The sequence below is a fragment of the Pecten maximus genome, chromosome 16 (assembly GCF_902652985.1).
Source record: "Pecten maximus chromosome 16, xPecMax1.1, whole genome shotgun sequence".
Classification (NCBI taxonomy): Eukaryota; Metazoa; Mollusca; class Bivalvia; order Pectinida; family Pectinidae; genus Pecten; species Pecten maximus.
Window position 1 is genome coordinate 13,783,243 of NC_047030.1, and position 72,089 is coordinate 13,855,331.

The window sequence follows — 72,089 nt, forward strand, 5'->3', positions numbered from 1 at the left end:
TAGATGCCTAGAATGGAGACACCAATCTTATTATAAATGTCTAAAATGGAGAAATCAATCTGATTATAGATGTCTAGAAAGGAAACACCGATCTGATTATAGATGCCTAGAAAGGAGATACCAATCTGATTATAAATGTCAAGAAAGTAGATATCAATCTGATTATAGATGTCAAGAAAGGAGACACCAATCTAATTATACATGTCTAGAATGGAGACACCAATCTGATTATAAATGTCTAGAAAGGAGACACCAATCTAATTATACATGTCTAGAATGAAGACACCAGTCTGATTATAAATGCCTAGAAAGGAGACACCAATCTGATTATAAATGTCTAGAATGAAGACACCAATCTGATTATAAATGTCTAGAATGAAGACACCAGTCTGATTATAAATGTCTAGAATGAAGACACCAGTCTGATTATAAATGTCTAGAATGAAGACACCAGTCTGATTATAAATGTCTAGAAAGCAGAAATCAATCTGATTGAAAGGAAAGAACACTATTATGTATCAGAGCGAATTCAACAGGACTAATTTTTGATACATTGATGTTAATGTGACAAATAATTTCAGGTGATATAAACAACACCATTTGTATCTGTTTTATAAAGCACACAGAACACCATGGAATTTAAATAATAATGCTTTATAACGTCTTATAACAACACATTTATATTAACAAATCAATACAATTCACCTTTCTATAAGAAACTGATTTTCTTGACATAATTATGTAGTGCGTTCTAACAATACAATTTCCATGGGTTCTTTCACAGTAAAGAATAAAGGTTGTTTCCTCAAATATGTAAATCATCGGAGCAAATTTAGTTGCCAAGGAAATGTTTTATGTTTGTAAATTATGGGACAACCACTTGGCTTGGTGTATGTTATCTTAGAAGACCTAAGTTAACCAGACTTTGCTAAAGGAGACACCGGGCTAACGAGATGCTGCCCGGGGTGATGTCGTACAAACGTCGTATAACAACACATGAACAAATCAATACTCTACATGTTTCTGTTTTATAGCTAAGTGTAATGCATTCTCTTAGCTTAGCTATTCTACAATCTTAAAATGCAACATCAAATTCATCGCCTTGTATCCTGACATATATTTCTGAATTAATAACCATTTAATTGAATAAGTTACAGATATCCAGGTTATCTAAACACTACAGAAAAGAATGTTGATGTACACACGAAGCAGGTATTGTTGTATAGGTATATGTAATAATTTTAAATGCAACATTAAAATGATTTCATGTTAAGGTACATGTTTCAAAACATTCTGCACTGTTTAAGATTAATTGTTTTCATATTTATACAACAAAGTGACAGTAATCACCACAAATATTTTTTCAAAATTATGTCAATAACTTAAATGGAAACGCAGTTATTATCGCGGAGGGTTAATTTCGCGTTTTCGATATGTAAACTATACGCATGGGTTGTAATTTTCGCGATTGATCTATCCATTTGTAGTTCTAGATTACGCAAATTGATATCCAAATAATATAGGTGGATGAATTTTCGCGATCAAAAGAACTAATTAGGATAGATTTCTACCTCACGTAAATTTCCACGTGTACAGTAATGTGTACTATGTAATTGTTAGCCACGCCATCAGAAGGTGTGGGTAACAACCTTATACATTGTTTATGGTGGCTTTTATGTGCGAGAGTCACCATTTAGTTACCTATGTACATAGTGTTGTGAAATATAGCGTGATATCATGTAACCATATAACATGGTCTGTGCATTCAAAATTCCAAACATTTCCAACACGTGCATGTTATTATGTATAGGAAGGGTATGATGCAAAGTTCCAAATATGGGGAAAAGGGGGAAAAAACGAAATATCTCAAAATTGTTTGCCATGATCCCTAGACATTCAATTTATCCAAAACCTTAGCCCAGAACTTTCAAGTTATAGAATGGAACACCGTCCCGTAGAGGAGGTCATGGAACAAGTGCTGAAGTAAATAGAAGCTGATGGACAAAATGTTATGAATTTACGACATTCAACAAATAATACAATGTAATATAATTTGTATCACGATTTTTTGAAGGTACATATAAATACTCCTGAGTGAATTTATACGATAGACTAAGATTCCTCATTTGCGGGCGTCTTTACACATGCGTACGAATATTTCTTATCAGGTGAAAAGTACCGAAATTCACGTCATTTTGCAAGTAGGTAAAATAGCAAATATTTTTTTTTCATCCGATCCCCGGATAATACACTCAAAAAGGAATAAGACTATATCACTTTGTCCTTTGAACTGACCAGCTGTTGAACTAGCCAAATAATGATTTGTCCAGGCACTAATTGATTGGCGTTGAATGTTTTGCTATCAACCTGAAATATAAAAAAAAAAGACAATTACACTTTGAAAGAAGTAATAAAAAGTCAAGCTTTGATAACCGGTCACCGTTGGTCGAACTAAAATATCGGAAAGAATATTAATAAAGAATAAAAAAATGAAATCCGCCTCAAGACACTAGATAGTGAGAATACCGATAAAAGTTGAGTGAGTCAACAGCTAACGATTGTCCTTTTCTAAAGAACACCAATACATACTTTGTAGTCTCTGGTCTTATTGATAAAGAAAATGATTAAGTAATCCCCATAACATCATTGTAATGAAAATTGAATAAATAGTGACATGTACCATATGCAATAGGAATAACAACAAATCCTTGGTAATGAAAGGATAAACATGTATATCAGAAAATCGTTGTTAATGTATATTGTGTCTTATGTACAGTCCTTTGAGATTGTAGGTGAAAATTTCCGTCGTCAAGATTTGCCGCAACCAGCAATTAACGTTTTAATTCATTTAAATTGTGACGCTGATTTAGAATACATCACTTTCTAAAAATCAATACAGTTCATTTCATTGTATGGCTTTTATATTTCCCAATCTAGATTTTAATACATTGGTCGTCCTTTTTTCAGTTTCGAACAGTCGCCTCCAGGGTACCAGCACATAATTTCCTAAGAGATGAAAAAGCTGTAGGGTTTCCACTAACATCACTGAGGAGTGCTGGAAGGACGAAATAGTTGTATGATTTCCCTAACATCACTGAGGAGTGCTGGAAGGACGAAATAGCTGTATGATGTCCCTAACATCACTGATGAGTCCTGGAAGGACGAAATAGCTGTATGATTTCCCTAACATCACTGACGAGTCATAGAAGGACGAAATAGCTGTATGATTTCCCTAACATCATTGACGAGTCCTACACGGACGAAATATCTGTATGCTTTCCCTAACATCACTGACGAGTCATAGAAGGACGAAATAGCTGTATGATGTGTGCCTATAATCACTAACAAGTCCTAGAAGGACGAAATAAGTGTATGATGTCCCTATAATTGCTGACGAGTCCTTAAGCTGGAATCTATCTAACTATCAATTGATATGGAAAGATGCTACTATATTTTATAATATGATTATTATGGATGTGTTTTCTATTTTGTCTGAATATAAAACCTCTCACTTTTTCAAACTTTATATCAATCCCAAATAGGCATTCCGGTTTGATATCACAATTAACATCATACGTTCATCCCCAAATTTAGTAACACATTCCCACACGTCGAAATTAGAAAATAACTAATTATTGTGCTTCCAGAACGGCCGTGCCGATGACATTTGTTGACAAGATGGCGGAGAATAAGACGTTCGCATGTTTTTAAAATGGCGGATTCAAGTCGCCAGACAGGCGACATGCATTTTAGTAAAACTTTTCAATGCTATTTTAATGAAAAAGGAATTTACTGGAATTGAAATCATGCCAAAATTGTGTGTAGATAGATCGTTGGTCACATTATGACATATACAAATGATACATCGATGGAAGGGTAAGGTATTATTATTAACTTACATATATATATATATTACTCGCTGATGATCATTCTTTGCCTTCCTGTTTTCAGAACAGTTTGAAAGATGTACAAACTGTTCTGAAAACTTGATGACAGAGGAGGTTCACTAGATAAACCCGTCCCAATTCTTTGCTATCCTGTTTTTAGAACAGTTGAACGTTGTACAAACTGTTCTGAAAACCTGATGACAGAGGAGGCAGACAGAAGCTTGAAACTCGAACGTATCCGAGATTAATAGAACATTGGTCTGTTCCGTGGACAGGGATATCTGAACTCGAGTGTAAGATTTTGGCCAGTCAGCACGAGGATTGCCGAGTGCTGGCCAGCAAAACTTTTACACGAGGTTCAGATGTTCTTCTTCGCGGAACAGACCCATGTTTTTTCTTGTTTTTTTTTTTACTTTTGACATTTTTATTAAGATTTTCCACATAAAGTATTCACATTATACAGAAAGAATCAAAAATAACTTTCACACACACCCATGTTTGATTATTTTTTTTACATACTTAAAAGCAAATGTATTTTTTTATGAAAGTTTTTCATCGCGCTATCTACAATGTTCCTTGAAATGTGCGTCAACATCGATGACATCATTTACGACATGATTACTCAACGTAAAATGATGACGTTACGTTGTACATGCTCGTGTTTGACAACTAAATAATCCTCCCCTTGTGTTTATATCCTCCTTTATCATCCCCATGGGGGTGAAAGATTCCATTAACATTTTCCGTAGCAACCGCGAGATAACCCTGTGAAGTATGTGAGAAATCATAGACCTTTATCAGTGTGTGATCAAAATCCCTCAAGGAATGAAGCCGTTAGAGCGCTGACAATCTGTGGTGTTACGTATACAAATATACACGTACAGACGGACGGAAGGGAAACCTGTATAGTCCCCCATATCATAAACAAGTTGTCAATCCCATTTAATACCCTACTTAATACACATATTAAAACCTTAAAGCCGAACGATAGATGCATTGAACAATCACGAAATCGATTCTTCTGTATGTTACTATCAATTTGTGTTGAATGCTCCGATAATGTATTATCTTGTGTGTTTTTTTGTCCAATTTATTGATACTTATACAGCTTCATAGGATTGTAATTAACTCTACCAGGTGCCAAGGAAAGTAGTTATGTAGAATAGTTAATGATTTGATATATTGGCTAGATATACGGACGCTAACGAATACAACACGAAGGTGTAATGGACATTTTGACAAGATTATGTCTTTTGACAGAGCATTTGCAAAAGAGATATTTAATTATCAAGGTGAAAATTATAGATTATTGATTAATAAAGGAAATAATCCCTTTCAACTGATGACCAATTCAGGGGGTGAATATAAAAAAAGAAATATGCTAGTACCATCACAAAAGTAAGTCATTTTATATATTTCAGAACAAAAGATATCAAATGTTTTAGACAACAATACTTAACAGTGTATCAACACTTGCTGATCGTTGGCTCTTTGTGGGGATAGAACATTTTTGAGACGACCCCGATTTTAACTGTTTACGTCTGAGTCTGTGTACGCGAAGTCTAATGGTAAGTACATTTAAAAGAATATCCAGTTTTATTAGCTTGCAACGTATCTTTCTGATTTCAAATTGCCTATTCAACGGGTTCCTTAGCGTCGATGTGCGTGTACGTGGTAATAGGAAATGCCTAATGACATGTCCGCTGAGACGAATAACCAGTTTTAACAGCTTTTGACATGTTTTTCTGATGTCCACTGTGTTGTTATTGTCTTCGTGACAATCGTGGTTTTAGTAAAATGATAGGTAAACAATTTTAGTATCAAGAAAAATATATTTGATGATATCAACGCCATCCAATATTTTAAAACAATTGTAAATTTAGAAATAGATTGAACACATGCCGAAGAATGAATATGAAACTGCCTCTGACTGCCGTTTGATCTTTCTAAGACGACTCATTTATGAGATTAAGAGCCAACAGCGTGGAAATCCAACAAGGAAATCAGAACAATTAACATGGACATAAACAATTTGCAATGGCATGGTAATTGTAATCATTTTTTTTATGTTTATATAAGGCAGCGTTTAAGGATCATGAACTACATCTGAGTAATCTCAATCGGTGCTATTGTTCAGGAGGATATAAAAGTGACATGCATTTGATCAATTGATCTTATTCATAAATCTCTCGAATTTATTTATTTATTAGTTTATTTATCTTTTTTTTAAAGTTTGTTAGTATATTTTTCTTTTGAATTAGAATGTACTAAGGATATTTCCGTTGAATTAGAATGTACTAGCCGTTGATGCTATGAGTTTCACAAAAGTGATACCAGTACTATTGTTATGCACACAAAAAGGTATACTTACTTGACAGAAAAAGAAAATAGAATCAGGCTACAGATTATTCCAAATATGGAATCAATATACCAAAGACGAGCATCGGCCATATATGCTTCTAGTGCTCCAAGTACTGCAAAGCTCATCACTGCCCCGATGATAGTTATAGCACCTGCAAGTAATTAGGATAGGTTTGTAAGTAATATTGACAAGAAATAAAGTGGTTACTTAAAGCCTGTGTATGTTTTTGTTTATTAGTATAAAACATTATCAAGTTAAAATTTCCTATGGGCTTACCTTCGTTCAATTTCCGTGAAATCTCCACAGATACATCAACAATATACAAGTAAAGGTTGTAATAATTATCGAACAGTAGAACATAAACAAACCATGTTGATTTTATTTATTTGTTTATTTTATTTATTTTTTGTTTATATAATGCCGAGTTTCACCACCAATTAGTGGTGTTTTTTCACTTTTAACCTGTGTTATTTTTTTCTCTAATAGACTCACGTTGAATCTGTAAGCCATGGATGCTGTTGTGATTTTACCCATTCCTTTTTATTGCCTTCGCAGTAATAAACAGTATGTATGATCGACTAATGTGGCGTTGATCGCCAGTCCGCCATTCGTCAAAACAAGCCATTTTTCATACACGTGTATAACCTATTTTTGCGGCTCATTTATAGAGAGTGGAGTACCGTAGTAGAAACCAACCAACCAATTGTTTTCCCATAGGCTTTAGTGTTAACGTTTTGGAGTATTTCACTCAAATTCTTGAATTCAATATGACAATTATGGTTTATAACAAAAGTTTAGGGTCTGATATAATACCTAATCAAAAAAAAAAGTTGGGTCCTTCAGCTCAAATTTTCTCCAGGGTAGCCATTTTGAAAATGGGTGAATTTCGCAGTAAAAATTCTCAAAAATCTGAAATGTTTACCTATTATTTTTTATTACCTGAACTTTTGGGAAAAAAATCAATCGGACTTACGAAATTAATATCAACATTTCTTATTGATAGTTACCTATCAGGCTACATATCTATTTTCTCGCTTCATAACGTACTGGCCAATCAGTGGCTGCCAGACATTTTATCCTTGGCTCAACTTTCTATACACAGGGGCTGTTTCAAAAATATATTTTTTCAATTGGTTGGTTGTTCCCTAATAAACAACACACGTCTCTAAGGTGCAAAGCGAACTCGATTAGGTGGCGAACCAACATAGCAACATCGTGGCCTAAAATGAAACTCCCGCAATCGATTTCTCACCGTTCTTAGAACACTGGCCGACGTGCCGTCTCCGTCGCCGTCTGAAATTGGTTACGGAGGTACAAGAGGTATTATATGCATCTATCTTGACGTCATGAAGTAATGCGCGGGACGGCCGTTCTTGGGACAGTCACCCAATCTCCCTGTGACCTTGAGACGCCCAACTGAACGGGATATTGTCGTCTCATGTACACCATATTGCTAGGCTACATGACGTTGCGAATGCCCCTGCATTATCAGAGCAATGGCTCTACCCTATCGACTTCAAGCAAACTTGGCATTTCGCTGTGAAATGGCTTCAAAGAAATGGTGTGTAACTGATCTGTAGTGTTCCATTGTTCGATTCGTAATTATTTACCAGCACATATGGTGCAAGATTAACCCGGATGCACGCTTTCTTGGAAAATCTTCTGAAAGCATGCAGCGTCGAGCGGGGTCACGGTCGACTGAATGTATACTGAAGAACATTTTCACAGTGTACGGAGTTAGCTCAGCGTGAAATTTAATTTTTCGATAGTATATATATATATAGTAGCGCGTTAAATTTCGCTTTCAGAACATATTTGCCGGGGGTTAAATTTGCTGTAATTTTTATATCAATATCATTTTGGGTCATCGCTATTCTTGTTTGCTTTACATTGCAGTCTTTTGCTTTAGGGTAAATCCTTTTTGGAATGGGTTCACAGCTTGCCAATGTTAGTGAAAATATAACAATTTCGATGGTATTTAGAAATTGCGGATTTCAATGGATACGCGCATAGAGCAAAAATAAAAGTTTCGCGAAATATAACCGCTATCCATTAGTTTATTTCCAGAAAACCAAACAATTAAATTGCCAAGCTGACCTGGTGTTTTTGTTTGCACTTTCAGAAAATATATCTGTGTTCCTCTGAAGTGACATAAAATCTAGCGTTAGTTCGAGTGGCCCGGGCAGTGTCACTGTCGTCAATCTCCGACTTTGCACTTATCTGAAACCCCTGACATATCCTCCCATTTCTTTTTTTAATTGTATCACCTGTCCTCTAACTCCTTTAACATGTCCACTACTGTTGTTGACAAGGGACAGTACGTTATAAAGGGAACAACAATGATGAATTCCGAATGAAGCGCACACTCGATTTGGCGCGATTTTCATATTGAAATAAAAGTTGGCTAATATCGGAGGAAAGTCGGTCAGTATAATATTGGTCGAATTGTGATATTTTAATCAATATTGACCGAGTATTGTCGTTATGTTACTGGGCGGGAAAAGACGTACGTGTAAAATATATAAGGCAGTTCATTAATGAAATCCTTAAAGAGATACAGCTTGTATATAAATCTGGTTTGGTCACAACACTACCGGATATTACTTTGAACATTGCTAATCTTAGCGTATTTAATGACGAATAACGGCCTTGTATAGATTTATTTGAAATGGACGTATTTCACGCAATGTTGTATGTTACGTTTCATAGAAAATTTTCGGGAACCAAAAAAACAACAAAAACCAGTGCTATTGGCAAAACTTGGAGGAAAAAAATATTACCTATTAACATATATTCTAGTATTGTACCATAATTGGTAGCATTTTAAGACTTCCGAAGTCAATTACTGGAAAACTTTGAAGCTTTACTGTATCAACATACAAACTATGCTGTAAGCGTACATATTTTAGCGGTGATCTTATTTTAGCGTCCATCACGCTGGAAGCTTTGCGCTAAATTGAGCTGATTACACATACAGTTCTATGACAAAAATACTGTTATGAGCTAAAACATCATTGCGGTTATTAGTTAAAACTCTATGATGCGCTATATTTTGAGTGCTCCAAAACTAGTACATTTACAGTATTTTCTGTTGTCTGTATTACTTTGCTTATGTAACTATGAACCCTACCGATATTAGTCAAAGGCAAAGCTGTAATTACATGCACGTCAAGCGACTCAGACACGTGTCTGCAGCATGTTTAGTGTCAATTTCCGGGATGTATAGATTGATTATTATCAAATGGAACAAAACAAAAATAAAAGAAATAATTGACTTTAGTATTGATCGTTCCTTGGTACATCCTTTCATTTAGAAGATAATTCCGATTTTATTGTGAAATCGATCAATATTGTCAAGGGTACGACACTCTGACACTGATCTTATGGATGCGATATCTGATATAGAGGAGCGGCATGTATTTATAAGGCTTCCTGTTAGGTATATATTGGTCGTATATATAATATGACGCTGTTGAATATACGCGGTCAGTATCAGGATGATTAATATACGAAAAGTGCATACACATTAACTACAGGCACACGTCATGTTTGGACATATGGGGAGAGGTCTCTGGAGGATATAACTATACGCAAGGCATGATACAAAGTTATACTACAATGTAATTATAAATGATTTCCTAAAAAAAATCTAAAAATCCTTTTAACATATTAAGGCAAGATTTAATGTTACTTATTTTCAATAAACATTTGTGTACTGTTTATTCTCAAGTTCTAATATACAACCTATAATTCCCATATACTTTAGATTCATCAGTTGTTTTCAATGGGTTATACTTTGATTAGTGATTTGTTCTTTCGAGACGTTGCTGGCGTAAGCAAGAATCATATTCTAGGTTCGATTATGGTGAAGGTTTCAGGTACAGGAACCTTAATGTCGTACCCGCTTTCAACTCTTCCGCATCGCTCCATACCAAATGGTAGCTCTGGTCATTTTCGATGAAATTTGGTAATTGGTCAGCACGTGGAGAGAATGACGATCATATATATGGACAGTATAAGATCTCCTGAGTCGAATGGTACTAGCACCGTACTGCATTGCAACCTATTTACGAGCAAACATTGTCCGATGAAGTTAGGTGGTAGAAGATAGTGTCATACCGGTAACTTGTGTTTATGTCCACAGCGCCCTTCCCTGTTGTCTCAATTAATATATCCCATAATACACTACAGTCCTTTCCACAAGCTGTAGTAAATAACCTCTGGTACATATACCAACGAGACCCATCCAGACATCGTAGCGTATTCTTGTGATCAGATTAATGGATTACTACATATTCGTCAAAATAAAAAGTTGATATTTGTTTGATTAATACATGCTTTTTATTAATTTCACACATGCATGATTTTAGAGCTTATCTTGCTGTTGAAATAGTGTGTTGTATACAGGAATTGTGTTATTTAATTTGATCAGAAATCAATTAAACTACATAATTCATTTTTAAATAAACGAATGTATGTTTTTCGATTACATTATGCAACTACTACATTATACTGTATATCATTATGTATCTCCAAACATATTGTGACGAAATGTGGTGTAGATCCTCTGTTGGTTCTGATGTGTGTGTTTGTAGAAGTAGAATGGAGGTTAGTTTGTGTGTTTGTAGAAGTAGAATGGGGTTAGTTTGTGTGTTTGTAGAAGTAGAATGGAGGTAGTTTGTGTGTTTGTAGAAGTAGAATGGAGGTAGTTTGTGTGTTTGTAGAAGTAGAATATGTTTTATGAGTGATATATTCTCGCTATCGTGGAAGCCCATGTTACCCACGTAGTGTTAAACTACAACTGAAGGTCATTCAGTTCAAGTGTTTATTTTATACTTAATATCAGCGAAAGGCATAACACAAGATATAATCTACATGTATATATAGGTAACATAACGAGTGGTAGTTGGATGTAGAATTTATTTCACTCGAGTAAGTTATTAAGTATGGTTTGTAACTTAAAAAAAAAACAACTTACGAGTGTGAAATATATTCCACATAAAAAAAATCACGAGTCCTGTAGCCTGTTTCTACCACAATGATATCGGCTTGAATCAAAGGCAAACGTGGCCAAGTCTTATTTCGCGTATGCATATAAGATGTACAGGCGACAGCCAGGACCCGGTGATGTGACGTCATTCGATTATTGATGACGTCAATAACGATTGCAGCTCGGGTCAAAGTTCGAATTCTTGACCAATCAAAAGACCAGAAGGTGATATGCCACTAGTGGAATATAACATATATATATCCAACAGTCGGCACATTTATATAATGACTTAAGAGTGGAATAACACAGCGTATTGTGGTAGAAATATATATATATAGGTGATAGTCATGCCACCCAGGATGTATGTTATACTTACTGTCAGTAAGAAGTGCCATACTTTCTATTTTGTAGCCAATGCATATTTTGGAAACACCAAGTATCACGTTTATTACACCATTTACCAACGACAATGTCCACACTGTTATAGACTGAAATAAACAATAGTATATATATAAACAACTTGTTATACAGTAGCGACACCTTATAATAACGCTATTGCACAAAGTTTTGGTATACCGGAAGGAATAGACGAGAGACAGTACCAGTCGCGCTCTGTAACAATTTATATCTATATTATACTGGTATACTTAACGCTTATCAATGTCTATAGTGGTATTGGCGTAACTCAACATATATTTGTGATTATATTGTACTGGTATACATATAGCTAATCCATGTGTACAGTAGTATATGTATAATGTAACAGCACCATAGTTTGATACAGAACTATTGACATTCAAGTTAAATCATTAATGGTAGTTTTATCATGCTGCTATATATATATAAAGACTACACAACTAGTGATTGTTGTATATCATTTGAGTTCGTTATTTTGAAACTTTGGGAAAATGATTAACGAGAGTGAAAGAAATATCATATACAACAGCTATGAGTTTGTGTGACCTGTTTCTACCACAATAAAAAAGCTATTTTCAGAATGATATGATCTGTTTTGTACCAACGTGTGTTCTTTTCAGGATATCAGGTGTGGTGTAAGGATATGATGTAAAGTGAAATGCCGCTAATTGATATACAAAACTGACAATTTTGGAAATGTGCGCAGATATTACAATTTGTTGTTTATAGCAACTTTATTATTTTTCAAAGCAATAATTTGACAGAAATATATGCAAAACTGAATAATCATAAAAATAGTTCCAAACCAATTTTTGTGCATCAACATTCCTGCCAATCCCTGAAGCGGCCTCTAAATATTAGCCAATCAAAACCCATTGAACCACGTAATTTAAAAATAGTCTCAATCAAAGGCTACTGTGTCAACCAATCAAAACGCCTTTAGGGTGTATTCCACGTGTGGTTTAAACTGTTTGTTATCTAACAGTTGTAATAATTATTTAACGCTTTAGGAATTGATTAAAAATCACCAATTATGGAAGAAAACGAGGTAACCATACAACACAGTACTAATTGCATCCTGGTAGCATCATTATTGATAATATTAGTTCATGTGAACTTGAATGACAATAATTAATCGCCTAGTACTGTTTGTATTATTCGTATGGCCTTAGATTTGCTATTATTGGTGGCTGTTCACTGTCTTAACGATTTGACCTCATTGTAACAAAACATTGAACAGTTGGCGTTGTGAGAAATAAAAAAACCCATGAAATACTTCTGACAATGACAACTGCAAAATATTTGCGGTTGTATATTAACTATACTATGCATTATCTGTCAACACAGGGGGAGGATTGGTTATCAATACATATAACGCTATAGTAAACTGCAAACCCACTTCTGATACCAATCGTATATTTTAAAAACACCCAGTACATATTTACTTACCTTTATTTCTTTAATATGCATTGCTAAGTCGTATATTGTTTTTCCAGCCAGGAAAAACGAAGACAATAAAAAGAAGAAGCCAATGATGAGACAGGCCCTGGAAAGGGAATGAAAACATAGCAACACATTTTAACAAAGATAAAATACAAAGCTGATATAGAGCCCTACTTTTAACAACCTACCCCAAAACGGTTTGAAATAACACGACATATTTGATAATACGGTTATGTTGATATAAGAGAGTGATGTTGATAAAATGGTCTTGTAAATAAAATAATACGAACATATGAAAAGCAGTATTTATATAAATGTACATTTCGAGATACAAAGTTGCTAAATAAGAAATATCACATGTTATATATATATACAGGTAATTTTACACAGATACGTTTGGACTCGTGATTTACCTAAGTTAGCAGACATCCACATTATGCGGAAAAAATTTAAAACAACAACCCCCTTTACCTATCGTAGGGTCTTTATTTTTGTGACATAATCAGTGTTATTATTATACATTGATGATACAGGCATTGAGAGTCAACACAATACAACAGCTTCACATTATACTATAATAACCCGTATTCAACTAGACTAAGTGTGCATCACGTTATTTAAGTGAGATGATAATTCTATAAGATCATTTACATTGTAAAATAACCAGCATAAGTTTACTGTTAATAACCAAGAAATTGATTTTCATGACATCACTAACGTTATTTGGAAGGATGTAAATAGCTATTGTAAGTTACAATGTACTTTATTTTAACGAGATATTTGCGTTATAATTAGGAGGTGATATACAGGTAAATTAATGGACCATTGTTGTTTTTGTTACCTGGATTCTGCAGCTTCTGAATATAATTCCTTGCTATGAAACCTCCAAAGTACAACTATTGACGAGGCGCTGTCTAGAAGAGCCGCCAGCTAACATATAATAAAAAGAATAAAACTGCATATTGTATATACTGTAGTGTTGTATATATACGATAAAAGACAAATAGGATATTATGAACTTTAGGGACATCACAAAGCTGTTTTGACATTTAGGACTCATCAGTGCTTTTAGGGACATAACACAGCTGTTTTGACATTTAGGACTCATCAGTGATTTTAGGGAAATCACACAGCTGTTTTGACATTTAGGACTCATCAGTGATGTTAGGGAAATCACACAGATGTTTTGACATTTAAGACCAATCAGTGATGTTTGGTACATCACATTGCTGTTTTGATCTTTTAGAACCCAGCAGTGATGTTAGGGACATCACACAGCTGTTTTGACATTTAGGACCCATATGTGATGTTTGATATATCACATAGCTCTTTTGATTTTTTTTAGAACTCATCAGTGATGTTAGGGACATAACACACTTGTTTCAACCATTTAGGACTCATCAGTGATGTTAGGGACATCACACAGCTGTTTTGACATTTAGAACTCATTAGTGATGTTAGGGACATCACACAGCTGTTTTGATCTTTTAGAACTCATCAGAGATGTTAGGGACATCACACAGCTGTTTTGATCTTTTAGAACTCATCAATGATGTTAGGGACATCAGACAGCTGTTTTGACCATTTAGTACTTATCGGTATTGTTAGGGACACACAGCTGCTTTGAACTTTTAGAACTCATTAGTGATGTTAGGGACATCACACAGCTGTTTTGATCTTTTAGAACTAATCAGTGATGTTAGGGACATCACACAGCTGTTTTGACATTTAGGACTCATCGGTATTGTTAGGGACACACAGCTGCTTTGAACTTTTATAACTCATTAGTGATGTTTGGGACATCAGATATGCTAAGGTTCAAAAGTGTTGATACCTAAGCGGCGAGAAATTATCAATTGAAATGAATGAATAGATGAGTGAAAGTTTCGTGCGAAATTATTATAACTACATATTATCTAAGACCTAACATAATAAATAAACGCTGCCGTTAAATTACCTTTTTAAATGTTCGTTATTTTAATATTTCGAAACAAACGTAGGCTAAATGATTTAGTCGAAGATCAAACATAAGTTTTTCATGAACAGCTATCAATTATTAATACAGAGGTTCGAGTGCTTGAAAAACACAAAAATAACATACCCCAAATCCAAATAAGGTAGAACTGTTTCTTGTTATGGAAAGCACTGAAAACAAATTAAAGATTTCTGTAATACATATTAACGTAGTGAATGCCTATTGTATGATACTGGGATGATTATATATCTATTCAAGGTGAATAATGAAAAAAAAAGATGTTTAATGATATTTTCTGCTATAATTGTCGTGAGCAAAACAAAGTGTTCGGAAACCCCACGTGATAAGAAGTTTAGTTTAATATTGGAAATTTCCATAAAGCCTGTCTACAAAGGCAATGGAACACAATTAAACTCAATTGTATCACTTAAATTGCATAAAATAACCTTGCCGTTTTACTTACAACTGTAAATAGCACGTAATAGGAACATTGATTTGACCGGATTTGACTTTACATAATATGTATAAGCACCGATTCTATTTTGATCTTGAAATGCAAGCGGCGGTTGTTAATAATATGCAACTGCCAAACATGTTCCTATTGTGTGCTACAGGCATGTGTGTGTATAACAGCACGGTTATTTTGGGGGGGTTGATAATATGTCAGATAATTCATAATATCGTAAGAAGACAATATACATACATTGTACAAACCTCAGCCTCCCGAACCCCCCTCCCCGTTTTGCACACATATATGCATTAACATTCATTACACGAATGCATCTCGCCGTCCTTAAATTATCATAGTTGTTGATAGGACGTTGCCAATATGAAATTAAACAAAACGTAGATTGTATATTTTATGCATTGTACCGACTTCATACAATGTTCTCTTGTTCTCGAACACAATTTATGTATACTAGAAAATACAAGTTTTTAAATACCAATATAGTTTATGCTTGTGTTTTTATTTATTTGTTTATTCATTGCAGAATTAGCGGTCTATATGTATAACAGAGTCGGATAAAAGGACAGACAAGTCCTTTACAGACAGGTGCCGTACCTAGTGCCAGAGTACCCTGAACAAAGGCGCATATTACCGACAGCCATGATACCGTGATGGCGGCATAACGTAGGCGGACTGCTGATGAGAAGCTAACACGTCTCTTCCGACCAAGAAGTTCCGCTGCGAATAAAAAAGAAATGCATTAAACGAGGATATTTTACAAAATGCAAAACTTTCACTACAGTGTTTGATGTCTTCTGTCTAGGAAATAATGCTGATTATACGATGATTTAGGGCAATGTGATTAACGGTTTTTAATTAATTATAGCAGTTAATATGACCGATTCGTGGCGATGCTTTGGATGATGAGATGACGTCAAGTCGATAATAATGTGCACATCATTAACACTACCGATTTATCATATGACAGAATACCATAATAGGAGTTAGTACTTTACACTATCAACATCCCACCAAAATTGAATACATAATTACTTGCATCCTAAAGAAGTTCAGTCAAACTTCATATCTATATCTGCTATGTAATTTTGTTTGACAAGCAATTACATTAAGGACATAGTTATCTATTGTGTTAAATTTTCAGTCCTCTCCTTGGCCGTAAAAATCATTGACCAATCTTAGAAGATTCATCAGTATCTCCTAGGTATCAATACTTTAGGTTACTAGGGTCAGTATCTCCTAGGTATCAATACTTTAGGTTACTAGGGTCAGTATCTCCTAGGTATCAATACTTTAGGTTACTAGGGTCAGTATCTCCTAGGTGTCAATACTTTAGGTTACTAGGGTCAGTATCTCCTAGGTGTCAATACTTTAGGTTACTAGGGTCAGTATCTCCTAGGTATCAATACTTTAGGTTACTAGGGTCAGTATCTCCTAGGTGTCAATACTTTAGGTTACTAGGGTCAGTATCTCCTAGGTATCAATACTTTAGGTTACTAGGGTCAGTATCTCCTAGGTATCAATACTTTAGGTTACTAGGGTCAGTATCTCCTAGGTGTCAATACTTTAGGTTACTAGGGTCAGTATCTCCTAGGTGTCAATACTTTAGGTTACTAGGGTCAGTATTTCCTAGGTGTCAATACTTTAGGTTGCTAGGGTCAGTATCTCCTAGGTATCAATACTTTAGGCTACTAGGGTCAGTATCTCCTAGGTATCAATACTTTAGGTTACTAGAGTCAGTATCTCCTAGGTGTCAATACTTTAGGTTACTAGGGTCAGTATCTCCTAGGTATCAATACTTTAGGTTACTAGGGTCAGTATCCCCTAGGTATCAATACTTTAGGTTACTAGGGTCAGTATCTCCTAGGTGTCAATACTTTAGGTTACTAGGGTCAGTATCTTCTAGGTATCAATACTTTAGGTTACTAGGGTCAGTATCCCCTAGGTGTCAATACTTAAGGTCACTAGGGTCAGTATCCCCTAGGTGTCAATACTTTAGGTCACTAGGGTCAATATCTCCTAGGTGTCAATACTTTAGGTTACTAGGGTCAGTATCTTCTAGGTATCAATACTTTAGGTTACTAGGGTTAGTATCCCCTAGGTGTTAATACTTTAGGTCACTAGGGTCAGTATCTCCTAGGTGTCAATACTTTAGGTTACTAGGGTCAGTATCTCCTAGGTGTCAATACTTTAGGTTACTAGGGTCAGTATCCCCTAGGTGTCAATACTTTAGGTTACTAGGGTCAGTATCTCCTAGGTGTCAATACTTTAGGTCACTAGGGTCAGTATCTCCTAGGTGTCAATACTTTAGGTTACTAGGGTCAGTATCCCCTAGGTATCAATACTTTAGGTCACTAGGGTCAGTATCTCCTAGGTGTCAATACTTTAGGTTACTAGGGTCAGTATCTCCTAGGTGTCAATACTTAGGTTACTAGGGTCAGTATCTCCTAGGTATCAATACTTTAGGTTACTAGGGTCAGTATCTCCTAGGTATCAATACTTTAGGTTACTAGGGTCAGTATCTCCTAGGTGTCAATACTTTAGGTTACTAGGGTCAGTATCTCCTAGGTATCAATACTTTAGGTTACTAGGGTCGGTATCTCCTAGGTGTCAATACTTTAGGTTACTAGGGTCAGTATCTCCTAGGTAACTTGTATCAATACTTTAGGTTACTAGAGTCAGTATCTCCTAGGTGTCAATACTTTAGGTCACTAGGGTCAGTATCTCCTAGGTATCAATACTTTAGGTTACTAGGGTCAGTATCTCCTAGGTATCAATACTTTAGGTTACTAGGGTCAGTATCTCCTAGGTGTCAATACTTTAGGTTACTAGGGTCAGTATCTCCTAGGTATCAATACTTTAGGTTACTAGGGTCAGTATCTCCTAGGTATCAATACTTTAGGTTACTAGGGTCAGTATCCCCTAGGTGTCAATACTTTAGGTTACTAGGGTCAGTATCTCCTAGGTATCAATACTTTAGGTTACTAGGGTCAGTATCTCCTAGGTGTCAATACTTTAGGTTACTAGGGTCAGTATCTCCTAGGTATCAATACTTTAGGTTACTAGGGTCAGTATCTCCTAGGTGTCAATACTTTAGGTTACTAGGGTCAGTATCTCCTAGGTGTCAATACTTTAGGTTACTAGGGTCAGTATCTCCTAGGTGTCAATACTTTAGGTTACTAGGGTCAGTATCTCCTAGGTATCAATACTTTAGGTACTAGGGTCAGTATCTCCTAGGTATCAATACTTTAGGTTACTAGGGTCAGTATCTCCTAGGTGTCAATACTTTAGGTTACTAGGGTCAGTATCCCCTAGGTATCAATACTTTAGGTTACTAGGGTCAGTATCTCCTAGGTGTCAATACTTTGGGTTACTAGGGTCAGTATCTCCTAGGTATCAATACTTTAGGTTACTAGGGTCAGTATCTCCTAGGTGTCAATACTTTAGGTTACTAGGGTCAGTATCTCCTAGGTATCAATACTTTAGGTCACTAATACCACCCCATGTTTCCCCGTAAGGCTGAGATGGTGGCGTTTCTGTGTTGGTCCCTCCATATTTGGTGATCTTAAGTGTACGATCTTAGTTTTTATTCAATTCGAAACCAGCCACCAGTTCCTACGCCATTTATTCACAATATTTAATGTAGCTTGTGTAGTCCGTGATCTTACCATTCACCTTAACTGCACTTCTGACGTCATCATATAAAGGCTTCCCCGCGTCCATAAAACAAGCAAACATAGCTTTTCCAGATATTTTCCTTTTATTCAAAATATTGTATAAAGCGTTTATATGATCAACATAGCTCCGGTTCCTCCTAAAGCCATTTGGTTCATTAATCAAAATGTTATTAGTTTCTAACCACTTTGCTAGTCTCGCGTTGAGAATGTCAGCAAAAATTGTACACGGTATAGACCAGAGTGTGATTTTCCTATGACAGCGGATCTCATTTGTCGCTTCCGTCCATCCGGTGCTGTGTGATTTTTAAGACAGTTCCTAAAAGTCTTAAAAAGCAGCTCAATACATTTGTCAATATTCATAACATCAGTTGGAATATCTTCTAACCAAGCCACTGTGCGAAGTTTAGCCTGTTGGACCGCGTCCTCGATTTCCTGTTTGGTAATATCCACTTTCAGTTGTGAACTATCAATGTTCATATTGCGTAATACTCTTTTTAATTGCTCCTCTGCGAATGAGAAAAAAACCCATTGTCAAACGCATTACTGTTATCTTTGAATACATGTTCAACGTCTAGCATCGAAGGATTAGTACTGATTCGTCCCTATCGTCCACTGCAAAAGGAATTTCGAACGTTCTCTCATTTGCCATTCGAAGTTTACGTATGGGTTTTTTTCAGAAGTCACGCGATTATGGGCTATTACATAAATATGACAACTCTTGACATTTTATTTTATTCCGGCTAATCACGATTTAATCTCAGATTTAATCGATCAAATAATATCCTCTCGTAACAAAACTTGTGTTTATGTATTTTTCTTCCACGTTCAATGTTCCAATAGGGTCTGTAAAAAGATTCTCCTCCTGTTTTCATACAACAATTATGAGCTGATTTATAATCCAAATGCGAGTTTATCTCGTTTTTCACAAAATTAATTAATTCTGCATGCCTATCATTAATTGACAATTTTTCCGACATGACCCCTTCCATTTAACGAATTGTTTAATGTATACATATTTCCACTTTAGGGTTATTCATAAAATTTAAGGTATATTGGTTAATCATAATTCCACGCAGTATTTGATATACCGGAACTCGTTAATCCGGAATTAACTGTGGGCCCTTAGGATTACTGACGAATCCTAAAAGAAGAAACAGATGTTTGACGTAGTTTCATTGATTTTTGATCTGCTGAAACGAAATCTCTGTTTGTACTGATCGTAACACGGGTGTTTATATCTTGAGTGTATTTTTGTACAATCCTTGAATATTTCTCGGTAACGTGTATGCCACTTAACGTATATTTTTTTTATAACAAGCAGTGTTTACGTTAGAATATAAAATAGCTTTTTACCTTCTTTTTTCACCGTTGTTGAAATAGAAAACAATCCATAATCCGCGTCTTAGGTTGCAAATCATGACAACCTGACATAGGTTAAAAAATGTCAACATTAAGTTATTAAATAGCTTTTTACCTTGTTGTTTTTACTGTCGATCAATAAGAAGACAATCCATAATAAAGATTATTTTTCTCTGCGTGTCAGATTGTGATTCTTTATTTAAAGCGGTGCCATTGAGGATACATATATTACACGCGTTTCTCCTTTCTCAATTTCCTGATTTCCACTGTTTAGGAGTCAAACATCACTGATGAGTCTTATAGAAGGATGAACATCCAGAATTGCATTTCTTTTAATCTATGTTTTGTGTTTGGTTGCATCCTGTCATCAACACCTTTGGCGCTTTGCATCACGGACGAGTCCTAGAAGGATGAAATAGCTGTATGGTGTCCCTGGGATCACGGACGAGTCCTAGAAGGTCTAAACAGCTGTATGGTGTCCCTAACGTCACTGACGAGTCCTAGAAGGATGAAACAGCTGTATGATGTCATTGGGATCACTGACGAGTCCTAGAAGGTCTAAACAGCTGTATGGTGTCCCTAGCATCATCGACGAGTCCTAGAAGAGCATGACACCAGTATGATGCCCCTACACATTCTATTACTACATTCGTATGTAAATGTGGTATTGGCATATATCCGTATAAAGCACTTCAGAAAATCATATAAGATAAAAGCAAGTCCATTGGTAAATCTAACGCCTTGGTTACTGATATATTGCATGATGCGCAGTTCTCTTGTAGAAGCATAAGATTTCGAAATATCGTTTTAAGGTGATCGCGTTATTAAATAGATTATAATTTCCTTTGATTTCAAGGCTTTCTCCTTTTATGGTATTAACGGGAAATGAATAACTTTTGCTGCCGAAAAAAAAGTCTTTTTCCTGTCGATAAATATTAACACGATGATAAGCTGTAAAAAATCAATCTTAGATAAATTGAAGACCGGCTTAAACCGATTTTATTTTTTCGTATTTAGGTACAAGTATAAATATTTGTCGTTCAATTTAATTTTAAAGCCCTTGAAACTACATGTAGTAGTATCATTATTACCAGTGAACCGCAGACTACGGCATAATACCGGCTCATACACTTTATTACCGATACTATATCCAAAAGCCATCTAAATAATTTCAGATTTGTTTAAAGGTCAGACATGTGTGGTTCACATGTTGTCCCGAATGTACGTGACCTTAAATACATCTAGAGATGGCCACATTGCCGAAAGGGTTTTAATTTCGACCATCCAATTAAACTGCTCTCCGTGGCGAGCACGTGCTACACCGGTTATCTGTTTATACCTACATGTAGATACCTCTCCATATATAACATTGTAATTAAATTTCTCGGGGCTAATATTTCGCTGTTGTCCCAGTCAGATTTAACAAGTCTCGGGTATTCAATTTCGCGGAACACCGCCTATTATACATATCGATCGGTGCAGGTGTTTACTAATAGCGCCATCAAATCCCGCTAATATGACCAACCACACGGTATTTTAAAGTGTATAGGGCGTGTTACGTCCTGGTAACGCAGTAGCCTAGTAGTCCAACGGTATAATACAGCTAGTATTGATATTCATATATGTGGAATTATTGAACAATGCATTATTAAGATTGTATACATCAAACAGAAATATCTTACGTGGCAATTAAAAGTGTCTACGCAACTGATGTATTCTTTCACGAATGGGTTTATAACAAGTAATTCATCGTTTTCGTTTGTTTGTTTTTTGTTTGTTTTTTTTGGGTTTTTTTTAATTTTCACTTAGCAACACCTCGTGTGGAACAAGAGGTCACATAAATTCATACAATGATATACATATGGTAACTACATTGACAATATATAGAAATCTACGTACTTTGCCAAGCCTAATATCTGCTCGCTTGGATTAAGTGAGATACTGGTTTTCGACCCCAGGATCTCGGATTTCTAAATGAAAACTGTAAGAAATGGGGTAAGGTAAGCATTGTATATAAATGTAGGTAGCCCAGTCCAGCGGTGTACAGTCTTGTTACCGGAAGTAAGTTGGTCCAGTAACGGGTATACAATCTGATCACCGGAAGTAACTCATTCAAGTCCAGTGATAATTCTGATCAACGGAAGTAACTCGTTTCAGTCCAGCTGTAGAAAGTCTTATCACATTTCTCGCCTATATCCCGTTCAACGTAGTTTACCTTCGCTCAGTAGTTAACACTCTAATCGTTGGAAGAAACTTGTTCCAGTCCAGTAGTATAGAGTTAGATCGCTAGAATTCCCTACAATCCCTGTCCAACATTTTCACAATAAACCCCCTTAAATCCCGGTATAACACTCCTACAAGGACCCCACTTAAATCACTGTCCAACATTACCACTCAGAACCCCGCAATCACCCCTTATATCCCTGTCCGTCATACCCACAATGATCCCTACAAAATCCATGTCCAACATTTCCACAATAAACCCCATAAAATCCTTGTACAACATATTTTCACAATATCAAACCCTCTAAAATCCCTGTCCAACATTCCAAACTAAGTTTCAAATGAGGGGCAGATACTCTAGTATTAGAATTTAGCCTGGCAATTCTTAACAAAAAGAACTGAGGGTCTAGTGGCCATTCTAACTGCCATAATGAAGCCACTTAAATCCCTGTCCAACATCACTACTAAGAACCCCGTATACCCCTTGGATCCCTGTCCGACATACACACAATGAGCCCTACAAAATCCCTGTCCATCATTCCTACTATAGTTACATCCCTCCATTTTACAGCTTACTAAATTCCGGCTGCGAATAAATAAGTGTAAGCGCAGAGGGCAATAAAGCTTAGTGGATCAATACGAATCGGGAATGGGTAACATAAATATGACGTCGTCTATTTGTGACGTTATGAAACGTCAACGACACGGCGCCATTTTGAAAAGACTGATCGACGCAATTTTAGCGTTTTCTCCTGTTACCCGATGATCTCTGTACAAAAAGCTAACGTCAAGTGAGCATTTTGTTAAAAACGAATGGCTGAAGCGTACAGCTCCTATAATTTTGTTAACAATACTGGTGTCTTTACCTAGATTCACTGGACCTATATCATCTCATCTGCCGTAGTTACCAACACATTCAATTTTTATTTTCTTTCAACAATTTGTTTGATGTTAACATAAGCATTGAACTGTTCAATCTTCAGTAAACCCTCTGCAATCTGTGTATAACATTCCCACAATGAATCTCCTAAAGTCCCCATCCAACATTCCCACAATGAACCCTCTACAATCCCCCATCCAACATTCCCACAATGAACCCTCTACAATCCCCCATCCAACATTCCCACAATGAACCCTCTACAATCCCCCATCCAACGTTCCCACAATGAACCCTCTACAATCCCCCATCCAACATTCCCACAATGAACCCTCTACAATCCCCCATCCAACATTCCCACAATGAACCCTCTACAATCCCCCATCCAACATTCCCACAATGAACCCTCTACAATCCCCCATCCAACGTTCCCACAATGAACCCTCTACAATCCCCATCCAACATTCCCACAATGAACCCTCTACAATCCCCCATCCAACATTCCCATAATGAACCCTCTACAATCCCCCATCCAACGTTCCCACAATGAACCTTCTACAATCCCCCATCCAACGTTCCCACAATGAACCCTCTACAATCCCCATCCAACATTCCCACAATGAACCCTCTACAATCCCCCATCCAACATTCCCACAATGAACCCTCTACAATCCCCATCCAACATTCCCACAATGAACCCTCTACAATCCCCCATCCAACATTCCCACAATAAACCCTCTACAATCCCCCATCCAACATTCCCACAATGAACCCTCTACAATCCCCCATCCAACATTCCCACAATGAAACCTCTATAATCCCCCATCTAACATTACCACAATGAACCCTCTACGATCCCCCATCCAGCATTCCCACAACGAAACTTCTACAACCCCCCATCCAACATTTCCAAAATGAACCCTCTACAATCCCCCATCTAACATTCCCACAATGAACCCTCTACAATCCCCATCCAACGTTCCCACAATGAACCCTCTACAATCTCCATCTAACATTACCACAATGAACCCTCTACGATCCCCCATCCAGCATTCCCACAACGAAACTTCTACAACCCCCCATCCAACATTTCCAAAATGAACCCTCTACAATCCCCCATCTAACATTCCCACAATGAACCCTCTACAATCCCCATCCAACGTTCCCACAATGAACCCTCTACAATCTCCATCCAACATTCCCACAATGAACCCTCTACAATCCCCATCCAACATTCCCACAATGAACCCTCTACAATCCCCCATCCAACATTCCCACAATGAACCCTCTACAATCCCCCATCCAACATTCCCACAATGAACCCTCTACAATCCCCATCCAACATTCCCACAATGAACCCTCTACAATCCCCCATCCAACGTTCCCACAATGAACCCTCTACAATCCCCATCCAACATTCCCACAATGAACCCTCTACAATCCCCATCCAACATTCCCACAATGAACCCTCTACAATCCCCCATCCAACGTTCCCACAATAAACCCTCTACAATCCCCCATCCAACATTCCCACAATGAACCCTCTACAATCCCCCATCCAACATTCCCACAATGAAACCTCTATAATCCCCCATCTAACATTACCACAATGAACCCTCTACGATCCCCCATCCAGCATTCCCACAACGAAACTTCTACAACCCCCCATCCAACATTTCCAAAATGAACCCTCTACAATCCCCCATCTAACATTCCCACAATGAACCCTCTACAATCCCCATCCAACATTCCCACAATGAACCCTCTACAATCCCCATCCAACATTCCCACAATGAACCCTCTACAATCCCCATCCAACATTCCCACAATGAACCCTCTACAATCCCCCATCCAACATTCCCACAATGAACCCTCTACAATCCCCCATCCAACATTCCCACAATGAACCCTCTACAATCCCCATCCAACATTCCCACAATGAACCCTCTACAATCCCCCATCCAACATTCCCACAATGAACCCTCTACAATCCCCATCCAACATTCCCACAATGAACCCTCTACAATCCCCCATCCAACATTCCCATAATGAACCCTCTACAATCCCCCATCCAACGTTCCCACAATGAACCTTCTACAATCCCCCATCCAACATTCCCACAATGAACCCTCTACAATCCCCATCCAACATTCCCACAATGAACCCTCTACAATCCCCCATCCAACATTCCCACAATGAACCCTCTACAATCCCCATCCAACATTCCCACAATGAACCCTCTACAATCCCCCATCCAACGTTCCCACAATAAACCCTCTACAATCCCCCATCCAACATTCCCACAATGAACCCTCTACAATCCCCCATCCAACATTCCCACAATGAAACCTCTATAATCCCCCATCTAACATTACCACAATGAACCCTCTACGATCCCCCATCCAGCATTCCCACAACGAAACCTCTACAACCCCCCATCCAACATTTCCAAAATGAACCCTCTACAATCCCCCATCTAACATTCCCACAATGAACCCTCTACAATCCCCATCCAACGTTCCCACAATGAACCCTCTACAATCTCCATCCAACGTTCCCACAATGAACCCTCTACAATCCCCATCCAACATTCCCACAATGAACCCTCTACAATCCCCCATCTAACATTCCCACAATGAACCTTCTACAATCCCACATCCAACATTCCCACAATAAACCCTCTACAATCCCCCATCCAACGTTCCCACAATGAACCTTCTACAATCCCACATCTAACATTCCCACAATAAACCCTCTACAATCCCCCATCCAACGTTCCCACAATGAACCCTCTACAATTCCCATCCAACATTCCCACAATAAACCCTCTACAATCCCCCATCCAACGTTCCCACAATGAACCCTCTACAATCCCCCATCCAACATTCCCACAATGAACCCTCTACAATCCCCATCCAACATTCCCACAATGAACCCTCTACAATCCCCATCCAACATTCCCACAATGAACCCTCTACAATCCCCCATCCAACGTTCCCACAATAAACCCTCTACAATCCCCCATCCAACGTTCCCACAATGAACCCTCTACAATCCCACATCCAACGTTCCCACAATAAACCCTCTACAATCCCCCATCCAACATTCCCACAATGAACCCTCTACAATCCCCCATCCAACATTCCCACAATGAACCCTCTACAATCCCCATCCAACATTCCCACAATGAACCCTCTACAATCCCCATCCAACATTCCCACAATGAACCCTCTACAATCCCCCATCCAACATTCCCACAATAAACCCTCTACAATCCCCCATCCAACGTTCCCACAATGAACCCTCTACAATCCCCATCCAACGTTCCCACAATAAACCCTCTACAATCCCCATCCAACATTCCCACAATGAACCCTCTACAATCCCCCATCCAACGTTCCCACAATAAACCCTCTACAATCCCCCATCCAACATTCCCACAATGAACCCTCTACAATCCCCCATCCAACATTCCCACAATGAAACCTCTATAATCCCCCATCTAACATTCCCACAATGAACCCTCTACGATCCCCCATCCAGCATTCCCACAACGAAACCTCTACAACCCCCCATCCAACATTTCCAAAATGAACCCTCTACAATCCCCCATCTAACATTCCCACAATGAACCCTCTACAATCCCCCATCTAACATTCCCACAATGAACCCTCTACAATCCCCATCCAACATTCCCACAATGAACCCTCTACAATCCCCCATCCAACATTCCCACAATGAACCCTCTACAATCCCCCATCCAACATTCCCACAATGAACCCTCTACAATCCCCCATCCAACATTCCCACAATAAACCCTCTACAATCCCCCATACAACGTTCCCACAATGAACCCTCTACAATCCCCCATCCAACGTTCCCACAATAAACCCTCTACAATCCCCCATCCAACATTCCCACAATGAACCCTCTACAATCCCCCATCCAACATTCCCACAATGAAACCTCTATAATCCCCCATCTAACATTACCACAATGAACCCTCTACGATCCCCCATCCAGCATTCCCACAACGAAACTTCTACAACCCCCCATCCAACATTTCCAAAATGAACCCTCTACAATCCCCCATCTAACATTCCCACAATGAACCCTCTACAATCCCCATCCAACGTTCCCACAATGAACCCTCTACAATCTCCATCCAACGTTCCCACAATGAACCCTCTACAATCCCCATCCAACATTCCCACAATGAACCCTCTACAATCCCCCATCCAACATTCCCACAATGAACCCTCTACAATCCCCCATCCAACATTCCCACAATGAACCCTCTACAATCCCCATCCAACATTCCCACAATGAACCCTCTACAATCCCCCATCCAACGTTCCCACAATGAACCCTCTACAATCCCCCATCCAACGTTCCCACAATGAACCCTCTACAATCTCCATCCAACGTTCCCACAATGAACCCTCTACAATCCCCATCCAACATTCCCACAATGAACCCTCTACAATCCCCCATCTAACATTCCCACAATGAACCTTCTACAATCCCACATCCAACATTCCCACAATAAACCCTCTACAATCCCCCATCCAACGTTCCCACAATGAACCTTCTACAATCCCACATCCAACATTCCCACAATAAACCCTCTACAATCCCCCATCCAACGTTCCCACAATGAACCCTCTACAATTCCCATCCAACATTCCCACAATAAACCCTCTACAATCCCCCATCCAACGTTCCCACAATGAACCCTCTACAATCCCCCATCCAACATTCCCACAATGAACCCTCTACAATCCCCATCCAACATTCCCACAATGAACCCTCTACAATCCCCATCCAACATTCCCACAATGAACCCTCTACAATCCCCCATCCAACATTCCCACAATAAACCCTCTACAATCCCCCATCCAACGTTCCCACAATGAACCCTCTACAATCCCACATCCAACGTTCCCACAATAAACCCTCTACAATCCCCCATCCAACGTTCCCACAATGAACCCTCTACAATCCCCCATCCAACATTCCCACAATGAACCCTCTACAATCCCCATCCAACATTCCCACAATGAACCCTCTACAATCCCCATCCAACATTCCCACAATGAACCCTCTACAATCCCCCATCCAACATTCCCACAATAAACCCTCTACAATCCCCCATCCAACGTTCCCACAATGAACCCTCTACAATCCCCATCCAACGTTCCCACAATAAACCCTCTACAATCCCCATCCAACATTCCCACAATGAACCCTCTACAATCCCCCATCCAACGTTCCCACAATAACCCTCTACAATCCCCCATCCAACATTCCCACAATGAACCCTCTACAATCCCCCATCCAACATTCCCACAATGAAACCTCTATAATCCCCCATCTAACATTCCCACAATGAACCCTCTACGATCCCCCATCTAGCATTCCCACAACGAAACCTCTACAACCCCCCATCCAACATTTCCAAATGAACCCTCTACAATCCCCCATCTAACATTCCCACAATGAACCCTCTACAATCCCCCATCTAACATTCCCACAATGAACCCTCTACAATCCCCATCCAACATTCCCACTATGAACCCTCTACAATCCCCCATCCAACATTCCCACAATGAACCCTCTACAATCCCCCATCCAACATTCCCACAATGAACCCTCTACAATCCCCCATCCAACATTCCCACAATGAACCCTATATAATCCCCCATCCAACATTCCCACAATGAACCCTCTACAATCCCCCATCCAACATTCCCACAATGAACCCTATATAATCCCCCATCCAACATTCCCACAATGAACCCTCTACAATCCCCCATCCAACATTCCCACAATGAACCCTATATAATCCCCCATCCAACATTCCCACAATGAACCCTCTACAATCCCCCATCCAACATTCCCACAATGAACCCTCTACAATCCCCATCCAACATTCCCACAATGAACCCTCTACAATCCCCATCCAACATTCCCACAATGAACCCTCTACAATCCCCATCCATCATTCCCACAATGAACCCTCTACAATCCCCATCCATTATTCCCACAATGAACCCTCTACAATCCCCATCCAACATTCCCACAATGAACCCTCTACAATCCCCATCCAACATTCCCACAATGAACCCTCTACAATCCCCATCCAACATTCCCACAATGAACCCTCTACAATCCCCATCCATTATTCCCACAATGAACCCTCTACAATCCCCATCCAACATTCCCACAATGAACCCTCTACAATCCCAATCCAACATTCCCACAATGAACCTCTAAATTCCCTGTTTTACCTTCCCCCGTAAACCCCCTGTCCTAAATTCCCCCGTGAAGCCCCTGACATACCTGTCCGATATTACCAGTAACCATCCATATGTGTCCCTACGTGTATCTATCCACTAGTTGTTATTAAATGATAAATGCAGTTTGTTGTTGTGAGATACTGTATACTGATGTATTAATACCATTGATTATCTATAAACAAAGAACATAGAAGTGCTATGAATATGTCATGGCCATAGTGTGCTTCTTCGTTATCATTTATCATCACGTATAGGCATCAACAGATGTTCTTTACATTCAACCTGAAATAGGCACTTAAAGCGAACAACATATGGTGAGCTTTTTGTTTACGAGAAATCTAGTTTATACCTATCTACTAGGAAAACAGCAATCCGCTGTATATAATTTTATTATTAATTACGGAATAACATCTTCAGATGTGTGTGACAAGGGGATGGGGGGGGGGGGGGGGGGGGGGCTGCACCTTCGAGGGTGTCTTTTTTATTGAATGTAAAACTAGCAGCCTGAAACGCAGTATCATTCTATACGTGTATTAAGTTCCTGTGACATTGACGTGGTATCATTCTATACGTATCTTAGGTTCCTGTGACATTGACGTGGTATCATTCTATACGTATCTTAGGTTCCTGTGACATTGACGTGGTATCATTCTATACGTATCTTAGGTTCCTGTGACATTGACGTGGTATCATTCTATACGTATCTTAGGTTCCTGTGACATTGACGTGGTATCATTCTATACGTATCTTAGGTTCCTGTGACATTGACGTGGTATCATTCTATACGTATCTTAGGTTCCTGTGACATTGACGTGGTATCATTCTATACGTATCTTAGGTTCCTGTGACATTGACGTGGTATCATTCTATACGTATCTTAGGTTCCTGTGACATTGACGTGGTATCATTCTATACGTATCTTAGGTTCCTGTGACATTGACGTGGTATCATTCTATACGTATCTTAGGTTCCTGTGACATTGACGTGGTATCATTCTATACGTATCTTAGGTTCCTGTGACATTGACGTAGTATCATTCTATACGTATCTTAGGTTCCTGTGATATTGACGTAGTATCATTCTATACGTACAGTAGGTATCTTAGGTTCCTGTGATATTGATGTCGTAGCGTGGACAAAATAGCACTACGACACCAAAGAGCAATTAACAATTTCTGACTAGAGACTAAATAAGTTTCATGTATTGCCCTTTAAAGTGAACTCTTTTTTATGCATACTTTAAGACTTAATGTAAACCGAGACATATAACTCGCCCTCAAATTGTTCGCATATCATTGGTAGATTCTGTGACAATTGCAGGTATGGCAAGTATTAACAAGTTATATTGTTAGTGAAGATTTAGAGCGTACGCGAGATGATCAAAACACGACAGGTCGATTCGACAGCATTTAAACATGCATAATTCGATATATAAAATGATCATCGAAATATAAAGTTTTAGGAGGTTGCGATATGTTCGTTTGTTTTATGAGGTTGCGGTATGTTCTGTGTTTTGGGAGGTTGTGGTATGTTCTTGTGTTTTGGGAGGTTGCGGTATGTTCGTTGTTTTGGGAGGTTGCGGTATGTTCGTTGTTTTGGGAGGTTGCGGTATGTTCGTGTGTTTTGGAAGGTTGCGGTATGTTCCTGTGTTTTGGGAGGTTGTGGTATGTTCTTGTGTTTTGGGAGGTTGTGGAATGTTCGTTGCTTTAGGAGGTTGCGGTATGTTAGTTGTTTTGGGAGGTTGCGGTATGTTCGTTGCTTTAGGAGGTTGTGGTATGTTCGTTGTTTTATGAGGTTGAGGTATGTTCGTTGTTTTGGGAGGTTGTGGTATGTTCGTGTGTTTTGGGAGGTTGCGGTATGTTCGTGTGTTTTGGAAGGTTGCGGTATGTTCCTGTGTTTTAGGAGGTTGCGGTATGTTCGTGTGTTTTGGGAGGTTGCGGTATGTTCGTGTGTTTTGGGAGGTTGCGGTATGTTCGTGTGTTTTGGGAGGTTGTGGTATGTTCGTGTGTTTTGGGAGGTTGCAGTATGTTCGTGTGGTTTGGGAGGTTGTGGAATGTTCGTTGTTTTAGGAGGTTGCGGTATGTTCGTGTGTTTTAGGAGGTTGCGGTATGTTCCTGTGTTTTAGGAGGTTGCGGTATGTTCTTGTGTTTTAGGAGGTTGCGGTATGTTCTTATGTTTTAGGAGGTTGCGGTATGTTTTTGTTTGTCGCTTTGTGATAGCAAGTATCCGATGTCGACTTTATAGTGCTGTCCCACTGAAACATGCTGCCGAAGACATCCAGCAGGACACTCCATCCGGTCACATGATACTATCAACGGGCGAAACAGTCGCCCAAACGATTTGTATTTGCATAACTTCGGTCAAACGAGTGAATAATAGAGAAGGAATCCACACTCACGTGGACCCGAACCGACCCGGTAGATGCACGTGTGCATCAACTTGAGCACTGACTGTTGACCGGAAGTAGACTATCTACCGTGGAACTGTTTTTAAACGAAAAGCTCTTGTGAAAGTTTTTACTGAAATCTGGGCACCATTTTTACACAGAGTCTACGAGTTTAGCGTATTAAAACATCAAAATGAGATTCTGTACGGGACCGCTTAATCTATGGGATGAAATTATGACATTTTGTCTGAAAAAATGTTGGGACAGCTACAGGTCGTATGTGACAGACATATTCCTTCTATACCACTTAATACATTGCTATAACTGTATGTTATTACATCATTATGAAACTATTGAATGACGTCATATATATATATATGACAGGCTTGTGCAATATCATATTTATCATAATATGACCATGCCCGGATACTCCCTAAATCCAGATGGTATTTATAGCCTCATCGATGATATGTCTCATTTATTGACGTCATCATTATTGTGACGTCATTGTTTTATATAGAAACGTTGCGTATTACTTGAACATGGTTTTTTTTCGATTCAGTAACAACACTTACAATACAAGGTAACAAATTACATAATGTATGAACTTATTCGATTGATCAACGTAATGACCATGATATTGAAATGTTTCTGGAGATATAAATATAAGTGTTCCTGTAACGATTACTGGGTGTGTTAGTTTTGAAGACATCGATAGAAAACAAAATTACTTCCTATTACCTATTAACTTGTAAATCTTTCTAATAAAACGAAGATTTACATAGCTAAGTATATATTTCCGATAAGACCCTGTTTATCTGATTTCATTATGATGTATCTATACGTCACAACATTAACAAACTAACTAATTATATCAAGCACAAATATTATATAAAGACAGTTATAAAACATCGGTACATCCTCTTTCGAGATTGCGAAACAAGCACTACTCAAATATTGTGTTATAAACGTTCCCAGTTTATATATATATATATATATGTGTGTGTGTGTGTGTGTGTGTGTGTGTGTGTGTGTGTGTGTGTATGTTAAACCCCCATTGTATAGTGCAGTATACCTTTTTCGAGAGTGAATTCGGACATTTCGAGTTTGCCCTCTCCTGAATGGTTCATCATATCTCCATTTCTCCGGATGTCCGGTGCCCCGTTGGCAATACGTTTGTCCTTGTCGCCCTTGTCCGACATTTCGTCAGGGTGCTGCACATCACCGGACATCGTCTGACAATGATGTCCGTGTTACAGCTGGTCAAGGGCCTAGTAAGTCCTACTCCGACAACAGGCCAGGGTTAACAGTACTCCGTAGTCCATAACTAAGTACATATCACCGTCAGGTAAAACAGCTGTAGGACACGTCTCTCATCAAGATCCAAACCAGTAATATCTTTGCATGCTTTTAAGCTATATATGATGTTGGTATTTTATCCTAAAAGAATCGAATATCACTATACTTTAAAGCGTCAATACTGTATAGGGGTTTACCTATACAATTACAATACACACAACATATATATATATATATATACACTTAGCTTGTAACTGGGACTTGGTATATCGGGTTCAATTTCTCCTTGTATCAGTCTGTCCATTGGAGTGGAACTGTTTAGTTTACGAGTTTACTTTTAAATTAGTAGTAGCGTGCGATGTCTAATATACCTAACCTAAATATAATTGTCCTTCACTCAATACCTCACAATAAACATCTGTTCGTGCTTACTTTCAGTTTTGCCCTAGACGATCTGGTTACGTTCTATTGTATGAAAGATCACATGTGCCTGACAATCTTGGTCTTTTTTACTCATTTTCCATATTGTTTTCCTTTAACTAACAGAAATCAAGCTTTGGGATAGTCAATCCGCAGCAGGCCGACAAAGTATATATACAGTGGAACTTCTCAAAACCGATCATCTCTTGATACCGATCGTAATGGCTATGTACAGACTCGATCCTTTTGTATTACAGTAATAATAAGAACTAGATTTGATCAAGATCAAAACACGGGATTTCCAACAAGAAAATGATCGCAGACACGTTCTCGTTCTGACGATCGCTTTTGTACGTTTTACCTACGATTTCTCTTCGTTTTCTCTTCGCTTCCCTTCTTTAACCAATCTTTAAAATAACGTTTTCTTTCACATACGATGAAAATAAACCGTTTTAAAAGAATTTAAATTTTTAGATTTTGTATCATTTGACCTCCGTGAATCGTGTATCTCGTACCTTGTATAGTGTTAACTGTACCTGTATCTCGTACCTTGATCGTGTTTATCATACTGTGTATCGTGTTTACTGAACCGTATATCTTGTATCCCGTAACGTGTATTGTGTATACTGTACCGTGTATCTCGTATCATCATATCAAGTATCGTGTATACCGTACAGTGTATCGTGTATCTAGTACCATGTATCATGCATACCGTACCGTGTATCTCGTACCACGTACCTTGTATCTCGTACCAAGTATTGTGTATACCGTTCCGTGTTTCGTGTGTACTGTTCAGTATATAGTGTATCCCGTACAAGTATCGTGAATCCTGTACCGTGCATCATGTATACCATACTGTTATCTTCGTTTTTTTTTTTGTTTGTTTGTTTTGTTTTTTTTTGTTTTTTGATGATTTGACCTTGAAACGTTGCATATATCTTCATAAGAGCATTTTCTTCTATAGATGATCAAAATAAACAGATTTTAAAAGAATTTAAAATTTTCGATTTTTGGTCATTTGACCTCGGTGACCTTGAACGAAGGTCAATGTCAATGAAAAGCAATCAAGTTTGTAGCTCTTTGTACAAGCTATCACTGTGCCAAATATCAAATCTGTATGTGTAAGGATATAGGAGTAAACGGGAATTAAGTGCATTTTTGGGACAAATTTGAATTTTGGCGGGAAAACCAACATTTTTCAAAGTGCCATTTCTACGTCATTTGTTATCGCACGAGCATAAAACTTGCACAGTTCGTCTTAATTAATCATGCACTTTAAAATGAACTTAAAAAATTAACTCAATTTTGTTTTTGAATTTTTGACCTTGATTTGACCTCATGCTTAGACCTTGACCTTGACATATTTTCTGATAAAATGTTACAGAGAAAAGTTAGCCCTGGCCAAAAACTACAAGATGCACCGATTGTGCAAGGATAAATACGAACGAACAAAGAGCTCGAGTCAAAAGATTTTTTTTCAATTTTAATTTTTTGGATTATTTGACCTTGAATGTAGTGTCAAGGTCAATGAAAAGCAACTTGTTTTGTAGCCATTCATACGTTCTATTGTTGTATCAAAAATAAAGTCTGTAGGTGTATAAATGAAGGAGCTGAAAACAATTAAGTGCATTTTTGCTCGATTTTTGAATTTTGGCGGGAAAAACTTCGAAATTTTCAAAGTGCCATATCTCCGTCATTTTTTATCCGATTATCAAAAAAATTGCACACCCCGTCTCAGTGGTTCATGCTCTTTCAAACGAAATGAAAAAAATATTAAGTTTCAGAATTTTTTTTCCGACATTTTGTTTACCCCATAGCGAGGTCGTGACCTTGACATATTCTCTGATAACATGGCATGGATAAAAGTTAGCCCCGACCATGATCTACAAGACGCATTGAGTGCGTACGGAATCGAACGATTTTTCATGAAGAAATGGTCGTTCTAAAATCGTTTTTAAAAAATCTATTTTTAGATCTGTGACCTTGACCTTTGAACGTATGATCACCAAAATGTTGGTGTAATGTTCGGCTTGAAGTTCTCAATCATGTACTAAAATATGATCGTTTTGTCCGTTTCCGTTTTCGAACGAAAGTGTTATCAAGAAGTGTTAAGAATAATAATAAGAAGAAGAAGAAGAAAAAACATAACAATAACAATAGGGATTTCCATCCGAAATGGAAATCCCTAATAAAAACAATACCGATCCCTCTGAATTTCGAATGCCGTGCAACTAAAATATACATATCTACCTCTGTAAACCGGCCTTACCTGGGCGAACATGACAGGTGCCTGGCCAACCGACCATGACATCAACACCCGTGGTAATTGTTGTCGTAAATTTAATCCTGGGGCATACGCGTGCAGTACGTAATTAGTACTGGTACTCAACGCCTACAAATAAGGAGCACTCTGATTCTATTGTGTGCTCATCAAAACGGCCTAGATGTAGTGACAATTGGCAATTAACAGTCAATACTGATAAAACAAAAATTGTTGTATTTCGTAATAGTGGAAGATTGCGAGTTGTCGAAGATTTTTACTTTAATGGCAATGAAATAGAGATTGTTGATCGTTTTAACTACCTAGGTATAGTATTTAACTTTAATGGTAAGTTCACAAAAACTCAAGGTGTTATTGCAGAACAAGGCCGTAAATGTATGTATAATGTGTTGAAAATTTGTAATAATTTCTCTCTTAATGTAGAATCTAAATTGAACGTTTTTGATGTTTACGTCTCCTCTATTCTCAATTATGGTTGCGAAACATGGGACTTCCATGTTGCAGACAAAGTAGAAAAGGTTCATGTTGATTTTTTGAGAAAGATCCTTGTTGTTAAGACAAGTACGCCTTCCTTCATGATATATTCGGAATTAGGACGTTTGCCGTTGCATATCGTCAGGAAATGTCGAATAATAAAATATTGGCTGAAATTGATCAAATTTGAGAATATTGTTCTTAAGTCGGTTTATGAAGAGATGGAGGATTGCAACCACAGAAATTGTAACTGGCGTTGCCAAGTTAAAAAATTATTATTGTCTTCTAGTTTCGGTAGTGTCTGGTTAACTCATTATGTTGATAATGAAAAGGTATTTTTACATTGCTTTAAGCAGAGTTTGATTGATGCTTTTATTCAAGCAAGAAATGAATTTATTGAAAGATCTTCTAAATGTTATCTGTATAAATATATTGTTGACACCTTCACACTGCAATTCTATCTAACAAATTCTATTCCTGATCCGTATCGTAAACTTATTTCGAAATTAAGACTTTCATCGCACAAGCTTTATATAGAAGAAGGCCGGTATCGTAATATTCCAAGGTCAAATAGGTTATGTCGTTATTGCAACCAGAACCAAGTAGAGGACGAATTCCATTTCATCCTTATTTGTCCACTATATGTTGATATTCGAAAAAGATTCATTAAAAAATATTATTGGAATCACCCGTCTTCTTTTAAACTTGTCCAATTGCTTTCTGTTCACAATAAAAAAGAGTTATGTAATCTTGGAGAATATTTACAATCAAGCTGGTTACTACAGTCGAGATTCCAACCTTTAGTATAGATCAATATCGTATTGTACGTGTTTATCTCCAGCTATACCTATTTTTTGTTCATACCCTAACTATTCATCTAAATTATGTACACTTTGTATTTAATGTTGTATTAACGATGTTAGTTACTTATCTCTATTTATATCTATTTATATATATTGTTTGTTCATCATGTAATTATTCTCACAAAGTCTATATTTGCATTTGAAAAATCCTAGATACTTATATTAGTTATACCTATTGTTTGGTAACTACTATCTATCTACTCTTACAAACTGTATTATTTACTTTTTATTAATGACTTAAGGTACTCGTTTCCAGTTATGTTTATTGTTTTGTCCACCCCCTGACTACTCTGACAAATTGTGCTTTTGTTGTTAAAATCAATGTTTGCGGATGCTTTTCACCAGTTACGCCTACTGTTTTGTTCATCCTCTATAACAATTAGTTACGTTTTGTATTTACATTGTATGTGTATGTTGATGCTTCTATGTTATACTTATGAGCCGTAAGGCTTCAAGTTGAATAAACTATAACTATAACTAGATGAAGCCAAATCACCATGCATCATCGAAGTGAAAAATTGTCTTTACCAGAGTTGGTGTTCGGGGAATGAGCCTTCTATAGGAAGGTCTTTGAAGTTTAGTTATAGTCTGTTTCAATATGAAATACCAACTCAGGTAAAAAAAAAATAAAGCCAGCTCAGGTATATGAATCAGATATAGTTTTCTAAATTCAAAGCACTATCATATAGAAAATTTTAATAGCAATAATGAAATGACAATATTATACAAATAGATATATATAAAATGAATAAAAAATCAAATTTTCAAAGCACTATGCCTAACTATATATTTTGCTATTGTATATTAGAATAAATATACAAATAAAAAATCAATAAAATAAGAAATTGCTTTCTAAATTCAAAGCACTAATTTTAGATGTTAACTATTAATAATGACAATATCTGTTGATGATTACGATAACGTTGATTTGTGCATTCGCCATTCCTTGTATGATAAACAAAAAATATTTCTATTAAAGAAACCTGAAACAGATACACACAAGAAGATTGTTCTACCAGAACTGATCTATAAAAATAATATATAAAAGTAATTATATGATGATCTAAACAAATCTGCAAAAAAAGCAATATATGCATAACTATTTGAAGAAAACCTGTACTAATTAAACCTGAAACAGATACAACTTTACAAGAATATTACAATAGTTCTGCAGTAACTGATCTATATTGTGTTTTATCCTGCAACTGCCACCGCATTGTCGGAATACACCCACCGTATATATTTTTGCTGTATACGGCAGTGACGGAAAACAGCTGTATTTTGGAATCTTAGCACGTGCGTCAGTTCGACTGACCTACTTCAAAGTGAAACTTCGTTTAAAAGGCGAACATGTTTCTGTCATTTTTGACACCGTTTCACTTCAAAATGATTATTTTTATGTCTGTTGCAGGATAAATAGAATTTATCGCCAAGGCTCGCCACTTTTTGTCTTTCTTTACCCTCGCCAAAATACAGCTTATATGTTAAGACACTGACCATGTATTCTCTATATATAATAACAAATATAAACAAGAAATATCTTTAAAAAAAAAGATAAACGGCATAGTTTTATGCTGGTTGTTATAATGTAAAACTGCTGGTGAAAAAAAATGAACTTATGCGTTTCAGCACGGATAACAAAATTATATCAGTTTGAATCATTTTTGGTGATAATAAGACTGCATTTGAATCAGGAATATAATTTTATCAATTTGTAATTTGAAAAGATATAACCACTTATACAGCTTGCATTCAATCTTAACTTGTTCTCGTTTTTAACTGCATATCTGCATTTTGCATTTACCGGTACATTGACCAATCATATACTTCATCTTGACCAGTAACGCCACCTTTCGCGTCATATCCGGGGCCAAAAGCATATTATACGGCTATGCCGAAAAAAAAAATCCAATACAATACAAATGTACATGTATAGCTATTTTAGGTAAAATGAAATATAAACAAAAACTGTTACTACTAACTAAACCTGAAACATATATAACTTTTAAAGAATTTTACAATAATTCTACAATAACTTAATTATCTATACAAATCTGAAAAACGTAAAAAGTTAATCAATATGAAAAAAAACAAAACAAAGTCTAACTAATATTGCTTTACTACTTTACGGTGAAAAAGTATTAATTTAAGATTCTGTAAGTATTTAAATGTTGATAATCAGATATATATTTACACCATCAATGAAAAATGATACCAGGCTGAATTTGCTGAAATAATATAAAAGAATGTACATTAAATAATCGCATTAGAGTATTTGTTTTAAATATTTACACTAAATATGAAAACAAGCACAAATTAAATCAATATGGCACATTTTTACAGAAAATATGATTCAAAAGTATCCAAATATACAATTGTTTTACAATTCAAGATTCAGTAAGTACATGTGTATGCCAAGATGTTGATAATTCAAATATCAAAGCAAAATATGATGATTTTCTAAAGCGTGCTTCAGTTTTATACACTATTTCTGAAACAGTTTGGATCCTCTATACAAAAAAAAAAATAATAAAAATATTTGATTAGCAGCTAATAGCAAAATGATTTTCTGATCACCTAGGTGAGTTGATTTACCTTTGTTCTGATTTACCTGTGTTCTAACACAGAGAACATTTCTGTAACAGACTATAACTCCCTATCAACACCTCTTAACCCCTATGTAAACACCCCACCCTAACTAGAGTTAGTGTTCGGGGAAGACCCCCTATAGAAACACCTTCCTTTGTCTTTACCAGAGTTGGTGTTCGGGGAACAATGTGATTCAGCCAACGATAAGATTAAAGAAAATATTTTAGAACACCTAAAAAAATAGAATTTAATAAAAGATAGAATAGAATAAAAATATAATAAAATAAAATGGTTTACATTTGTATGTACTTAGATAGAAGTAACATGGTATACTTAGTTATTATTGGGCTCCCTAACATACAACACTGCCAAAATAATTCTCCACACCGAATTTCATCAAAATCCATTTAGTTGTTCAGGACTAGTAGCGGTTTAAAAAGATTTACCCTTCGGCCTAGGAGAACCAAACAAATATTAATAGTATAATTCCAAAGGGCAATAACTCTGTAATTTATTATCAAATAATTCCCATTTTGAAATTCGTCTGAGATCTTGTCGATATATGACAGCATACAAAGTTTCATCAAACTTGGTTGATATTTACTTTAGTTATCGTGTTAACAAGCTTAAGGTCAATACTAATATCAATTACAAAGGGCAATAACTCTGTAAGTCACTTTCGAAGTATTCCCATTTTCGAACTCGTCTGAGATCTTGACGATATTTGGCTACACAAAAAGTTTCATCAAACTTTGTTGATATCTACTCCAGTTATTGTGTTCACAAGTTCCAATAGTAATATTATTAGAAAGAGCAATAACTCTGTAAGTTACTGTCGCATATTTTCCTATTTTCGAACTTGTCTGAGATCTTGTCAATATATGGCTACATGCAAAGTTTCGTCAAACTTGGTTGATATTTATTCCAGTTATCGTGTTCACGTGGTCTAATAATAATGCTATTACAAAGGGTAATAACTCCTTATATATTTTTTGTATATGTAAATAAGGACAGAGCTGTATTGAACTGTTGTGTTTTGGATGTGAATACATATACTGTTACAGTGCCAGCAGATAAAACAACAAATACTCCTTTCAGACTGTTTCCACGGAAATGTTCAGTTGATGTTCAATGGGGTTCGCTCACTATGCAATTACCGTTTATATGTGACAAATTTAAAAACCTTACCTGCCATATCAAAATTCTAAAGGCAATATGTTACACATGATTGTCCACGCCGAGCAGACGACATACCTCACAATAGCATATGACGGTCTTCATGTCGTTTAAAGCTGGACCAGGTGGCATAGTACAGCCTACCATAATTTACACTCATTAGCGTATTACGTGCTTGGCGAACTAGACGTGTTAAATTGTCCTTACTGAGAAATGATTACTATGACACAGGCAATGCCTGAAAAGAGTGAAGCTAGCTAGTATGCCAATGTACAACATAAAAAATATAGTGATAAATGTTTCTCCGTATAATTACGAGAAAGTAATAATTACCGGTAACTAGAAAGACTTTTCTGAAGATGCTATTTTCTCAGAAAATGCAACTTGTGAAATGCTTGAATTAGTTGCTTTCCTGGGTTGTATGTAGTATGTATGGTCAATATCGACATGCAAAGGATTTTTTGAAGTTGCAGGAGTGTTTGAATTGATTATCTCCATTGCTTTGTGCTGACTTTCAAAACCAACATTTGATTTTTTGTGGTATTTTCTGGTTAGGGTTGAGCATTTGGAAATGATGTCTCCCTTGGTTTTGCATAGTACAATGTATGTGTGATAATTACCAGAGACATATATGTCTATGTCATTACCAATTGAGTTTGAATGATTTATTGCATATAATGGGTTTATATACTTAAAATGAGAGTTTTCTAACAGCAGTTCCACTGTAGGTATATGGCCACTTGTAGTCGAAGGATCAAAACATGACATATTGAATACATGCCGATTATTTCCCTTGATCCCTTTCAACCATACTTTTATTTGAATGTCCAAATAAATTGCTGCTGCTTTCACTTCACAAAGTGTAGCCCAACCATTGTTGAATAGTATATGCGTCCAGTATGTGGAATTTGAAATTGATGTATTGTGAACCAATTTTAATTTTTAAAATTTTCCCAGAAAATCCAGTTTTTATACATTTCTGTACAGATGTGCTTTCTCAGTCTTTAGCTTTGAGAAAAATCACCATGTAATGATAAAATATAATGATAAACTTAAACAGTGGAAGAAACAATTACCATCACCAGGTACATCATACACATTGTAAGTCTGATTTTGAATTGTAATTCTTGGTGGGATATTATACGCCATTGTAGTTGTGGATTTATATACAAGTGAAAATGTCAATTCAAAGAAAAATAATGAATAGATCTGTCTATTTTTTGTACTCTTAAAGAATATTTGTAAAAAAAAAAAAGGTTAGAATTAAATATTTTTCCTTAAAAACTGTCAACCTAATGTGTAATTAAAGAATATATTGAACAGCCTTAATTTTTTTTATCTATGTTGCAATAAATTGAATAAGTCAAATTCTTTTCCGGCAGCTTTTAAAGCATATAACGGTTTAGAGTAGGCACTACATATACAGTAGATTCTCTACAGTAGGCCTAAGCTTATAATTTATATTACCTATAGTATTCTACATTGTGCCTATCTAGATCTACCAATATTTTGCAGAAAAATGTGAACTTTACAGTTAATTATTTTACTTTAGGAAAAATAATAGCATATCTTTATTTCTTTTTTTAAATATTATTTAAATGAGAGAAACAATGGCAGTTCCAATAATAATTAATGTTGCACTGGCAGTGATAAAACAGTTTCAATAAAATCGTTTTTGATCTAGATTTCTACATGTCTGAAATTCAAAATTAGATTTTAAGTGCAAAATAAAAACTAATTTTTGAGGGAGGAATAACCAGATCAACCAATTTACCAATTGTGTGTCTTGGCTGTGTTGACGTGTGCGGCTTTGTTGATAGTTGAAGCAGACGACCCGTGAAATGTGACCTTTTATGACATGACCTTTGACAGTCGTTAACTGTCGGTAATTTTCGACATACCGATTCTGCAACCGGGAACTGTCGGTACTTTCCGTCCACAATCAGCTGCAATCGCAACATCTCGGTTAATTTCCGGCAATCTTCGGAAATATGCCGAATGTTCCCAGTTCCGTCCTCGAAACAATAACTCTAGCTATATTTTATTCTCACGCTATAAGAGATATTTTTTATCAAAAATAATTAGTCAGCATTATGAACACACCAACTGGATTGTACGTTATATATACTTTTTATGTTAACACTTTCTGTAGACATCTGCACCGGGCTCCTAGCTGTTTCCGTTTCCGGCAGAAATTTTTCTGGTTGTACCATCCCACAGGACGTTATGCGAAGATGGACTAGAATATTGTACATATGTGCACGTTAACGGAAGAGCTTCGCTCTTATTATTATTATCACTTTTAATTTGATACTTTTGATAAAATTTGATATGCATCTTACCTTATCGTGTTATTAGCCTGCGGTTTGTCTTTTTATTCAGAATAACACTGATTAAGCATGCAAAAAAAAAAAAACCGTTACATCATGTATTTTTGCATATGTTCACAAACGAATTAGTCATAATTTTGTTGGAATGCTAATCTGAATTGCTTACATTTAATGACGCTTTTTTTCAACTGTGTAGATATTCCCCGATACTAAGGCAGTACATGATTTTGTCGAGCAAGACATTTAAACTTGATCGTTGACATTTAACAGAGTAAAGGCAATATCGGGGAATGCACATATGTATTGGTCTACTGATTGGTGAACATATATATATATAATGCCTAGTGATTGATAAACATACATGTAATGGTATAGTGATTGGTTGATATATATGTATTAGTCTAGTGATTACTAAACATATATGTAATTGTCTAGTGATTGGTCGATATATATGTAATGGTCTAGTGATTGATTAATACATGTAATGGTCTAGTGATTGTTTGATATATATGAAATGTTCTGGTGATTGGTTGATTTATATGAAATGGTCTAGTGATTGGTTAACATATATGTTATGGTCTAGTGATTGGTTAACATATATGTTATGGTCTAGTGATTGGTTAACATATATGTTATGGTCTAGTGATTGGTTAACATATATGTTATGGTCAAGTGATTGGTTGATAGATATGAAATGTTCTAGTGATTGGTTAATATATGTAATGGTCTATTGATTGGAAAATATACATGTAGTGGTATAGTGATTGGTTAATATATATGTAGCGGTCTAGTGATTGGTTGATATATATGTAGCGGTCTAGTGATTGGTTGATATATATGTAATTGTCTAGTGATTGCTTGATATATATGTAATGGTATAGTGATTGTTAATATACATGTAATGGTCTAGTGATTGTTTGATATATATGAAATGTTCTAGTGATTGGTTGATATATATGTAGCGGTCTAGTGATTGGTTGATATATATGTAATGGTCTAGTGATTGGTTAATATATATGTAGCGGTCTAGTGATTGGAAAATATATATGTAATGGTCTAGTGATTGGTTGATATATATGTAATGGTCTAGTGATTGGTTGATATATATGTAATGGTCTAGTGATTGGTTGATATATATGTAATGGTCTAGTGATTGGTTGATATATATGTAATGGTCTAGTGATTGGTTGATATATATGTAATGGTCTAGTGATTGGTTAACATATATGTAGTGGTCTAGTGATTGGTTAATATATGTAATGGTCTAGTGATTGGTTGATATATATGTAATGGTCTAGTGATTGGTTGATATATATGTAATGGTCTAGTGATTGGTTAACATATATGTAATGGTCTAGTGATTGGTTGATATATATGTAATGGTCTAGTGATTGGTTGATATATATGTAATGGTCTAGTGATTGGTTAACATGTATGTAATGGTCTAGTGATTGGTTAATATATATGTAGCGGTCTAGTGATTGGTTGATATATATGTAATGGTCTAGTGATTGGTTGATATATATGTAATGGTCTAGTGATTGGTTGATATATATGTAATGGTCTAGTGATTGGTTGATATATATGTAATGGTCTAGTGATTGATTGATATATATGTAATGGTCAAGTGATTGGTTGATATATATGTAATGTCTAGTGATTGGTTGATATATATATAATGGTCAAGTGATTGGTTAATATTCATGTAATGTTCTAGTGATTGTTTAACATATACGTTATTGTATAGTGATTGGTTGATATATATGTAATGGTCTAGTGATTGGTTGATATATATGAAATGTTCTGGTGATTGGTTGATATATATGAAATGTTCTGGTGATTGGTTGATATATATGAAATGTTCTAGTGATTGGTTAGTATATATGTTATGGTCAAGTGATTGGTTAACATATACATAATCTTCTAGTGATTGGTTAATATACATGTAATGGTATAGTGATTGGTTGATATATATGTAATGGTCTAGTGATTGGTTGATATATATGAAATGTTCTGGTGATTGGTTGATATATATGAAATGTTCTAGTGATTGGTTAGTATATATGTTATGGTCTAGTGATTGGTTAATATACATGTAGTGGTATAGTGATTGGTTAATATATATGTAATGGTCTAGTAATTGGTTAATATACATGTAATGGTATAGTGATTGGTTAATATACATGTAGTGGTATAGTGATTGGTTAATATACATGTAGTGGTATAGTGATTGGTTAATATATATGTAATGGTCTAGTGATTGGTTAATATACATGTAATGGTCTAGTGATTTGTTAACATACATGTAGTGGTCTAGTGATTGATTTACTACTCCTATGCGTCATAATAACTGTAATCAACTTAACAGTCAGCCTTTAGGTAAAGCAATACTGTTTTAGGATGTCGTGATGCCATGAAATTAACACGTTAGCACGTTGATGTCGCCGATGTATCTATAATGAATTTCGGAAGTTCTGATGTCTTCCTGAGGAAGATAAGGCTATTTCAAAAGTGATCAAAAAAACTGGTAGAGTCATGTATTAAAGTCCTGAATCAGATTACGGATTATATTTACCTTCCAAAAATGAGTTTCTTCGTACGAAATATAGTCTTGAGTCGACGCCAAGGCGGTTCATGCATTTCTCTATATTGATTAACTAATTCGTAATGTACACATTATCAATATATATACTTATATATGGCACAAAGAAGTAATTCCAACAGTGTGGACAATGAAAGATGTTAAATTTTCGAGGCAATCTGCCCCTTCATCAAGACACAAAGAACACAAACACAATCACATGATATACAAGCAGTACGAGAAATAAGATAAAGCACGACTAATATAGTAGTTTTTTTTAAAAAAAAAAAGAGAGGAAAAAAACAAACAAACATGAACCCTTCAGCTTTCGTGGGCCGAAGGCGGATGCAAGCGTAACATGTTCTATGATGGTGCTATGCAAAAAAAAAAATATCCCGCGCGTGAAGATGCTGAAGTGTTAACAGCGGTTTCGTCCCAAAATGATTATTTATATGGATATAGCGAAGCAACCTCCGAAAAATCTCATGACGGGAGGCGACCAAATTTGAGTCTCGAAGTGCAGCGATGTAACGTCAAAAATATTGTCGACGACAGGAGGCGACCAAATTTGAGCCTTGAAGAGCAGCTATATAATTTAAGAACTAAGACTACAGCGTAGCAATTCCTTAAGAATACGATGACGGAAGGCGACCAAATGTGAGTGTCGAGGATATATTAATTACATAATGTGTTTGATTTTCCTTCATTGTACGCATAAGCCATCTTTTGAACTATTGCAAGGCTAAACTGAATATTGCACGGGCATGTGTGAACTATTGAACACCGCGTGACGTTTCGGAATTTAGTCCTACCCATTTAAGCATCTAAGTCACTCAGATGTCAACACGGCCAGACGACAGTCATGGCGACTTCTAGGCCTACAGGAAAGTCGAAATCTCAGTGATTCTAAGAGTGTTTTACTGATTATGTAATAAAACAAGTATATCATGGGTGTCTGTACAATAATCCAGAATATTTGACCCTCGGTACTGGTAATTTGGAGGCACTGATAATATATTTGTATCTATAGGTTCGTTGTTCTTATTGTCTAAGCTAGAGTATAATGATCAATATGAAGGAAATGGGTTATGGCGATAAAAACAGAGGAAGTCATAAAGTAAGAAAAAGATAATATATAAGAAAAGATAGACTGGCCACCAGACCTTACGTTTTTTTGTTATGAATTGCTATGCTAAATTTAAATCTATGTTTTCTCACCCAAGTTTTTAAAGGTGAATGAAGATTCAACAAAAATGATAAAATAATTTCAAAAAAAAACCTTTGTCGCGGCCATGGGCATTTGCATTAATACATAAAAAAGTTAATTTAAATCCGTTACGATATTGCAGGGGTCTGCGTACTGAGAAAAGTGCATGTGGATGCAAAATACAACATCGCTTATTGCTTGGTTTTAACGTCCTAACAACGGCTATCGTCATTTAAGAGCGGCTCCCTCTGTGAGCAAGATGCATGTGTGTAGGGAATGTATGTGCTGTGAGGCTGATATATATTCGGGGTTATTTTTTGTTTTTTTTTCATTTTTTAAGAAGAAGATATTAGCAGTGTTGTGGGGTGTCACTGTAACCAAAAGTAAAAAATGTGTACATGAATAAAAAAAAATGGAGACTAAATTGATCATATTTATTAATAAGTTTGATGTGATAATATAATTAATCATATGCACATTTTACATTGGCATTAAGATAATAACATCCAGTAATACCTTCCATGTCTGCCATTGATCATTTAATTCCTGTATAGATACATCTCCTTTACCAATGACAGTATATTTTTGTGTGTATTATACGTGTTTTATCAGATTAATCAGTGCTCTTATCTTATCGTTATGGTTTGTAAACATTTTTATGCATGAATATACTACTTCATAATAAAAAGGACAACATTATCCATCTCCCTACCAATAAGGTTCTGATTAGTAAAGTCAAGGATGTGTTTTAAACATTCCACGTATCCAGGTAAGTTTCAATGAATTGATAAAAGATTTGATATTAATAATTTTAAGACCTCATATCAATAGGTTTTAATATCTTTTTTTTTTAATTTAATTTTATCCACTTAGTTTTGCCATAGGAAGCTATATAATTCTGAATTCAGGGTTTCACTGAAATTTTCATCAGGATTGGTAAGGATATAAAACATGATTAATTTGTGACATTTTTAAGGTCTTCCTACTTGTGTTTAGATATTTTTTCAATTCTCAATTAACGCTTTCAACTACACTAACGGTTTGTCATAGTTTAAGCTAGGTATCTTATGTAAGTCGACATGGAATTATAAACCTAGAACGAAATATATACTGCTTTTACTGCAGGTTAAGTTCTGGGTATTAAATCTTGTCACTGTTTTTCTTAGTGACAATCCATATAACTTGAGTTTTACTGTTATTAATCTTCAAACCAAAAATGCTTGCAAATTGCTTTAGTTAGCTTAGTGATTCCTTTAATGATTTTTTGCTCCGTCTAAGATAAAGAGAGGTATCATCTGCATATTGAGAAAGGCAGTTATCTACCTTTATATCATATATGCTTTGTTTTTCTTAGTTGTATTTTGATTTTTTCAGCACTAGATATAATAAATATTTGGGACTATATGGTCGACTTGACGGTAACTCCTCCTAATATAACATTTTTTAGATATTGCCCCTCCCCCCGATTTATAGCCGACACAAAGTCATTGTGAAATCCGATATATTATTTCTAAAATAACAATAGTGCAGTACTTTATCAGTAAAAATCCAACTAAACCAATCAAACGACTTTTTTTTAAATTGATAATTGAAAGTATCCAGGTATATATTTTTTTTCTGCATAGTACATAATGCCATAAAGTAATCTTGTAATTTCTCCTACTGATCTGTTTGTAATGAAACCAGTCTGGTCTTTATTTATTAATTTATTTAAAACTGTTTCAATCTATTGGCAATATAGCTAGATGCAGTTTTTATTGTAATATTTATCTTATATATACAGTTTTCCTAGTTGCTTTGGTATAAGGCTCTACGTGGTTAAGCATAGGAACATTTAGATCAGATAGAATCTGATTAAGATCCACGTACGTCTTCAAAATTACTGTTACTGATATATGATTTCTCATAAAACAATTTGATTTCGTTTAATCTTGATTCATTATAACCTTTCTATTTTTCCTTCCATTGCGGAAAATTGATTATACAAAATTTCTGTTTTCAAAGTTTAAAAAACTTCAGTCCTTTGTGCGTATAATATTACCTTTCATCTTTGATTGCCATCCTCCTTTCGTATTCCATCTTTTTATCGTTATCGTTATTAGCGTTTTGAATATTTTCTATTGCTTCTTGATTGTATTTTCTTGGGAGTGTTGAGATTTGTTCTTGTAGAAAAGATATGAATTACATTTTCCTCGTATTTCAAATAACAGTGATTCTAAAACGTGTTGGTCGTTAAGTTCGCACTAGATATCATCATTGGCATGATGTCGATACCCTGGATAATATATTAAAGCTTATCTATAGTTTCAAGGTATTTTATATCGTGTAATAATACTAAATTTTCAGAAATCATCTCTTAAATTCATTAAACTAACATTTTACACTAATACTAGGTACATAATGATCCGACCTATATCCAGGTTCAATACGAGAATTCCTTAATATACGGTCCTGTTACGGAAAGGACGTAGGTCAGTTGTATAACTTTTGTCCAATCCATTTGCTTTTAAATTGATTTTAACTAACTGGCTAAAACTATAACTCTGTACACTACCTAACATCTTTTCCGAGACAAGAAAAAGACCTTAACAAGCTTGTTTGATAAGGTTACGGCTCCTTCACTATACATTATACAAATAAATAGTGGGTGTCGGACTCGTGCAGTAGGACATCGGTCGATTACCAGTACCGAGGGTCAAATATTCTGGACTATTGCACAGACACCCATGATATACTCGTTTTATTAAATAATCACTAAAACACACTCAGAATCATTGAAATCTCGACTTTCCTGTAGGCCTAGAATTCGTCATGACTCAATTCCGAAACGCCACAGGTGTTCAATAGTTCGCACGTGACCGTGCAATAATCATTTTAGCCGTGTAATAGTTCAAAATATAGTATAATTATGGAAAATCAAACGCATGATGCAATACATATATATACCAACTAGATTAAATTAAGTATATTAATCTATGCCTAGCCTTACGATTATTTACCTGTTTATAGATTTTGTCAAAATCAAGTTCAGGATTCAGTACTATATCAAAGTATCCACATATCGCATAAAACTCATTGCTATATTCAACTAGAAATACTACTAAATCCATAAATGATGGATGAGTTTGGACCGAACAATGTCATCAGTGTTAACTGTTTACCTTTACTCTGCAGATAGGGCGTACGAATTGTACCTGCAGCCACCATTGTATGATCATAAGACGCTACTGAATTTGGTGTGTTATGTTTTCTCTTCCTTCTAAACAACTTTCTTTTTCCTAACGTCTCCCGTGACCTTTGACCTTGTGAGGAAGGCTTTAATTCCTGTCCCCTGGCCGAGACATATCAGAGTCTATAAAAACGGTAATCTCTACCCCTGCTTAGCGTTCAGCATTGAAGGATTGGGATGGATGGTTTGCCCGTTGCCAGTATCAAGTGACCGGAGGGGCTGCTGGATGTCTCCGACATATATTTCATTGAGATAGCACTATACATTCGGCATCAGTTCTGTGCTGTTACAAGGACACAAAACACTAACATACCAAGGGAGACCGTCCTTAAATCATAGCCCGTTGATAAGACATTAAACAATACACAGGGGAGGCCATCCTTAAATGACCATAACTGTTGATAGGACGTTAAATGTTACATATTATATCAAATAATCAAATCTTTTCTTTCAATTAATGTCGCGTATATACAGGTACCATTGTCCAATAGCTAGGATCAGACAGGTTGGTCGACTTTTACCCTTAAGCCATCCCTTTTAGACCAGGTACCGTTGTCCCATAACTAGGATCAAACATGTTGGTCGACTTTAATTCTTAAACCATTAAGCTATCCCATTTAGACCAGGTACACTTGTCCCAAAGGTGCGATCAAACAAGTTAAATTGGCCGAATTTTTAACCTAAAGCAATCTCTTAAAGACAGATAAAATGCGATTACAGTACACTTCCCTGGAGAGAGTATCTTCTCAAATACATTATTTACTGTACTGGATTGTCATGTGTGTTACATTTGAAACTACATGTATAAGGATTATGATGAAAGCACGTATTTGTTTTTACTACAATGCGCATGTGAATATACACCTTTGAATGTAATTTTAGAATTTAATACAGTGATATTGAATATAAAACGCAGAAGTTTAAAAAAAAAATTGCTACATAAATGTAGATGACACAAATATAATTGTATCGATCAGAATATTTTCATATTTTTAACACTGATCAATACATGACGTTTGAAAGGATCTTATGATGCCTGTGAAAGCTGCGTCCTGTTCCAATCAAAATGGTAACCAATGATTGATATGAATGCGGTAGTTAAATAAGTTTATCAATGGTAGCCTTAATATATGACGATACATCCAAAAGATTCAGTAATGAATAGGAAAATAGGAAAATCCTTGTTGCTTCCGAGCAGAGCGAGGTAGCAATTATGGTAATGGTTCATTGTTATGTACATTTCGTTTGTAGGTAACTCATTGCATATCAGGATAAAGACAAGCTTCTTTGGGGTATATCCTAGGTGATGAATGATGTTCATTGAGGCTTTGGATGATCCATCACTAATTATATTTGCCGTCAGGATTTTTATGAAGGGATTTTTGGCTTACCTGATCCAAAGAATCGATGAGTATACATCATTACAACGTAGCCGTCGTCTGTTTGTCATCGATGTTTTGTTATCAATGATATAAGTCTAGAATACCACCTCAGTATGTGTTGGTCTCTATTAAAATTCCCCTGTAGTCAAAGGAGACATGTCCAAATAAGGACTTATTTTGACGTATACGCCAATACTGTAGAGTTATGTTGAATATTTTGGTTGGGGAAAGGTGGCGCTTTTTGTAAACATAGGGTAATTATCTAATAATCGGTACCTCACATCTTAGCCTTTCTCCAGCGAATGCTTACATCCTCATTTCTTAATTATACAGGTATGTTGTCTAGTAAGATTATTTTCATTGACTTAGTTTTAAAATGAGGTTAGAGCATGCAGAACTGGAGATTTTATGACGGCTGTCGAAAACAAAATATCCTTTTGGCCCAAATTGATTCTTTGTAGCGTAGATAATTACGGATTTTTGTTTAATTGATTCTTGATCGAAGGAAAATTCTTCCTTTGATTGTATTAGAGTCGGATGCTAATGGTCGCCTCGATCTTGTTCATGTAGATACTGAGGCCACGTGGTGAAGCCGAAATAAACATTATTAAATCACGTGTAGCTCGTGCAGGAAGAATGGACATGATACGCCTGCTGTATCCCTTGACTGACGAGGATAAGCATTGGGGTAGAGGATGATATCTATGGTAATGGCTGCCCATGCCAATGAGTACCATACAATAAGATATGTTGTACACAAAGTAGTTCCCATGTATTGGAAGGAATGTTGTGTCATTTAATAAAGGTTATATAGAAGACCAGAGTTCATCTGCTAAACTCCCTGCTTGATCCTTGATGTTGTGAGTGTATTAAACGGTAAAGAAACAAACAATCCATCATGTGTATATAGATAATGCGTCTATGTGTTTTGGGAGATTATTTTTTGAACTGGAAATTGTCTTATGACCGTTTTATTTATATGATATAGGATTTTTTTAACAATTGACGCGATTCGCCTGTGTTCTGCTGCTGGAACTATTCTGGACAATATATTTTTACAGAAATGCCTCCATGCTTGGGTCGACAATCACATTATTGTGGGTGCCAAGGTATATGTATTACACTGTAACTTTTTTCTGTTTCTTTTCTATATTTCTGTTCTTTCTTATTTTCATATCTATTGGATTTGAAGACTATGGCCAACACAAATGCAAAAGTAGTTTCGTTTGCTCCACGTAGTCAACACCAAGATTTCCTTAAGGTGAAAATGCTGATTTTAGATGATTTATTTAATGATTTCTTTAACCCTAAAGCCGTCCCTTTTAGACCAGGTACCGTTGTCAAATAGATGCGATCAAACAAGTTGGGCGATTTTTTTACCTAAAGCCATCTCTTAAAGACAGATAAAATGCGATTACAGTACACTTCCCTGGAGAGAGTATCTTCTCAAATACATTATTTACTGTACTGGATTGTCATGTGTGTTACATTTGAAACTACATGTATAAGGATTATGATGAAAGCACGTATTTGTTTTTACTACAATGCGCATGTGAATATAAACCTTTGAATGTGATTTTAGAATTTAATACAGTGATATTGAATATAAAACGCAGAAGTTTTTTAAAAAAAATCTGCTACATAAATGTAGATGACAGAAATGTAATTGTATCGATCAGAATATTTTCATGTTTTTAACACTGATCAATACACGACGTTTGAAAGGATCTTATGATGCCTGTGAAAGCTGCGTCCTGTTCCAAACAAAATGGTAACCAATGATTGATATTAATGCGTTAGTTTAATAAGTTTATCAATGGTAGCCTTGATATATGACGATACATCCAAAAGATTCAGTAATGAATAGGAAAATAGGAAAATCCTTGTTGCTTCCGAGCAGAGCGAGGTAGCAATTATGGTAATGGTTCATTGTTATGTACATTTCGTTTGTAGGTAACTCATAACATATCAGGATAAAGACAAGCTTCTTTGTGGTATATCCTAGGTGATGAATGATGTTCATTGAAGCTTTGGATGATCGAACACTAATTACATTTGCCGTCAGGATTTTTATGAAGGGATTTTAGCTTACCTGATCCAAAGAATATATCATTATATATCATTACAATGAAGCCGTCGTCTGTTTGTCATCGATGTTTTGTTATCAATGATATAAGTCAGAATACCGCCTCAGTATGTGTTGGTCTCTATTAAAATTCCCCTGTAGTCAAAGGAGACGAGTCCAAATAAGGACTTATTTTGACGTATACGCCAATACTGTAGAGTTATGTTGAATATTTTGGTTGGGGAAAGGTGGCGCTTTTTGTAAACATAGGGTAATTATCTAATCATCGGTACCTCACATCTAAGCCTTTCTCCAGCGAATGCTTACATCCTCATTTCTTAATTATACAGGTTTGTTGTCTAGTAAGATTATTTTCATTGACTTAGTTTTAAAATGAGGTTAGAGCACGCAGAACTGGAGATTTTATGACGGCTGTCGAAAACAAAATATCCTTTTGGCCCAAATTGATTCTTTGTAGCGTAGATAATTACGCATTTTTGATTAATTGATTCTTGATCGAAGGAAAATTCTTCCTTTGATTGTATTACAGTCGGATGCTAATGGCCGCCTCGATCTTGTTCACGTAGCTACTGAGGCCACGTGGTGAAGCCGAAATAAACATGATTAATCACGTGTAGCTCGTGCAGGAAGAATGGACATGATATGCCTGCTGTATCCCTTGACTGACGAGGATAAGCCTTGGGGTAGAGGATGATATCTATGGTAATGGCTGCCCATGCCAATGAGTACCATACAATAAGATATGTTGTACACAAAGTAGTTCCCATGTATTGGAAGGAATGTTGTGTCATTTAATAAAGGTTATATAGAAGACCAGAGTTCATCTGCTAAACTCCCTGCTTGATCCTTGGTGTTGTGAGTGTATTAAACGGTAAAGAAACAAACAATCCATCATATGTGTATATAGATAATGCGTCTATGTGTTTTGGGAGATTATTTTTTGAACTGGAAATTGTCTTATGACCGTTTTATTTATATGATATAGGATTTTTTTTTAACAATTGACGCGATTCGCCTGTGTTCTGCTGCTGGAACTATTCTGGACAATATATTTTTACAGAAATGCCTCCATGCTTGGGTCGACCATCACATTATTGTGGGTGCCAAGGTATATGTATTACACTGTAACTTTTTTCTTTTCTTTTCTATATTTCTGTTCTTTCTTATTTTCATATCTATTGGATTTGAAGACTATGGCCAACACACATGCAAAAGTAGTTTCGTTTGCTCCACGTAGTCAACACCAAGATTTCCTTAAGGTGAAAATGCTGATTTTAGATGATTTCTCGATTGTTTCTATGTTACCGTTTTAAAAATGTCAATAAAAGAGATTACACAGAAGATCTGACATCCATTTGTCATTTCCTCAGCTAAATTAAATTTTGGCTATACCTTAATTTTAATATTTTTTATGCGTTTAGACAGCAGAATGAATGACACTTTAGTGTGGGATGTACATATATGTTTATGAGAGCTGAACATGGAAAATACTGTTACTATTCACTAATTTCTCCTTTAAGACCTTTCCTTGCCCCAACCTTCTAATTTGTCAGACTGATTTGAAAGATATCTAAAATTGACAATGTTATCATTGTATAAACGCCATGTGATATGCCTGATAATATCTCCTGGATGTCACGTTTGTAACGGTGCCCCTTGGTCCAATCGTTTGAATCCTCAACAAATCTTCTAACCGAAATAACACCAAAACATTCACTAATTCATAATGTCACTAGTACTTGAGAATCTTTCTGAAGTCCTCCTTGGTCCCTGGTAATTAAATCTAAAAGAAAGTTTCCCAAATATTTTTAGATTATTTTCTTCCATTACAGCACATTATTGATGACGAAATGCTTTTATGAAAGGCTTAATAGTTGAAAAGTTGAAAACACTTTAGTCGTAAAAACACTTTTATCATATAATTTCGAAGAATCGCCACTGGTAAACCGCTACCATGTTAGCTTCATTAAAAAACATAAATCACATAGTCATTCGGATCCAGTCAGCTTCTATTACGCTGATAAGGTGCATTTATAGTGGATGGGAATTAAAAGGGAAAAGTAACGATACTTTGCTATTAAAGCTCATATAAACAGCAAATTCAGTGATATTTTATACGCTTATAAATCACTATTCTGGTGCAACGGAACAAAAGTACCTGACAAATTGTTAATATGTATCACGGCTATCCATGGGTCTTGCTTTTGGTATGTAATTTGTTGATTTTGACAAAACATGCGTAAAATACAAGTTTCAGGGTTGCAAAAAGCTCATGTCGATCAAACATATTGCGCAAAGTAACCATGCCTTTGTGTTCACAAGTGTCTATAAAAGGTAGCGCGAGCGTTTGTTTGACCAGATTTGACGTTGAAAACATAAACATTGATTATCTCTTGACCATGAAATGCAAAAGGCGGCTGTTAATTATATTGGACAATTATGGCGTAAAGGGAGGCATTTCAATGACCAAAAATGCCATAGAGATATTTAGACATCTGAGTACAGAAAGAGGAATGTTTTATAGACTAATAGTTAAACAATGGATTTCGGGGCTATTATCAGAAATCTCCATGTTTTACCTCAAGCTCTGTGGTTGAACTATCTTTCCAAAAGACGGACTTCTTAATATGTTCAGAGTTTTAGTGGTTCTGTTATAATCGCCCTATCCCCCACCTTCTGGACGGCTACAAGTGATGTATCAATAACTATTTAAGGTATTAACTGGGTAAAGTAGAATGAGAATACGCCACATATCACTTTAAATTAAAACACTGCAATCCCTTTACCTTTATTTCCAAAATACAACGCTATGTCTGTAGTAACTCTCCATTAAAGTAAAATAGGTCCAGATATTAGTTATACAATTCAATTAAATACGGTATTTGATGACAATATATACACACATATATAATATTATTAGCGGAATATTATATAATACAGGATGCACACCCAATCTTCTCAGTTTTAACAGTTTTACGAATAGACAATAGCATATCAAGCAATAGTCAAACGTTAATCTATAGTAAATCGCAGTAACCGAATTATCAAAACAGGTACTGACGTACACATATGTACTTTAAATTACGTAATCATTTTTTTTTTTTTTTTTAGAAATTAGTAAGTATTACATTTCACATAGTAAACGTACCCTGCATTAAGCGGGCTGAAGTTAGCAGTGGATTCGTTATTCGAATACCCGATCCGCTGCTGACAGCGTATTCGTTAATGGCAGAGGATTCGTCATTCGAATCTCCAATTCGCTTGATTTGTGATTTGAATCTCCAATAACGAATAACGAATCCGCTGCGACTTCAACCTGCTTTTCCCCCTATATAATTCTATATGCACATCAATAATGCGTACTTAATATATTCAATAGCTATAACCTGCTTAATATACATTCCTTATTATATGTGTCCCCAACATATCTATCGCCAACATATAGTTATTATATATAATATGTATTTCCAACTTATCTAACTTCATTATATATCTACATTGTATATGTATATAATTAGATCAATATACACAAATATTCAAGGGTCGATAACCCTTCATATACATTCAAGGCTGGTAACCCTTCATAATGTTTTACATTTGTTTTGTCTCAAAGATTCGTCTAAACTAGGTACATTGGCGTCTTCGACTGCAACGCTAATACTATACACGTGTTCATTGTTTTATTTATTGCGTAATTCTTTTGTGCTTTTTATTGTTATCTTTGTGTATTATTTTGTTATATAAGTGGTTCTTTAATTGTTTTCATATATTTTAAACAATTAAAAACACGTTTGTATATGTTGGTTTATTACAAATTACCAAATACTTGTCAGCTTAAGAATCTTATCCCAAAGTTTGAGATTCCTCTGTCTCACTTCTAATGAAGGTGAATGATCATTTTTCTGATAATCTGTTTACCTTCTTATCTAATATTAACCTAATTGTGTGTCCGTGACATTTTGGTATTTTTGTCGGGATGTCATGCAATTGGTGAGAACGTGCAAAGAACACATGTATCTTGTCTCAACCGTGGGATGAATAAGAAAATCGCACATCGGTAGAATTGCGATATCCCTGTAAAGGGTAAGAGCAAAATCGATATCACACGATGAGGGAAGGCCAGCTGGCACATTACTCAATATAGCGTAACGTCATCATTTCATGTAGCGTAAACACGTCGCAAATTTATAGCGTCATCAATTTCGACGCACATTCCATAGGGCATTGATGCCAGCGCTATAAAAAAGGTTTCACAACACTTTACAAACTATTACATTTTTTTTTACATTTTTAAGTATGTGAGAAATATAATCAAACATCGGCCTGTAACATAGACAGAGATATACCAACATTCGTGTAAAAGTTTGCCTGGCCAGCAATCTGCATGCCTCGTGCTTGCCAGCTGCACTCGGATTGAGATATCTCTATACACGGAACAGGCCCATGTAAGATTATATTAATGTTAATTCTTAACTGCGTTGTATTTCAAAGGATGCAATATTCTGGTCATTATCTATTTGCGTTAAAACTTGATTTGGCAAATACATGTGCGCTGACATCCTGGGTGCTGGATTCTCTCTGATCCTTTTCGAGTTATCTCTTACGCACACGTTTAACGTTTTGCAGCGCTAAAATGGTGTTGGCAGATTTTGTCTGCGATTTAGGTTCCTTATTGGATCGACGAATGCCACGTGTATTCAGAGCGTATTCCCAATTTATGGAAAAAAACAAAAACAAAAAAAAACAGCTGCTTTCTAATGTCATGCTGGTGTTAGATGACATTAAGCATGTGCTCTCGCCGGTTCCGGCCTGCATCTGATATCTCCAGGTAGTCTGTTTAAAGTCTAGAGGAGCCACTAGGATTGGTAAGTAATCTATCTGTACACCATCTGTGTGTTTTTCTTAACTACAAATGATCATAATGCGATGCCCGAACACCTGACAAACGGTACTAATTTGTTCAATACGTCGGCATTCGTTATAAGTTGGCTCAGCGTGCGTTGCATGTACATATATAACAATCCGGAGCTCATAAGGATAATAACGTTGCAGTAAATATCAGGTCAGTCAAACCTTATTCTGAATTTAATTTCCCCTACAAAGATCAATGATGTCACAGGAAATTAAATCTCTACCGAAAAAAAACATAAGACCCACTTTGTTTCTAAAGTTTCCGTACCAACAAGGAAACGATTGAGCCAATCACATAGGAAGAGGACTGAAAAGTCTCTTCATCTTGCTTCTACATCAAAACAACAATGCTCTCCACTTTGATAAATATTTGCTTTGAATCCATAAAATAGAATGATTAAAATATGGAATTTCATGATACTGTGTTTAACATTCTCCTTAAAATGCTTCGTTAACAATTATTCAGTTTTTGTTCAATCGTAAGTGGCATTAGATGAGTTCTTCCAGAAAAGATTTTCGTTTTTCCCTTCTTTAGTTTCCGTTACAAAAACTTTTTTTCAGAAAATGAACAGCCTATTCTACGTCATTATGATATTCGATCTGCGTTGCCATGGATACATCCATATCAATCCTTTTATTGAATTATAATTATCCAATGCTATCAACTGTTCAGTTTAGAGTTCTGAATTTGAGTTAGCCTAATGCACGGAAGCGCATTCTCATCCTGAGCATTTTTCTAATGCATATAATGATGGCACTTCACAACCGTTTATAGATATATCTTATTCTGATAACACAGTTTTGTAAGACTATGCCTTACGCTATCACTCGTGTTTATAAAAGATAGTAAACCTGTACATTGAGGTAATTAATATTAATGTTCGACAATAGGCCTTGCCTACAAACGAACATCAAAGCAGTTTCTCGAGGTAAATATTGCTATAGAGCTACGTCACAATGATGTCACCGCCGAAACAAATGACAACTTTTCGACAAAACGATCAAAGTACAAAATTAAGATTATCTTTATCCCTTTTTAAAAAAAAATCCGTAACACGTTTAAATACACGTTAAAATATCCTTGTCCTACCTAAATCGACAGCTACTGTCGAGATAATATCTAAATGAGGCTCCCATATAAGGCTTCCGATTACAGTGATGCAATGTAAAAAACTGATGCTTTGACGTAAACAAAAATAGCCGAATGAAAACTTGCTTCAAATGAAAACGCATGAAGAATAGCAGATGACACAGGCAGCATCTCAAGATGTCTTTAGGGGGATAGATCGTTAAATGTCATCAAATTAGAAACGGAAAAGGCCTCGTCTAATTTGATACCGTACCTGATTTTTTGTTTTGATGATAGTGTACGTTTCTGTACACTATGCATGCAGACCAACTTCATTTACCCGGACTATGAAGTTGTTATATTCCAATAACAGCTTAATAAAAGAAAATTAAATATTAATTAAATATTTGATATTTGATAAATCCGTTGGTTGAAAATTTAAAAGTTAAAAACAAAATAGATATAAATTATTTGTTTCATCCGTATGTTAATATCATTCTGACTCATCCGCATAACAGACACGTAATTGTGTATGTTGATGAAGCACCAACTCATCCTATACTTCTCCGAAAACGCTTTTATATATACGACATGACATAAGAGTCTCCCCAGTACCATTGTTAGCACTATTAAGTCGTTGTTTTATTTCATCCATTCAAGCTTTTGATTGTTCCACTATGTACACATTCATAGATGGTCGAGTGGTCCAAGACCAACACATTCACACTTTCCCTGGGCGACCGAGTTTCGAGTTTTTCCCGGGTTGTCCTCCCACACTATGACCTCTCGTGCACTTCTATCCAGCCACACGAGTGATAGATTTAAATGAATAGTTTAACCCTTGAAAACCACCACACCCCATTCCCAACTCAAGGCTTGTTTTCTTTCCACTGTTGCTAGGGCTTTGTTACTATGAAAGGCGAGCGGCGTAGAATAATACAGATGTGAACTGAATATAGCGGAAACCACAGGAATGAGTACAGTACAAGATGAAATGATACTGCATTTATAATTGGCATCATCTAAATTGATTTTTTGGTAAGATCTATCAAATCTTTGTGACTCTAAACTCCTGAATTCAGGACTCATGCTGCCACTTGTACACCAGCTGCTTACCTTTATCTTAACCTACAACGTAACCAAACAGGGGCAGCCTAAAACAAACTAGCCTAATAATTGCTGTTTGGTAAACATTCAATAAATAGAATTTTTAAAAATGCTGTTTTGTACTTGGATGCATACCTGTATTTTTCCCCGAGAGCTTCCTTAGATCATAATTTCGATTATCGTGGACTAGTAATAAGTCACTTACTGCCGAGGGATTTTGGTATGCAGTTTTACGAAGATCTTGTTGTGTTTATGGCTGGCATCATGCTATCATTGTACACTATTCTTATTCTTTGTGTGATATACAGTTCGCTGTGTTCGTTGATAAATTATTATATCTAGTGATTTATTTGTTCCTCTCCCAAACCTCTGAGAACATTGCCTTTACTAGTGTCAACCAAGATATACATTGCGTCTCCAGATTAATACATTTTTGTCTGTTTACAAACCTTGTATTATCGTGTATAGTATTATTATCATATCAGAATACGATGCACACATTTACGTTATAAGTCCCTGCTCTTTTTAACTGCACATATTTCTATTGCACGTTGTTAAAAATGAAATTAAAAATTGCGTACGCGCGAAAAAACGAACCAAAAAACTTCGTTTTGATCTATCATTTCTTGTAAAAAAAAAAGCAGTGTATCTGTGATATCGATGTAGAAGCAGTCAATGCTCTCTACATCCCTAATATATATTCTGCCAATTGAATCATACTCTGCCTTAAGTAACATGATAACAATTATAGCATTGATCATACGATATATGTGTACAGGTTTAGCCCTTATTGGATAATGTACAGGTGACATAAGATATAGGATCTGTATCTGTATCGGTAACAGTAACATTAGAAGATAAAATCATTTATGGTAACTCTTTTCTCGTTTTAATCCAATGGTGTGACATGTGTCGTGATGTCCATGCATGTCACTTGTATTGTGTAATGTAGATACCTGTCCTATATATGGGTTGAAGTCGAAAGCAAGAAACCATAGCCACGTGAGTCACGACCTTAGGACGATTCACGAGTAACAGAATTGTACTCTTCAATCGTGTGCAAGGAAGTTCAAACTGATCAACCAACTTTGAAGTAAATGTACACTATATATATGTAACAGGGTGTACTCATTGCACTAAGTCACACTTGTTTGTGCTGTTTTGGATGTACCCGTGTCACCACGGGTATATCGTGTGTCGTGAGCGAGTTGCACGTGATTTCACCTGCACACATCACCACCCTGTCTACCCTGTACATTGTATGTCCCATTCACTGAGCACTTAGCTGCGAAGCAGGACGGAGCTCCTGCATAGATAGATTCTATATGGTCACAGTATTGCCTTCCGCTCCGGTCGCTGGTTCATATATATAGATAATAAAACATAGAAACCATAAACTCGTGTCGAGTTGTATCGCCGAGTTAGAAGGGTTACATATATCAACAAAATAAAACATTGTAATATTAGCATTTGCACAACTTTAGACAGCATATCGATTTCTAGTCTGCTATAAAATATAACAGTAAATCTATATTTGCTAGAGTAGTATTATACAGTTTACATAGTCATCTCGAGGTCAATGGGATTATGTAAAAGACATACCGCGTATTTGATGCAAAGGAATATATTTCATATAGAAGCTTGGCAGTCACAGCCGAATTTTTAATTTGAGTTAAGCATGGTCTCCGAGTCATCATACTTCGAGATAAAGTGTATTGTAGCTGTTATTTGTTATACTGACGATAATTAATTTAAGTGATGCAAAAAGACCCTCTGATCGTTTTACAATATCAATAACATAAATGATTTACATATAAAACCAGATATGCAATGAATTTCTAGTATATGCCAGGCATTTGCAATCAAATATACAGCAAAGCAGAAATATTTAAAATCGATGAGGCAATTGGTTATAAGACAATTTTGTTGACAATAGGAAAACTTATTTGCGTAATTGCATTTACGAGACACCACACACGATTTGTAATCACAATGAAGTATTTGCGTAACCTGTACATCACTTTTTTTTTTTAATACGGGATATTCGATACGACAGGCGGAATAATTCAATAACTGCCTTTCGAGAATCGCTGGGTTTTTGTTTCATTATTAGTTCCTGCCTCATTATTTTTGCTAGCAATTTCTACGTCCATTTTTCGATAGCCTCATGGTTAATCAATAATACTTAATGACTTTCTAAGGTTAAAAGTCATGTCGTGTCGCAAACATAGTTTCATTTTATTTATAACACTAACTTGAGGGTTTCTTGTGTAATTTAAACATGTCATTTTAACTTTAGGATAGAGTAGTGACTGAGTTTTATTGAAGTGATGGTCTTTACGATCTGAATATTATTTCAAGCCATAAAATCATTTATTGTATTTGAACGAACAACATCACAATTACGTCAGATATTTGATTATACGTCTTCTGTTCATTTTCATCATTAAAACAAAAAATAAAATAGCATGTGTTACTCGAAAAAAAAACAATATTTAGATGTTAAATTCGTGGTTAAATGATGTTAACGCAATTATTTTGGACACTAGCAGTCCGACTTTCCTCTGACTCAGCACGCCTATTGACGAAAGGTAGAATTTCTATCGTGTTTGTTAAAAAAAGACAGTACTTTTCCAATGCTTCTTTTCAGTTTGCAATTAAAAACTTCCTAATGTAGAAATGTGTTCTGTATAAAGGATGAATGAAATCGTGTCCTGTTTTGGTAACTATACTGAAAGTACCGAGGGTATTTAATTACCTTTAAACTTGGCAGAGAATACAACCACACTGAAAGATCATAATTGGATACGCCTCAACCATTTCGAAAAGACGTTGATTACCGTTAGGTACATTTTTCCTCCCTTCATTTTAGTAGAGCGCCAATTATGTCAACCGCAATGCGTTCTATTGGTACACCAATATCGTACTGCTTCATAGTTGTCCGATGCTTTGTTGTTGGCACGAATGCCATAGGTTAAGTGTAAAGGAACTGAACCGGGTCGATCATAGGCGACCAGGTTGTTCAATTGGTAGAGCATCCAGCTAGTGTCCGGTGGGCCCGGGTACGAACCTCGGTCTGGCCGTGCATTTGGTGCCGTGATAAAACCATGTTTCAAGTGAGGTGAATACTTGACAAGGCTATTCCTGAACCGTGGTTGTGAGTAGTAATGTCTTCGGGGTCGAAAAGTCAAAATGGAGAAAAGAGTGTAGCGAAAGGGGACTCGGTCGATCATCGGTGACCAGGTGGCTCAATTGGGTGAAGCGTCCGGCTAGTGTTCGGAGGTCCGGGATTCGAACCTCAGTCCGGCCGTGCATTTTCCCACTCTTTAATTGGCGCCCTACTAATTACCCATGGAGGTGTTATAGGGTCTAGTATGTGTTTTCGGGGTCGAAGACTTTCTTGAAGGAGGGAGGAATATAGCGAAAGCTGGACTTGGCTGAACGCCGTGGTTAGGTATCTTAAAAAGATTGACCATCTGGTAAGTGTTCGGAGGTCCAGGATTCCAAACCCGGTCTGGCCATGCATTTTCCCATTCTTCTTACAGATCTTGTGCCGTTGACCACTCCAAGTGAAAGCTATATGAGATTGAGAGGCTTCCTTAACAACCTCAGTTGTGGTTGTCTTCGTGGGCGTAGACTTTGTAAAGGAGGGAGAAGTGTAAAAGTGGAGGCTAAAATTTCCCTTTAAACTTGTGGCAGGATATTTGCTTTCAGAGAGAAAGGTCGTTAGTTCGAAGCCCGGCACGGGCAGGGTATTTCTAAGTTCTACTTTACATTACAAACTCTAGTTGACTACGTATTTTGACATGTGGCCAAAGAATATGCCATTGACCTTGGCTTAGGTCTTACAGCAACGATTGCCCACAAGTGGGACTAAATGAACGACTATTCTTTCGATCATTATTCTTCTATTGTACAGTATTCTATCATGTATCTCAACAGTACCAGTACTACTTAATTACTCAATATTTAGCTACATCAACCAATAAGGCTTGATACCTGAAACTTTCCAATGAATAATCAAAACCAAAAATTCTTCAGGCTGAGTGGGCTGACGGAGTGTTGTTTCAGACTGGGAATGAGCATATAATACTGACTGGACCTGTTCCTTCTTCACTCTGGAAACACCACGTCGACCATTGTCACACCATATGTCTGCAGAACCCACATTTTCCATCAACAGGAATCGACTTAACTTCTGGTTGCACCTAAATACAAATCAGGGAGGTATCAGGGATAACTTAGGAAACAAGATATCTTACACCATTTTAACTACCATAGCATCACTGCAAGTATCGGCTTACACTACCTCAACACGGAAATTTTACTTGAGTTCATGCCAAACAATAACTTTGATATAAATAACAAAAAAGTAAGTATAATCCTTATAAGCGATTGCAGTAATCTAATATCCGTGGCCTCTTTTAACTTAATTTTTTTATTCATTTTCAAATGTTTTACACAAGACATGTAATATGTCCTACATACACAGACATGCAAATACATCATAAAAAAATTAAATACCTTGTACATATTTGGGGAAATTGATATATATATATATAAGTGATAGACTTACATGTACACACGGTTCAACTAGACAGAAAGCGGGACAAAAACAAACACAGATAGGCGTATTGTCATATTTGGGAAGTTAAATAATAAAGCATTCAAAAGAAACAAAGCAAAATAAAGCGAAGATATAGAACGTACAAAAAGAGACAAAAACATAATTCGGTTGCAAACTATGTAGTCCTACGTCAGTCAGATTTTAATTAAATGTATCGAGTTGTTGGAGTATTTTTTTTTTTTTTTTTTTTTTGTAGTGTGAAAGAAAAAAACAGGCATATACGAAAGAAGAATCAAAACAAAATGTAAGTACAAAGAAAACTGTTATGTACTTTTTATTGCAGTCATTGTAATAATGTTGAGTTTGTAATGATCTTGTAAGGAGATGCATATATTGTTCCCGTGTTTCCTCATTTATGTTAAATAACAAGTTCCATTTACTTTCTGTAGCAGGTCTGAGCTCATTTCTACTTTATATGTTATACATTTCTTGAACTCCCTTTTTGTTTATTAATTTAATTTTATTGGTATATTAGTAATATAGTGTTTTTTCCTGAATCAAATGTATGTTTTTATTTTGTATATCGACTTCAAGCATCTTTTAGACTTCAGAAATTAGGAAATTAGTGTGGATGTTATATTTCACTCATTTTTTCAAACCTATTTAGATTTATCATTTCTAAAAGAGTATCACCTTAAACCATTCTTTTTTGTAAATCATATCAATTTTTATTTCACTATAAAACTTTATTAGATTTTCGGGAATATTTGTTTTGTACATATTACAATGATAGTTTTATACCATGCTTTCGCGCCGTCTTTCCGAACAGTATTTTTTACAGTTTCTTGCCGCTTCTTTTACATTTTCAATTCTAATCATTTGCTAGCATTCGTTCATCAAAATATTATTCTAAGGCCCATTTAAAAAAAAATATTATACACTCGTCGTGTATCCAGATTGTTTAACAGAAGTTATGGCGGCTTTAAAATTTATAATTTTGAGTAGGTATTTTCACTGTATTTTTTCCTGCCAATCAAAACTACGTGAAGTTCATTTATAAACCAAAGATATTTGTAAAGTAGGTGGGGTTATTCCATGTTACTTCTAAAGAGTGTTTGATCCATTTAAAACAACAACAAACGTGTCATTAGCTAATATCGATAGCAGTATTTCTTTTCCTGTAAAAGTAATTTCTTTTATATTGTTATTAGTTCTTAAAATTATTGATAATATTTCTGCACATAAAATAAAAATATAAGAAGAATAAGGGTCGCACTGATGACAAACACGTTCAATATGGAGACTTTGTACTGATCTGAATGATTTTTTAACCATTTGATAATGTTTGGACCAAAATTAAAAAGGTTGAGTTTTTGAGATAGAGGTCCAAGAAACAGAGTCGATTTTTTTTCAAAATTAATAAGAAGTATACGTCTAGGTGGTAAGTTGTTATCAAGTGTATACAGCATACCATAAGTTATACGCGTGCTTTCCCCTATGTCTTTACCTCTTGTGACAACTCTCATTTCCTCCTTTTCCTCACTATCTTGAGTTGAAAGGTCTATGCTACCTGCCTGTGTCTTTACATCAGTTTCAAATTTTCTACAAGTCTTGCCCCCTACCAATACCATGCTATCATATTTCTTAATCTCAAAATAGGTACATTCTTTTTCCAGACATGGTCGTCGGGAGAGGGCATCTTTAGACTGGATGCTCTGTTGACTATATATAAATCACTCACAAGTTTCCAGCCATCTTGCCCTTTGCCACCTCAGTGCCCTAAGATCACTCTTAACTAGAAAGTTTCTCTCATATAAATAACGATGAATATGTTAAGTGACACTGTCAGCAGCTATGGGTTCTCTCTCTTGGGTACAATGTTTATGCCTTGGAATAACCTGTCACCTTTTCTATGCAATCTTGTACTGATGACAGTACTACTTCCATGTCTGTGGCAGTAGCATCAACATCAAGGATAAATAAAACATTTCGTTTAAGATATGAAAGAATTGGAGATTTTGTCATGCTCTCCTTTAAAGCTGTCAATCGATGAAAAGGTTTGGCTATATCAGCAAACTGATGTATTGGTTTTCTAGTAGAAGGGAAATCATAAATCTCAGCTCCTTTACATATTATGTGTTGGCCAGGCTTCACCCGACTTGACCTTTTCCGGGCCAGTAGCTACTCAAGATTTCTTTACTCTTTGCTTCCGAAAGGTGATTTGTTCTTGCAACTCTATCACCTTTAGAAACTATTACAATTGGCAGAAACCATAAGATTTCTGATGGCTCTGTAAATCGTTTGTCTGTAATTTCTTTAATTTTCATTTTTGGCTCCAAACGCTTTGCTAATGGTATTTCGTATCGATTATAATGACAAAAAGTCTAACCCTTGATTCCCTCGCTCGGTATATCAGCTATGCATACCTCGTGTTGGAAGGTATGTTATTCTAGAGAAACATTCACATTTGCTTTCCCATGAAAGGAGTTCTTTTATCGTTAACTGTCATCATTGTTTTAATATTTGTCGGTCAATTCTCTATAATATTGTTGATTTGAACCTGTATCTACACACATTGACAGCAGGATACACTGTACTTTCGCTGTTACAAAATATCCTCCATCGTTAGCAAGCAGTGTTCAACGTTAATGTAATCGTCGCTACTGAAATCGACCCAACTCTATTTTCCATTATCCACATGACTGTGATTATCTTCTCTGTTCTGCAGGTTTGGTTTGAATCTTAGACCATACTTATGTGAGATTTTCCATATCCACAGTAATTGCCTCTTGGTTTGATGGCCCTCGGTGCTAATTACTCTGTTGTCATTTGTGAGGATAACTGTTTAGTTGTCCCTGGATTATGTATTTGTTTTCTTTCCAGTCACTTAGTTCTTCTTATTTCATCTCTGAGCTGTCTTCTTATCAGAATGAAAAATAGCCAAATGATCCACTTAATCAAAATATTAAAGACTCATATTTCTTATATATGTTGTTAAATCTCGTAATCAGGTAAGCGAAGGTAAATAATTCCAACGCTAAATCACCGGTTGATTTTGTTGCCATCTCTGGGTAAGATTTACGGGCCTTTCTTTCAATGAACTATCAGCAAAGTAGAGAGGCTTCTCATAGTAAGTCCAGTTGTCCATCTTTACAACTATTACAAGCTGAGATATATAATCTTCCCAATTATCTTTGCCATTGTACGATAAAGGTTTCTTCTTCGCTTCCTTATTTCTTGGTCTCTCAATGTTTCTTATTCTGGGGAATTTATATAAGGAGAACAAGCCCTGGATCTGATATTACATCCCTCTTTTCAGTACTAGTTTCTCTCCTCACCCAAACCTAAGTTTCTGTATTGGTTTTGATGAAGTTGACTAAATTCCTCCCTCATATTTTCCATGTCTTACCATATTTTCCCCCATTAAATCTCCTACATTAACTCTAAGTTCACCTCTCAAATCCCTTATACTATATTTCATTTCACCCCTCATTTCCAGCCATAGTATTTTCTATTATTCCCTTGACCCTACCTACCTTAGATTCATGAGTATATGCCTGTTTCTCAGTATGTATTCTCTATTCAGTATAATGTGAATCTGCTTTATCAGTAGCATCCTCTTTTATTGTCAACAATTCTTCATTTTGTCTGATTTTCACAATATTTGAATCCTTCAATTTATTTTTAAATATCTAGTAGTTCTTGAAAAATTTACCACCATCACCAGATTTTGATATGAGGTCTTATCTTGTCTTTTACATATACAACAACTGACTACAGAGAAAAAACAGCTTTTCAGCAAGCAACTGCTCTGCATCTGCTAACAGCATCTCAGCAACCAACTTTTTGGCAACTACAACCAGCCTCTTATCCCCATATCCTACTGCAGACGCTAATGCAAAGCCCGGTCGTCAGGTACCGTAAACAGTCAGATTTTAAACAGTCTGTCACATGACCGAATATCCTTCATGACGATGTATTTTATATACTTTGATACAAATCCGTCTCTGCGATCTTATCTTTTACTACCCTCTGTCTGCTTTGTCTGGCTTCTCTAATGATAGTTCGCTGTTTCCTCTAATGATAGTTCGCTGTTTCCTCTAATGATAGTTTGCTGTTTCCTCTAATGATAGTTCGCTGTTTCCTCTAATGATATTTCGCTGTTTCCTCTCATGATAGTTCGCTGTTTCCTCTAGTGATAGTTTGCTGTTTCCTCTAATGATAGCTTGCTGTTTCCTCTAATGATAGTTCGCTGTTTCCTCTAATGAAAGATTGCTGTTTTGCCTGCATTCGCTGTAAAGACGTTATGCCACTGAGCCTTCGAATATCCCGGTTTTCAGTTTATAGAAAGTGCTAGCCTATCATATTGCTGAATTTTTTCAACACGGGGATTCTCCCGTGTTTAATATTATAAATGAAAAAATGTCCAAAAGACTCGAGTAAATACTATGACGATAACTCCAGAGTAGTCTTGAAAAGATAAACAAATATGGCTGCCATGGAAGACGAACCGATATGTCTGTGACTTTCGTCTCTAAAGGCCTATAAATACTTATACAGTATGATTAAATTGAATACACATGAAAGGTGTGATATCATCGCAAAACGCTGAATAATCGTTTTGAGCATAAACACGTTTAGGGTTAATTAACAGACACGTAGACAACAGACATCACAATACTACGGTATGATTTTAATTGAAAACCTGTATCATGATGCAATTTGATGAAATACAACAGTACGAGATAATTAACAGATGAAATCCCCGCCACAATAAGAATACAAAATGCAATGTTCTTAACGAACTATATAAGCTTCCCGTTAACGAATCCTGATACACACTTCAACATCATCTCTTATTATGATGTATTATACGTATGCCACAATCTCATCAAATGTAAAAATAACAAAGCATTCAATGTGTACAATGATGGAACAATAATACTTTGACTTCCTAACAATGTATAATGTAGTACATGTATTCTTCTATAAAAGGCCAACCGGCATATCAAATCAATTTCAAGAATGAATTACAGTTACACATTTGAACAATCAAAAACTATTCATAATTTACTTTGTGGACATTTGTGCCACCATAGGTTTCTATATACCGTATAGCGGGAAATTTTAGCGGTCATAAAATTTGGCGCTTTGGTCATGAAAACTGAAAGTTAAATTTTGGCGGGTTAAAATTTAGCGATTTTCCTTAAATCTAGGGTTTTAATTTGGCGTTGAGCATATATATTATCTACCGGTATATATAGATAACTATGTTATGTCCATACATCCAATCCGTGTTGATTAAGTGTGTATTACCGGAAGTTATTACCAAAAAATTTCAGACGAACACATACATGTAGATTTGTCAAATTAGTGTTTATATGTGTATGTGTACAAGCAACAGACAAAGAGAATTCAATCAACCGTAAGATATCGCCATGGTCATCTATTGTATGATGTGTATACGTACAGGTAAGTTAAACAATGAGTCTACAGGTAAAGTGTTAACATCAGTTCATTGAATGGTATGAGTAGACGGCTTTGTTTTCACAAAAAAATAATTATGATGCCTTATATGTCATACTTGTATTGCTATACATGTATCGTGAGTAGTTGTTCACTAGCTATTCGTATTACATGTACCTATCGGCATTTTGGCCGACAGTTGCCAGGCAACAACTCTCTTGAGTTATCAAAGGTAAATGGCGGTCGGAACGGAAACTATTGGCGAAATTGAAATTTTCGCGTCTTTTTATTTGGCGGTGTTAAAATTTGACGGGTTAAATTTTGGCGATCTTTATACGGACCCGCCAAATGGCCAAATTAAAGCCCCGCTAAAATTTCCCGCTATACGGTAAGTGTCCTTTGCAATGAAAACCAATAGATTTTTAATGCAGATTGTCCATTTCTGTATCTTGTGTTATCGCTAGTATTACGAGTGTTTCAATTCGTCGTCATGGTAATCTGTTTCAATTTACTTTGTTTTCTTCTATTTGTGCCCCCCCCCCCCCCCCCCCCCCCCCCCCCCCCCCAAACTCCCTACCCTCACTTCAATACTTAGGTTTCAATTATATAACTATTAAACAATTGCTAGTTATGAAATACTCATGCTAATATGATAGAATAATAAGGACTCGACACATCAGTCACAACATGTA

At 36.1% G+C, this 72,089-nt stretch overlaps 2 protein-coding genes across 2 annotated transcripts in view; both read right to left on the minus strand.

Moving 5' to 3' along the window:
• Positions 1–635: 635 nt before the first annotated feature.
• LOC117344930 (transmembrane protein 163-like) lies at positions 636–33,865 on the minus strand. The gene is made up of 8 exons (XM_033907814.1): positions 33,436–33,865; positions 16,138–16,260; positions 15,201–15,244; positions 13,941–14,029; positions 13,106–13,202; positions 11,616–11,727; positions 6,259–6,400; positions 636–2,367 (listed from the first exon to the last, which is right to left on the minus strand). Exons 1-8 carry the CDS (start codon positions 33,590–33,592, stop codon positions 2,334–2,336), a joined length of 798 nt encoding a protein of 265 aa, XP_033763705.1. The 5' UTR covers positions 33,593–33,865; the 3' UTR covers positions 636–2,333.
• A 38,115-nt stretch (positions 33,866–71,980) lies between these two features.
• LOC117345347 (receptor-type guanylate cyclase gcy-23-like) overlaps positions 71,981–72,089 on the minus strand; it is a 14,915-nt gene continuing 14,806 nt past the window's right edge. The window contains 1 exon segment of the mRNA XM_033908417.1: positions 71,981–72,089. This exon segment is cut by the window's right edge and continues 509 nt beyond it. The gene's annotated coding sequence lies outside the window, so the exon portion shown is untranslated.

What these genes read in the sequence shown, in the direction of transcription:
- LOC117344930 (XM_033907814.1), bottom strand. Translation starts at nt 33,592, where the DNA reads ATGTCCGGTGATGTGCAGCACCCTGACGAAATGTCGGACAAGGGCGAC. An exon ending in TCAGGGTACTCTGGCACTAG is followed by an intron (nt 15,245 to 16,137) that starts GTACGGCACCTG and finishes ATTTGTTTTCAG; the next exon opens with TGCTTTCCATAACAAGAAAC. An exon ending in CTACCTTATTTGGATTTGGG is followed by an intron (nt 14,030 to 15,200) that starts GTATGTTATTTT and finishes ATTATATGTTAG; the next exon opens with CTGGCGGCTCTTCTAGACAG.